General features: G+C 38.3%; 2 pseudogenes; both read right to left on the minus strand.

Annotated features, from left to right (window-relative positions):
* Nucleotides 1-18,839: 18,839 nt before the first annotated feature.
* On the minus strand, nt 18,840-20,506 carry LOC149240525 (DNA mismatch repair protein MSH5 pseudogene; annotated as a pseudogene).
* A 779-nt stretch (nt 20,507-21,285) lies between these two features.
* LOC149240526 (DNA mismatch repair protein MSH5-like) lies at nt 21,286-53,523 on the minus strand (annotated as a pseudogene).
* Nucleotides 53,524-72,089: the final 18,566 nt, after the last annotated feature.

Below are 72,089 nucleotides of genomic sequence, written 5' to 3' on the forward strand. Positions count from 1 at the left end.
TTGCACTATATTAATAGAGATAATGATTTTATTAATTTGAATTCAAAATATGTTGATTTAAACTTAGTTAATTAATATAAATCTAGATTACTCTTAAAGCCATATTATTCTATAAATAATTCTACAGATACATGCATTACAAAAATGTGTACAAATCCTAATAGTACATTCACATCCTTAGAATGTACACACACTATTAATAAGAAACCATACATACTAAAAATTCTTGTGGTTCTTTATGTAGAATAACATGCCATGGCTCCCATATCCAAGTTGAAATCTAAATATCCCTTAGAGAGTATCTATGTGGTTGTTTGAGGGTTACTTCATGTTCCTTGAACTCTAGAAGCTTTATTTAGGGCCTAAGGACCACTTTTATCCTCCCCTCGAGATAGTACATTCCCCAAGGCCCATTCTTATCATGTAAACCATACCAATGGTGACAAAGATCCCCCATAGATGCCAAATATCCCCTAGAGATGTCCTGTGTGGTAATTCAAATACTTGTTCAAGAAGATTGATCATGGGAAGATTAAAATATGACCCAAGCACCTTATGATCTTTCATTCATAAGGATTAAGGCCCCAAGTTCCCTATATGGTGTAAAAAACCTCCTAATGATATTGAGGCCAAACTTAGAGGCCCCCAAAACCAACTATGGCACCAAAAACCTTCAAAGAACACCCATAATGTACCTGAAGGCTAACTATATCTTATAAGATAGGATATGTGTGGTGGTTTGAGGCCTTATTCATATCCATTAAACTACTAGAGAAGTTTTGATTAGGGACTAAAAATCTTGTTTTCTTTCCCTATCTATCGTAGAGGCCATAAAACCCAATCTTATTATGAAAAACATACTAATTGTGCCCATATTCCCATTCTAATATCTTGTTCAATATGGAGATTAAACATGAGAAATAATTGTTTTAGGCCTAGGGCCCTTTTTCATTCCTTGGCCAAGATATAAGCCCTAAATCCCATATATGACGTGGAAAACCTCATAATGAAACCCTTATCCTAGACATCAATTCACATAGAGCTGGAACACTTTATAATTTCCTGAACCTCACCATTTAAGTTGTCCCTTTTCAATAATTTTTCCTTCTAGAGTTATGGTTAAGTTTCTCACATATAGATATATAATAATACCATAAACTATCTTTATCAAACTCATAATTGAAAATAAGAAACATAAAAAAATATTTATATCTATCATAATCTTTATAATTTATATTTTCAAAAAAAATAAAAAAATAATTAAACTATATGAACATAAAATTAAACAATTAAACAATTCTATTACATAATTAAACATTTCAAAAAAAATAAAAATAAAAATAAAAATTAATTAATTAATTAATTAAACTGTATAAACACAAAATTAAAAATTAAGCAATTCAAATACATAATTAAATATTTCAAATTCAATTTAAATTATTTTTTATATAAAAAAATAAAATAAAATTTAAATTACGAAACAAGTCTGGCAAAGTCGACTTCCATTCCCTGTGCATCTCTCATCCCTATTTATTCAAACCTAAGGAGATCTGTCCTATACAATTGTTGATCTATCCTGATGATGAGCCACAGTGGAGGGCTTGAAACGTTGATACAAACAAATCATGGATTCGAGAACTCCGGAAGAAAAAAACACATAAAGCACTGATCGCAGAAGCCTCAAAACAATAAATAAAATCATATTTATTAAAATATAGTATGATATACTAATATAATATTCAATAAATAAAAAAATTCGACCATTAATTTTAATATATTCTTCAAATTATAATTTAAGTATGCCTTAAAATAACTTGCTTTTGCTTGGCTAAGAACTCGTCTTTCTCAAAATTAAGGAAGTTGACTAACCACACAAGACACAGAGGCATCTAGTAGCAGTGAAGGCCTACCCATTTATAGACCACCAATGGTTCATTTTAAGTTTCTTGGTTTTCCTTGAATAACTAGAAAAAATTATCCTCACTGCTAATTTAACAACTAAATTATAATAATTTTTTCTACTATTAAAAAAATATAAATTAATCAATTTACATAGGTTAGTTTTTATTAAAATTAAATTTCTCTAAGTTTTTATTAATATTAAGTTAATCAAATTGAAAGATTACATGTTTCAAAAAAAAAATAAATAAAAATTTACAACAAAATTATTGTTAATACATTTTTTTTGAAAATTACACGATTTTAATGAGGAGATAAATTCATCACGCAAAATTTAATCCCTCCAAAAAAATCCAAGACAATGCTTCCTTTTGAGTTCAGTTCTTCTCTTTTTGCCTAAAACCTCATTAATTTGATTAACCTAATTAGTTAGAGTCTTCGATATTCATTAATCTGATTAAGCATTATGGCACCACTTAGAAGAGGCAGGCAACCCGTTTCACCTGTAGGTAGGAAACACCAACAACACCAGCAGGGCAAGGTGGTGTGGGGCAGGGCAAACATGGTTTGTGGTTTTGAGAATGGTCATCTTCTGGTACTTCGCCATGTAGATGATCTCCTTGAAGAATCCCATTGATCTGGTGCTTCATATGCTTTGTAAGTACATCGTAAATCTTGGCCATGCTTGGGGTTTGATTCTGTGTTTGTACCCTATTTTTATGCCCTTTAGATTTTTAATCATAGAAGTTTTGAACCCTGGTGAAATTCATCAAGACACTTAACAATATTGCAAGGAAATTAAAAGGTAAAATGATTACTATGTTTCCTTTGGGATCATAGTTAATATGACTTTTTTATTGGTACATTTCAACTTTTTATTGATCAGTGATATGCAAGAAATCCTTCACATGGTTGGAGAGATTTTGAGATTTTTGAATTTGCACTTCTTTACAGCATTCAATAACAACATGTTATCCAATACAATATTATATCATCCATTCATTTAGGGTGTGTGGAAAACAGTTTGGGTATCTAGATAAGTATTTCAATACATGCTTTGGATGCAAATGATACTGTGTTTTCCTCTATGTGACTGTCACAATGCCCAGCTAATTTATTGGTAGCTATGAACGTGGAAATCCAATTTACCTTGGAGGGAGAGAGTTTGAACCATGTATCTACCTCGAATTAATAAGGCCTCATAAATACACCAGGGTTATCCTTGAATTCAGGGTTCATACAAAGATTTTGTCTTTTCATTGAATTTTTTTGGTTTTCAAATCTGGTGGAAAACAATCAACTGCCCAAATCAGTGGACAGTTGTCCCTTCAGCAAAGGGGGTTTTCTATTGCAGCTCCACCTCTTGGTTCTAGGCCAAAAATAAACACAAAACTAAGCCTTTTGCATCATTTATCAGATACAACTAAGCCTCTCCAAATGTTTACCATGCACACAACTAAGCCTTGTTATGCTAACTACATAATTTTTTTTTTTACGGTCAAAAATACTTTCATTAGATTTCCAGTAAAATGCAGCTTACAAAGATCATCATGGCAGCCTTCGCTCTCTCATTCTGACTGGACTTTTTGAGAGTGCGGGTTGGGACATACCAAAAAGGACAACTAACATACATTATTTCGGAGGGCATTCAAGCCTAGACATAACTGACATAAACAAAAAGAAAACCATAACTGATAGTTGCATATTAGGGTGGTGGGTGAGGAGGAAGTACAGGAGGAGCAACGAAGAAACCGACATGATCATGGATATGGAAGTCAATATGCTCCACCCTTTCTCCCAAACTGCGAAGGTGGTCGTTCGTACAACGATGCTAACATCAGAGACTATCCAGCTGCTCCAATATCTCATTCTGGCTATATTGGATGTCTTGGGAATAGGCCATAGTCTCATTCTTGTCTTCATACTTGTGATCTTAGAAGATATCTATATTGATTTAGATTTAACAAAGTTGCATTGCAAGAGATTCCAGAGTGACCAGAGCTACCACTTGGCCATGCAAATGAATTGGAGAGACAATCTTTGTTTCCTCAGTGTCCCAGCTACTAGAATTGGCTGAGGATGCACTATGTCCAGGCTCAGGACGCCTCTCTTGTTGCTACTGCCCACCCCCATGGTGGGGTCGACCCCATTGATTGGGCATTGAGAAAAGAGGAAAATTAACCAGAGAGAAGGGGAAGGCTCCCCGAAAATAAGGACACCTGCAATAACAATAATTGATACTTGGGTTGCTGAACCACCCCCAAGGAGGCTACAGTATTGAACTGGTCACCACCCTCCTGCAAGGCCAGGATAAATAAGCTGCTAACCATAACAAGTGGCTTGCACCCACCTCTATGCAGCCACCCTAAGTGCACTTCAACCCATAAAGGCACACTGTATGTGCCCCAGTCACATTGAGGTTGAATTTACACCACACAATTCCAAAGGACAGCCACATGGATCCCACAAATTCACACCCGAGCACCACCAAATGGGCAAGGTTCTGAGAAAACCACCCAACATAAATGGGAGGTTCAAACTCCTCAACCCACACACTGCTCACCACCCTTTGATAGGAATAAGAAAAACAAGCCGTGGTCCACACCGGATGGCCTTCACCTCTTTCACTAGAGATACACCAGGTGCAATTCAATCCACTAAGAACTCACTAATTGCTGCCCGAGAAACACTAGATGGGCAGAGTTCTAGACTAATCCCACACATAGGCAAGAAGGTAGGGTGAGACAAATTCCTTCTGCTCGAACCAGTGATGGGCCAGAGCTTGGTGGTGGCTCAGCTCCACACTTGTTCACGTCCCTGGGTCCCAAGGGCAAAGCAAGCCATGAACCCCAGACCACACCACAGGGCCTTGATCCCCCAAATCGCCTCTCAGCCAAGGTTGAAACCCCGGGGGGCACCATAGATACAGACGCACATTCCCTGTGTACCAAAACTAATCTCCCAAGCTTCCACACTAAACTTTTTTAGGCCCCTATACTACTAGTGTAACCCCTTATTGTTATTAGTACAACCCCCTTATTATATTTGTGTACCCATGTAGTCCTCATATCGTTATTATTGTGTCCCATAGAAGCCCACTATTTTTATTATTGTGCCCTTACATTATCATTGTTATGTCAGCTCTGGTTATATTATGACCCCTTAGACTCCTATATATAGAAAGGAGGTCTTGTCATTTTTATCATCGATGAATTATTCATTTGTGTAATATAAAGGAGGTTTCCCCCTCGAAGAGGCTTATTTCTAAGGTGTTGATCTATCTTTTCTATCTTTTTGTGAGTTGGTTTCATAAAAAACTTCCTTCTCAACCAAATTGCAATTATAAACATGGTAGGAGCCTCCCACATACCTTTGGATTGAATGCACTAAGTTTGCAAGAGTGTGAAGTTATGAAGTGCATGGAGTCGGAGCAAGTATCAAGGGCTGCTCTGGTGCCACTTGTACCACCATCCAATCACCTCCATTGGGGGAGGAGATTCTTTTCTGTGAGGTCCTAAAGTAGCTAAGCATTCCCAGGGTCTAAGTTAGTTGTATCGAGCACTTCGTGTCAAGGGGAGGTGAAATCACGATACTTATGTGATGCTCTCTTGTTAGCCAACTTGTCTGCCACTTTGTTACTAGCTCGAAGAACATGACCAGTAGTGACATAATCAAATATTTCGAAGATATGTCTTATGCATTCAAGCTGAGCCTCTAGCTGCCCACTCTTGGCAATTCTGGTGGTAGGAAAACCATTAATGAGCTTCTGGGCCATTTGGATGACCAATTTTGAGTCTCCTATGATATGAACTTTGTGACAATCCAGATTTCGAGCAAGGGAGAGGCCTTTCTCAAGAGCCATCAATTCTGCTACATTGTTTCTCATGGAGCCACATAAGGCAACATAGATCCCAAAGGGAGAGTCGTTAGAGGATCTTAGGATACCCTCATACCTAGTAGGGCCTGGGTTCCCTTTAGAGGCATCGTCAAAATTGATTTGAACGAATCCTTCTAGGGGTAGTTGGAATACAGATGGTGAAGATACAGGGGGGATATTTTATAGAAGGTGTTTGAGGAATGGACATGTTCTGAGCTAGGTTAAGGGCTACAAGAATGGTTGTCTCATGCAGGTTGGCCTTCCAATCATCCAGATCCCATCTCTTTGACATGATTGTCTCCCTTGTGTTTTCTTTCACAAGACCCCAAGTAGAGGCGCTGGAAGAGGGTTAGTCTTGAAATATAGCTTTGTTCCTTTCTTTCCATACATTCCAAAGGATAAATCCTAGGATTAGGCTCCAAGCTTGGTTAACAATGGGGTTTTTGAAACAGTTGTTGGGCCAATGCTCAATCATAGTGAGAAGGTCCTCTTGATGATGATATGTGGTTCCAAAGAGATCAACAACAAGATCCCACACTTCCTTGGCAAAGGGGAAAATGAGTAGAAGGTGCTCCATAGTTTCCTCCTAAACTCAGCACAAAGGGCATTGAGAGGGATCGACAAAGTTGTGTTTCAGCAAGCGGTCCATACGTTTCTCCCTCCAAAGTCTACTCCAGATTTCCATCTCGGCATGTTGTGGGCCTGAGTCTTCTTAATGTAGGCCTCTTTAAGGGAGAAAGATCATGTAGATGAGTATTCCTAGCATAGTTTATCATGTTCTAGGGAGAAGGGGATGCGTCTCTATTGCATCTGCTGCATAAAGTGCTTCCAATCAGCCTGAGGGACCTCTATATTCCAATCAAATTCAGATTTCCATTGTCGCCATTCTTGCAGAGCCTGGTTCTCAATCCAGTAATCAGCTATATGACCCTTAGAATGAGGAAGAAGCAAGAGGTGAAGAGCCTATAGAGAGGCTTCTTGAGCCAGGCATGGTAATTGTTGCCACGATTCCTCCCAACAGAGCGTTGTTTTTCCATTTTTGATTTCCTAGAAGAAATGGTCTCTAATGAGGTGGTTATTTTGGTTAGCCAAGCTCCAAATGGTAGAGCCTTGTGGGTAGGAGTGATCTCTTAGTAGCATACTCCATGTTCTTCTTTGACCATACTTTTGGGTCCAAATTTGTTTCCATTGCTCTGTTCTGCCCTGTATCCAATGCCACCATAGCTTCACCCCTAGTGCCGTGTTAAGATCTCTAGGATCTCTCAAACCAAGACCCCCCTTGGTCCTTGGGAAGACAATGTTTTTCCCAAGCAACGAGGGGCCACCTTGCCATAGAAACTTCCTAAAGATAGAGACCATTTCTTGGTATATTCCCTTGGGGGTAGGGAGAACAGAGAGTTGATAAATAGGGATTGCTTGCAGGACTGACTTTAAGAGTGTAGCTCAACCAACTAGATTCATAATTCTAAAGGTCCAATTTGACAATTTTTTCATTATTTTGGTGCATAACTCCTTCCAGTGGCTAATACATAGAGGATTTACCAACAATGGAATGCCCAGATACTTTGACAGAAGGGCCCCAATAGGGAATCCTAGAATATGGGCCAAAAACACATGAATGGGCCGAGGAGTATTGAAAAAATAGACATTGGACTTTTCCTTGTCCAGAAGCATACTTGAAGTAGCTTGGAATTCTTCTATGATTCCATCATACATTAAGGCTTCTCGAACCGTCGCTGCCCCATACAACAAGTTATCATCCACAAATTGCTGGTGGGTCATTGAGATGTTAGTGCGTAGGATTTGGATGCCCTTCAGATCATTCTGCAATTTTTCTACCTTAATCACATGACTCAAGCCCTCAACTACTATAATAAATAGAAATGGTGAGATATGATCTCCTTGCCTGAGTCCTCAAGAGGATCGGAAGGTAGGGGAAGGGGCCCCATTGACCAAGATAGAGAAGAAGGGGGTAGAGATCATTGAGTAAATCTAGCACAACCATTCATCTGCAAAGCCAAAAGCTCACATCACCGAGATGAGGTAAGACCAACTGAGCCAATCGTAGGTCTTTGAGAGGTCCAATTTAAGAAACATTCCCCTTTTCTTTTGGCTCATGAGAGAATGGATGACTTCATGAGCGAAGACTATTCTGTCCAGAATTTTTCGCCCCTTGACAAACCTAGATTTCTCTTGGTTGATGATGTGGTGAAGGATGGGCTTCAATCTTCGGACCCAAACAAAGGACATGATTTTATAGATCACATTGCAAAGGGTGATCGGTCTAAACCCACCCAGGGTATTTGCCTCTTTGGTCTTAGGGATAAGGGTGAAGAAAGTAGCATTGATACCTGACCAGATTTGACGCCTTTGGTGAGACTCCTCCATAAGATCTACAATCTCAGGGCCTAGGAAAGGCCAACATGCTTTGAAGAATTTCGAAGTGAAGTCATTTGGACCAGGAGCCTTATTAGAGGGAATTTCCTTCACCACCGCTTCCACCTCTTCATATGATACATGTCGCATAAGAGCCTCATTCTGATCCTCAGTCACAAGTTGGGTAATATGACAGGTGATTCTCTCTATATCTTCTTCAGTTAAGAGAGAAGAGTTGTAGGAAATCAATTCCCTCTCCATATCTTGGTGGTTTTCTAGGAAGCCCCCTCCTCTGTAGTGATAGAGGTCATTTGATTATGTTGGCGATGACTGATCATCGATCGGTGGAAGAATTTCGAGTTCCACTCTCCCTCTTGGAGCCATTGGATTCAAGATTTCTGACGCCATAATGTTTCCTCCTGGATTCATCTTTCCTCTATTTGGGCTAGTAGGTGTCCTTCTTGCATTTCTAAGTCCTCATATTGACCATCGCATATGATCTGCATTTGGAGCTCCTCCATTTGTTTCTTAAGCTTATGCTTCTCGTTTAGGATATCCCCAAACTCCTCTTGGTTCCAAACCTTGATCTTTAATTTTAGAGCTTGGAGTTTTTCTGAAAAGATTGCATGCGCATCCCTAGATGAGCTTCTAGGGTGTTCCACCAAGCTTCTATCTTCTCAATGAATCCAGGATGCCTTAGCCAGAAGCTTTCGAAACGAAACGACTTCTTTTTTGGGGGAGAGAGGGTCATCATCTTTAGGCAAATCGGCCAGTGGTCCAAGCCCAGAGACGAAAAAATAGAAGCCTCAATGAGAGGGCCTTGTAAGAGTAGCTCTTCTGACAAGAGGAAGCGATCAAGTCGGCAGGCGATCTGGTGTGTGCCTCCTCTCTAGTTGTTCCAAGTGTGTAGCCCTGTCTTCATTTACACATCTGCTAGGTGGAGATCATCAATCAGCTTGTTGAAGGAAATGGAGCTTGAATCAAACCTTATGACACCTCCCCTTTTCTCTTCCAGGTTCCGAATAAGATTGAAGTCCCCACCTAGGATCTAGAGGGGGGAGGAGATTTGAGGGCACAAGGCATAAATGTCTCTGATGAAGCACTCCTTGGCATGAGGGGTGGAAGGTCCATAAATTGCCGTCAAGTTGAGCTAGACATCAGAGCCAATGGGCTGACATGATCCGTTGAGAGAGTAGCATGTTCCAATCTAGTCTTTGAAGATTACTTGCTGGGGATTCCATAATACCACAATTCCACCAACCATTCCTATGGCATCTATCATCATAACTTCGCTGAACTTCCAGTTGTATTGACTTGTTTCCAACAATTTATCTATTGTCATTTTGGTTTCTTGTAACAATACAATATTCAGTTTGACTTTATTGATTTTATCTTTCAGATATAGGAGCTTACCTTTGCTATTGCAGCCCCAAATGTTCCAAGATGATTTTCATTGAGATGGTTGGATGGATCGGGGAAATAATCTGTCAGTTCCCCATTTGTCCCAAATTGAGCAAAAGTTCACCTGCTTCTCTAATCACCTCCTTTGTCATCTTGTGAACCTTCTTTCCTTTTTCTGGAGCTACAGAGTCAGGAAGAGTTATGGCCAGCAAGCTCCCTTCCCTGCCAAAGCCAGAAGCTTTGGAGTCACCTGACATGGGTATCACAGTGTACGACACAGACACATAGATCCCCCAAAACAGGATACAGAGGACACACACATACATAATTTTTTTATTAAATTATAGAAACGATATATAGACTGAGATGTAAATCATGTTTTTTAAGTAAAACATAAATGTAACAATTTCCATTAAATTCATGGGTATTAATGTTTAATTGAAATGTCTTCACAGTTACTCCCATAAAGGAGTTCCTCCACTGATGGTTGATTGTATCCTTTAGCTAAGATGCTATATTTTTAAGTTTTATGTGCATGAAAATGTACTATTGAAATTGATAGTCTTCTTGTATTTGAAACCTGAACAATAATTTTGATTTGATTGGCATCTACGGTATGGAACTTCATGCTTTGATTGTAAATGATTTGTATTATCATCTTCAAGGAGAGTTAGAAGGTCGAAAAATTCCCCCAGGTTCCTTTCAGAGAGTTTCAAAGTACCTCATAAAGTTGGAGATAGATCAAATTTTGCAAACTGATAAACAGTTTCATTTAAAGGAGCTTCATCCATTGTGTGAAGATAAGTATATTTATGATACCAAATCCCTTGAAATAGAATTGGGTATAGAGTGGTGGTCTCACTCTGATGACAAAGGATTCACAGCTGCAGAAGAAAAGGCATTAGAAATCTTTAGTTGTGTAAACAAGGCCTCTTGTCTTGCAGATTTGCAGTTGAATGCATTAAAAACATGGATGACTGTGTTAGCCTTGTCAATATTCAACAAAAATGTTGTAAGTTCATTCATGCTTGAGAACTATCATACTTATCCAAAACAATTTCTGTGCTTGTTATGTCTCTAGACTCTACCTACATTCCTTGTTTCTGGTATAACATTTCTGGATCAGTCTGTTTTGGTGCTTATCCTTCTGTTTATAGGACCTCATATTGTGTCTTGTTGAATAGGGGACAAAGTTGGGATCAACAAACCTAAATGCAACCTTGTTAGAAGAATCAATAGGGTTGTGTGTTGAAGATATTTTCAATTATCTATCGACATCAATGCAGTTGTTAGGCCCTACGATCCAACAAATTACATGCTAAATTTTCTCTTAAAACAGGCCCAACTTTTTCTTATTTCTGTGAGATGGATGTCCAGCTGTATAATATCAACAAAAAATAGGATGCAAACTTGGACACTCTATGCAAAGGAGATCAAAACAATGATCACAAGTTTAAGATCATTGATGGATATCAAGCCATTTATTCCAGATGGATTTGAAACAATGCTTAGATGTCTCCTGGAAGTGCTTCTAACATTATTAGAGCTTATTCATTCTCAACATAAAAAGTACCAGGAAAATGGAGAATCAAAGATAGATAGGAAGAATGTGGGAGATGTCCTTTCTGATGTTTCTCTTATGAGTTTGGGATTTCTGCATGTTCTTTGTAGTTGTGTTGAAAAAACAATGTTACAAACCTATCTTTAGTTCTAATTGATATGCTCTTAAAAGGTTTCCTAGCACCTAATACCTAGATGCATGTTTTTCAAAAGCATTTTCCCACACAATGTGTAATTAGTCAGCTTCGACATGATAGTTGGAGAGATTCAGCTCCTGTAATCTTGAATTTTTGTTTATCTTTAGCATGTGTTAGAGGAGGTGCTGAGATGTTGCAGTCTGCTGGGATTTTTTCAAGCTTGTCAACATTTAGTCACTTCCTATGGGATGAACTTTCATTAGGCTCTAGAGATAGAGAGGGTCCATTCTCTATGTTGCATAAAGATAGACAATGTGATGGGTTATGGGGTATAGGGCTAGCAGTTGTAACAATGATGGTGAATTCTCTTGGAGAAAATGCTACAAGTTGCAACACATTCTTTTGTGAGTACTTTGAGGCAGTCACCTTTGTAGAGAAACATGATTATTGTGAAAGAAGCAATGCATGAACCCTGCACATATTTGGAGATTTTATCCATTTGTCAGAATTTTAGTTGGTGTTAAACCAATATGTAAAACTCCATTGGATGCCTGATGATTTCTATTAATGTGCAATCGAATTTATATAGACTAAGTGATTCTTCACTTCATTTTCCCTCAAAATGATGAAAATTGGACCCCTGTTTAGCATAAAGTCCTTGCGTTCATACCCATCTATGATACCCTGTGCATACCCATTTAACAGGACATCACCAGGGTATTCAGTGTAGCCAAATGGGTGTCCAGATATGGTTAAACATCCCGTAAACTGGAATACTCCCATTACCAACACACTTGGATATTCTCATGATGCAAGGAATCCCTCAACTACAGTCTATTCCTGTGTATACCATTTTCTAGGAGGGCACTTCACTGCCAGATTATCCCATTGTGCAATATGAAACTACCTCTCTGGCCATGTTCATTTTCTTTCAATGCATTTTCACCGACCATGATGTACCATGCCACATCCTCTATAGTATTTGTACCTTGCATGTCATTGATCCTTCCAACTCCACCTTTCTTTGAGGGACAATCTTAACATTAATGTCCCTACCCTTCCCTCGGCATCTGGAACTGATCACATCAATTTCATCTCCCTGACATGCATTAGAAAGTGCCTTATTGTCATGTAAGCATGGTTGGTCTTGGCCATGACAGATGGATGAAGGTTGTAACCTTTTTGACATCTACATATGTTCTTTCTCCTCAGTTTCCTCTATTCATGTCTTCTTGTACTTAGGAGTAGTCTCTGAAGGCTCAACAGAGATGGATTAGTCTACTGAGGTCTAGAGAGATCCACTTTGATGTGTCTTCTGCTCAGATATCTATAAGACAAAAGTCAAAGAAACATCAATATGCTATTTCAACATCGTCCAGACACTTTTTTTTGTTTTGGATGATAGATTCATTGAATTTCATATGGTTCTTAGAGCTGTGTAGAAGGTTGGCAGGTTTACATTCTTATTCAAGAGAGAAGAGGTGTTGTTTTCGTCTATGGGGCGACCAACAAATGATTGTATTGATGTGAGCTTCCATGGCCCCTAGGGTCAAAAACTTGCCATATTACCTCAAAGAGGACAAACCATCTTGAAAATTTTAATTATACATGTTCAAAAGCCTGCATATCGAAAGAAGAAAAGCTTTACTACATGGTTTCTAGAAGATCAAAGGATTATTGAGGTCAATTAAAACTAGTTGCTTCTAAAGCTCAGGAGTATCAATGAGAGAATAGCGAGATTGGAGATAAAAAGGGTGGAGTTATGATTCTGTGAATACTTGTACGACTAGAAAGCCTCCTTCATCTCTTCTACTTTTCTCCTTACTTAAAATAAAGTAAAAAAGTAGGTTATTTTGTTACCTCCTTTTAGAGGACATTGAAATAGTTTAGAAAATTGTACATCTTGAAATCATTACAATTATAAATTGTGTTGACCAACTGTCCAAAAGATGAAATATAGCTAGGATTTTGACTAATCATGCAATAACTTATATGGATGACATCTCCTCTTCAATAGAACAAGCCAGGACCACTGGTAGCATATCATTGTTCTCCTTCAACAACCAGTAAAGGCCAATTCACAATTTGGAAGGATGGTATCTCTACTATCTGTATCAATCCAATTACATTAGAAGGAGATTCAAATTGTTTTATGACTTTTTATGGTCTGTAAATATGGTGAAAATTGTTTATTCAAAAGTTGAGACAATTTCACTGAGTAGGGAGAAGATCATGGGTGTTTTAATCTAGATTATAAGAAATTTTTGGGCCCATTACTATCTCCTTTCATAGGGACATGTCTTTTAATATGTTTTATCCTCTAATGTGTCCAAGTGGTTTTGTAACTTCCATTTAGTAATTAGAGTATTGTCTCTCTAGGTAGTGGGAAGTTACATTATTTGTCGAAAATATGGAAGGAACTTTTTCTCTATTTAAAGAACCAACTTCTGTAGGTACATGTCTTTTAGTATGATTTGTCCTCTAATGTGTCCGAGTATTTTTGTAACTCTCATTTAGTAATTAGAGTGTTGTCCTTCGAGGTAATGGGAAGTTATGCTAGTAAAAAAAATGGAAGTCCTTTTTGAGAGTGAAGACCAGGATATGTGCTACATGGTCTGATAATCTTTCCTAAAGTTTGCTTGCCCCTTTCCTATGAAATGGCCCTTCTCCAAAAAATTATATAGGAATTTATTGAGAGCATTAAAGGAATGGAACAATGGTGGTGGCTTAGCATTCCATCGACCTCACTAGTGAATTTCCATCCTGTTGGCTAGTATCATATGCTTTTTAAGTGGACAAAGTACTTCAACCTATGACTGTGTTCTATCATTTGATATAATTTTAGTTAGAATATGAGTCATAAAACCATGAACTATGGTGTCATATTTGTGGTATTGGATTGATTGCAACTTCTTTATAGAATCAAGTGGTGGTACAATATCATTGCAGGACAATTTGGGTTGGGAAGAATGGACAACTACCATATATACACTTTTAAGGTCTGCGCTTCACCATACAAACACAATTCAACAACAAATTTCTAGGAAACTAGGAAATGGCATGACACAATAATTAATGTGAAATGAAAAGCTACTATAAATGCATTGCAAAATAACTAGTCTCACATAAAAGTATAGGAATAACAAAATTTTTGAAAATAGTACAAATACAATTGCCCAGATTTACTATGGGAACAAGTTTTGAATCAGCTTTTGTATTACAAAAGACTCCACATATATTGTGAGGACTTAGCCAACATGTAAAGTTTTGGAACCACAACCTATTTTATTGTGGATTTCTAGGAATTTTCTTAGGATTGAATAGATATAGGCACTGATATTGCCTTGATAGTGTTAGTGTTAGTCTTTGCAGCCTTCCTCCAGTGATCAAACATGCACTTACAAAGTGATTTCAAGGTGTCAAGGTCAAATTTTGTCATTTCAGTGAGTCTTCAAGCAAAATTTGGTCACTAGGCATTAGGTCTAGGGTTTTTTTTACTCCTGTCAAAGTTGTCCAAATGTCGGTCCATGTCACCATTCAGCTAAGTGTATCATCATTCAGAGGGTTTTCATCATCATGTCAAGTTCCATTGGGTCATTTTACACCTTGTTCATGCTTCAATTGTGCTTAGGTAAAGTTCATTTCCCTCTGCTAGGGTTTTGAAGGCAATTTCTCTTGGATGGTAAAATCATCAGCAAAACTTGTATCCTAATGTTCATACACCTTCCCCTATCCTTAATGTACCTTATTAAAAACTTCTCGTCACTGAGATCCCCCAAATTACTCATTTTCGCACAAACCGTAGTTTCTTGCTACAACTTGACAATTTTCTAGGTTGGACCTGTGTTTTGCCCTTTTGGACCCCTTTCCCTCACTCAATCTTTGAAATTCCACTTTCCCCTATGTCCTAACATCCCTCCCTACTTCTCAAAATTTCCTCCAAAATTTATAAGCCCCCTATCCCCTTCATTTCGCTTCATTTCAAAAAATCCCATGTTCCACACATTGGGGTAGGTTTTACTCAAATGATGTTTCTGAGCAAGAAAAGATGAATTCAAGAAAAATGAGAGAGGTTTTTGTCCACAATAGGCCAAGGAAGAAAAAAATCCTTCACTTTGTACACAAGTGTCACGGTTTTATAGAAATGTCAAAAATAAAGTTGCCTCGGGAGAATTGATGCACCTCTGAAGTGACCTTGGGAAAATCAAGTTTTCTCCTAGCTTAGTTGGCCAAATGACTTAATTGATGAGTCAAGTGATAACTAGACACAAATATATTTCCAATGAGCTATCATGAGCTCAATTTGGAGTTGAGGAAGACCTTCAAAAGTTGACTGCAACAACACTTTGCCTTGAGGCAGCCTCATTTGGCACATTTTGACCAGTCTTGGGAGATTTGACTTTTGATAGGGCCAATGAACCCCAAATTGAAAAATTCAAGTTTTGTTGGAAATTATACTCAAATAAATTTCCAACGAGCTATCCTGCGCCCAATTTGGACACCAGGAAGGCCTCCAAAAGTCTCCTGGAAAAAGTTTTATGCATAGGGTAGGTGGTGCGGCACAAATAACTCGTGCGGCGCATTGGGCTCAAATTTCCAGTGTAAAAATACACTGGCGCGGTGCATAGAGAAGGCGCGGTGCGTTGGGCTTGAGGCACAACGCATAGAGCTGCCAAGGCTGATTTTTTCAAAAAGTTGCTCCAAATTGCCAGTAACAAGCATATATTTGCCAGGTGTAGTCTTCATCTTTGTGTTTCATCCAATTTTGTGCTAGGCTATGGTGGTTGATGGATGGTAATGGTTAAAACAAAATCAAACCCTACCTACTAAATTACCTCAAGGAAACTTGTTGCTAGGGTTTCAAATCACTTTTTTGTCACCAAAATTCACTCTCTCATCCCATTGGTCCCTTGTTTTCATCATTTGCTAAGTTTCCCTATCCCCCTAAGCTCATTAATTCTTTCTCCCAAATTCCCTTTCCCAAATTCTCAAATCCAAAACCTCAAACCCTAACCCTATGCAAAAATTCCCAACCCTATACATAAATTCCCAAACTCTCCCATATTTCCCTAACTGAGTTTATCCCAACAGTCCCTAACCCCTCACTGTTTTCCCCTCCCTTTTTAGTCCCTTGTTTCACTGTTTTCCCCTTGCTGCCAAAGCTCAAGTACATCACCAAAAGGTAGTCCAACACAATTTCATACATCAGCAGCCATTTCTCCAAGGTAATTTGTATACCAATAGTTATGTCACCCGGTCATTCGTCTGATTATGAAGTGGAGACCCAAAGTGACTCACCCATAGAGGAACAAACAACTTGAAGATCAGCAAGCAATCATGGAGTTACAAAACATCTGTGAGAATCGACAAGCTGCACAAAGGAGGAGGATTGAGCTCACTTCATTGGAGCAAGAGATTAATGATGATTGGGAGTCTTGGCTCGAAAGAATCAACATCCACTTGGAGAGACTGTTGGACAAGGCCGATAGGGATAAAGCATTGTTGAGACACATGGTTTTCCATTACAAGGCGCGAAATATGAGTTCCAAGGCATGAATAAGGAATCTAAAGGAAAAATTGAAGAAGGCGACAAAGAAGCAAAGGAGGCAAAAGGAGCATGATCATCTTCATATATTGGCCAAAACCTCTTTAGCCCAGCATGACACTTGATAGAGAAGGTCCAGCCCAAATTTCAAGAAATTTGGAGAAAATTTTGTCAATTTTGAAAATTTTGGTTCAAAACAGGTTTTCCTGCCCAACGCGTAGCACCACTTGGCGCGCGCTTATAATTGGGAGATCTCTAGGAGGAAAACTTTACATTTTTGGATTTTTCATCAAAATTTATGTATGCTCATGGATTACCTAAGGATTTCATCAAGTTCTGGTTTGCCTAAAGGGTAAAAAACACTCAAAAAATGACCTCACTACCCCTATTTTGACACACAGGAAGAAGTCTTGGGAGATTGAAGTTTTGGAGGGGAAAATGACATCCAAATATAGAAATTCCACTTGGGTTGGAGAGTAGATAGGTTGGGCTTTCGAACAAGCTATCTTGGGCTCAATTTTGACTTCGGGAAGTGCTTAAAATCAGCTCCAAAGTGGCACGATGCATAGAGAATTAGGCGCGGCACATAGAGAATTTTGGCATGTTTTTCACTATACAGCTCAGAAATTCGCCTAGTTTTGACCAGTTTTGCTTTTTGATGTTACTCTTGACCTTTCATGATGCAATTTGATAACCATGATGTAATATTGGCACATTTTTACTTGTTCTAGAGGATTCATTCACTAAAAGGTGAAAATTAAATGAATGAATCAATTTCCTAGCATATAGGGGTAAGTTGTTTGACTACCTAGATTTCAGTTCCTTGTTTAGAATTGGTTGAAATAGCTCCTAGAATGATGAGCTCAACCCCTAGAGGCATGGGAAGGAATTAGGCTTGTCTATATCATGTAATTTCTCAGTCATTTTCATGGTTGGATACTTTGGATTGCTTAGATTGCTTGGCACTTCAATGTACATTTCATTTCCACAATTTTGGGAAAGGAAAGACTAGGGTTTTGCAGCATTTGTTGGGATCCATGTGGCTCTGTGTTTTGATGGCATTTTTCTCTATGTATTTGTAATTTCACTAATGTTTATGTGTATCATTTTCCATTCTCTTGTCTTTTGCAATTAAACAAATGAGTGATTAAGGTAGAATTCATTAGACTGCTATGCTCTGCCTTGATATTTTGTTTAATTCTACATGTTTTCATCTGTTTGAGGAGGAATCTTGAGACCTTCTTGCCCTCCTTGGCTCCTCACCAGTCTAATCCACCCATTCATTCAATCCAAAGCATCAAAACTACTGCCTATCTTTCCCCTACCTGAACTCTGCAAAAATCTGGCCTCATCCCCAAACCCAAAATTTGCCTGTCCCTTTTTTCCAACAAAACCCCCAAAAAACTCAAATCAAAACTTTGCACTTCATACCTAGCCTAAGATCAGTTGTTAAATCAGTCATCTCAAGCCATATTTGATTATCTTTTGCTGAGATTGACCCGGAGAGAGCCCTCTCCTGTCCTTGTAGGGCTAGCTACGAGGCTAAGCATGGTTTGATGTGGACCTAGAACCTTGTCTTTTTAGCCTGAGGAAAATCTAGGCTCTAACAGATAGAAAGCTATTTTTGTAGTATAGCACATGAAATTCCATCAAGGCATAAATAATCTAGGCTTATTTGATTGAGCATATATGGATGATCATCATTAACTCCAAGTTTCCATTAATTCAGACATATGATTTTGGTACCCTCACATTATGTGTGACATTTTCCTATGTGACATTATGTTTGACATCTTCCACTTCTTTTGTTGCTGCTTTGCTATTTTCTAATACTCCAAGGCTGAACTTAATAGGATCCCCTTCTTCATTGTCTGATGGTTTTCTGTTGTAAGCAATCTGGACATAACCAGTCTAGGATAGATTAGATTCCTTAGTCTCCAATTTTTTATGTATTGACCTTTTGATCACAGGGACAATAGCACCATCAACATTCTGTACAGGCAGGTTGTCAACACTTGCAGGGGTTTCTGAGAGGGAGAAGGCATTATTCCCTACAAAAAATGAGTGATTTCCTTTTTTTTTTAATCTCAAGTGCATCCTCTACAGTGAGCACTGGCCTGACATACATGTACTGGTTTGCAACTAATGCCAACAAGAGCATGTAGTCTAGTTCCCCAACAAACTTTGATGTCATATGCAAATGCATTGAGAAAGGCTAAAGCTGCAATTCCAAATATCTTATTATGGGTCTTTCCATATCTAACATTTTATGATAGATGTCTCCTAGAAGAAGATCCAACTCTTTTGTCTTTGAAGTATGATAAAAGTATGCTTCTTGATGTTCCTTTTCACCTACACAAGTAAACTTCATGTCTTTAATATTTTCTAATTCACTATCATCTAGTTTTAGTCTATAAAGGCACAATTGATAACCAATTTGAGGTATATACACAATGGACCCGTGTTTGGGATTATTAGCTTGGCATGGGAGGAATTTTAGCTCAAGTGCTGAAATCTCCTCAAGCAAGCCCTCGTATATTTCCTTCAATTCATCCAACTCTAGACAAATCCTGGATGCAATCATCATTCTGTATTTGTTTCTATTGCTTTGATTAAAGTCAAAGACTCCCTTTATCAGTTCAAACTTCATAGATATGGACAAGCTCAATTGTAATGCATGTAAAATTTTGTCTTACAATATTCAAATTGAACATTCCTACATGCTCATGCTATCTTTCTGAAATCCCAATTTCAAAAATTTTCCTTGTATGTAAAATGGAACTCATACTCTTTGACATTGTTGTCCAATCATCCAATGTTGATAGATAACCTGAACACCGAAATCTTGAGTAGATGTGGAATATCTTTCACATTTTTCAAAGTGTTGTGCAGGGCTGGCATCATTTCATCACAATGATGGCACAGTGGTATAGTGTTGAGATGACCATTCAAAATGTTGAGATCTAATATAGGCCTTAAGAGCCAAGTCCTTAAAAGATGTCAGTCGATGACAATGAAACAGTTGTTAAACATGCCAAATAACAAAAATCCTTCCTTTGCTTTGCCAATGCCCATGCTGCTTGGATGCTTATCAACTTGAAAAATTTGCAAGGCATCATAACCTGTAGCATCAACTTTCAGAAATTTTTTTAATGAGATCTCTGAAACCTTGTCAAATTTTATTGGTGTGGTGTCATATTCCTTCATTTCAATAGTGTTGACAAGCATCTATTGTTGTATCCTAGCAAGAAGGTCCCCAACAACACGAACTTGCACATCACTTTCAGTGTTCATCATGGAATTGAGTTGTTCATGAGCACATGCACAAACCACCAAATGCTCTTGTTCATTAAAAAATTCCAAACACTTGTTCAAATGCTTAACATGCTTCCACCTATTGTTTGGGACCTTTGAAAGTAACAACCTGTGAGCCAACCAATACTCAAGGCTTCCAGCAATTCCTAAAAAGGTAGCTATTAGATCACCATAATATAAGAGTTATCATTTCCAAAAATTTTGTAGTACATACAAAGTTCAGGTGCAATAAATAAAAAGATTTCATTGTTTATGTGATCATCTAGAGAAAACTTGAGAACCTGTTCCAAGATTGATAAGACTAAAGTGACCTGCCCATATAAGCATCTGCAAGAGCTCTAGACAAAATTTGCAGGAAAACATCTCTTTGTCATAAAAGTCTTGTTTTGAGAGCATCCTAGAGTCTACATTTGCATGGACGTCTTGAGCTAATTTCCCATTTACAATGTAGATGTAGGAGCTAGAGGATGGTAATGATTTTGCATGATATTGCTCATAGAAAATCAGTATTGCAAGGCCCCAAAGAAAACTAAAATGCAACCAGACATGTTGGTATCCAGTGAATTCATTTCTTTGGTATTTTGGGTGTAAGTGTTTCGATGCCCAAACTTCATTGGGGTTGTATCCAAAGTGCTAGATTGAAGAATAATTGGTCTGACTTCATGTAGACATGGTAGAACAATTGATCCAATGGCTATTGATTGAGTGCCATCCAGAAATACCTTGTACTCCTTTGAGAGCACACACGTATGTAGAAGTGTATGATTTTGGAGAAGCCCAATTCAACATTGTTCAAGGCGGGTTGGGTCATTTGAAAAAAATGGTACAAATGCCTGATATTCTATAATGTCAGACCTGCTCTTCATGCAACAATATGCATATGCCTTGACAACTGGGTGAGGTGCAAGAAGTCTTATTTTCACCTTACATCCAATATGTTTTACAAATGAAGGGTAATAGAGGCATCCAGATGTTAACAATGGTGATGCAACCAAAGTTTGAGTCTACCCTCTTTAGCACACAGAGGAAACTAGTCCAGGATAAATTAGATTCCTTAGTCTCCAATTTTTGATGTATTGACCTTCTGATCACAGGGACAATAGTGCCATCAACATTCTGTACAGGCAGGCTGCCAACGCTTGCAGGGGTTTCTGAGAGGGAGAAAGCATTATTCCCTACAGAAAATGAGTGCTTTCCTTCTTCTTTTTTTTTATCTCAAGTGCATCCTCTATAGTGAGCACTGGCCTAACATACATGTACTAGTGTGCAACTAATGCCAACGAGAGCATGCAGTCCAGCTCCCCAATGAACGTTGATGTCATATGCAAACACATTGAGAAAGGCTAAAGCTACAATTCCAAATCTCTTATTATGGCTCTTTCCATATCTAACATTTTATGATAGATGTCTCCTAGAAGAAGATCTGACTCTTTTGTCTTTGAAATACAATAAAAGTATGCTTCTTGATGATCCTTTTCACCTACACAAGCAAACTCTGTGTCTTTAAGATTTTCCAATTCACTATCGTCGAGTTTTAGTCCAAAAAGGCACAATTGATAACCAATTTGGGGTATATACACAATGGACCTATGTTTGGGATTATTAGCTTGGCATGGGAGGAATTTTAGCTCAAGCGCTGAAATCTCCTCAAGCAAGCCCTCGTATATTTCCTTCAATTCATCCAACTCTAGACAAATGTCAGATGCAATCATCTTTCTATATTTGTTTCTATTGCTTTGATTAAAGTCAAAGACTCCATTTATCAGTTCAAACTTCATAGATATGGACAAGCTCAATTGTAATGCATGTAAAATCCTGTCTTACAATATTCAAATTGAACATTCCTGCATGCTCATGTTGTCTTTCTAAAATCCCAATTTCAAAAATTTTCCTTGTATGTGAAATGGAACTCATACTCTTTGACATTGTTGTCCAATCATCCAATGTTGACAGATAACCTAAACACCAAAATCTCGAGTAGATGTGGAATATCTTTCACATATTTCAAAGTGTTGTGCAGGGATGACATCATTTCATCACAATGATGGAGCAGTGGTATAGTGTTGAGACGACCATTCAAAATGTTGAGATCTAATATAGGCCTTAAGAATCAAGTCCTTAAAAGATGTTAGCCCATGACAATGACACAGTTGTTAAACATGCCAAATAACAAAAATCCTTCCTTGGATTTGCCAATGCCCATGTTTCTTGGATGCTTATCAACTTGAAAAATTTGCAAGGCATCATAACCTGTAGCATCAATTTTCAAATTTGTTTAATGAGATCTATGAAACCCTATCAAATTTTATTGGTGTGGTGTCATATTTCTTCATTTCAATAGTGTTGACAAGCATCTCTTGTTGTAGCATAGCAAGAAGGTCCCCAACAACACGAACTTGCACATCACTTTCAGTGTTCATCATGGAATTGAGTTGTTCATGAGCACATTCACAAACCACCAAATGCTCTTGTTCATTCAAAAATTCCAAACACTTGTTCAAAAGCTTAGCATGCTTCAACCTATTGTTTGGGACCTTTGAATGTAACAACCTATGAGCCAACCAATACTCAAGGCTTCCAGCAATTATTGAAAAGGTAGCTATTAGATCACCATGATTAGGAATATCAGAGTTATCATTTCCAAAAATGTTGCAGTACATAAAAAATTCAGGTGCAATAAATAAAAAGATTTCATTGTTTATGCGATCATCTAGATAAAACTTGAGAACCTGTTCCAAGATTGATAAGACTAAAGTGGCTGCCCATATAAGGATCTGCAACAGCTCCAAACAAAATTCACAAGAAAGCATCTCTTTGTCATAAAAGTCTTGTTTTGAGAGCAACCTGGAGTCTACATTTGTATGGATGTCTTGAGCTAGTTTTCCATTTATAATGTAGATGTAGGAGTTGGAGGATGGTAATGATTTTGCATGGTATTGGTCACACAAAATTAGTATTGCAAGGCCCCAAAGAAAACTAAAATCTTGTATTCCCAATTGAACCATGATGCAACTAGATGTGTTGGTATCTAGTGAATTCATTTCTTTGGTATTTTGGGTGTAAGGGTTTCCATGCCCAAACTAAGTTGGGGTTGCATCCAAAGCACTAGATTGAAGAATAATTGGTTTGACTTCATGTAGATATGGTAGAACAACTGATCCAATGGCTATTGATTGAGTGCCATCCAGAAATAGCTTGTACTCCTTTGAGAGAACACACGTATGTAGAAGTGTATGATTTTGGTGAAGCCCAATACAACATTGTTCAAGGAGGGTTGGGTCATTTGACAAAAAGGGTACAAATACCTGATATTCTGTAATGTCAGGCCTACTCTTCATGCAACAATATGAATATGCCTTGAAAATTGTGTGAGCTGCAAGAAGTGTGATTTTCACCTTACATCCAATCCGTTTTACAAATGAAGGGTAATAGAGGCCTCTAGATGTTAACATTGGTGATGCAACCAAAGTTTGGGTCTGCCCTCTTTAGCACACATAGGAAACTAGTCCAGGATAGATTAGATTCCTTAGTCTCCAATTTTTTATGTATTGACCTTTTGATCACAGGGACAATAGTGCCATCAACATTCTGTACAGTCAGGCTGTCAATGCTTGTAGGGGTTTTCGAGAGGGAGAATGCATTATTCCCTACAGAAAATGAGTGCTTTCCTTTTTTTTTTAATATCTCAAGTACATCCTCTACAGTGAGCACTGGCCTTACATACATGTACTGATGTGCAACTAATGCCAACGAGAGCATGCAGTCCAACTCCCCAATGAACTTTGATGTCATATGAAAATGCATTGAGAAAGGCTAAAGCTACAATTCCAAATCTCTTATTATGGGTCTTTCCATATCTAACATTTTATGATAGATGTCTCCTAGAAGAAGATCCAACTCTTTTTTCTTTGAAGTATGATAAAAGTATGCTTCCTGATGTTCCTTTTCACCTGCACAAGAAAACTCTGTGTCTTTAAGATTTTCCAATTCACTATCGTTGAGTTTTAGTCCAGAAAGGCACAATTGATAACCAATTTGAGGTATATACACAATGGACCCGTGTTTGGTATTATTAGCTTGGCATGGGAGGCATTTTAGCTCAAGTGTTGAAATCTCCTCAAGCAAGCCCTCGTATATTTCCTTCAATTCATCCAACTCTAGACAAATGTCAGATGCAATCATCATTCTATATTTGTTTCTATTGCTTTGATTAAAGTCAAAGACTCCATTTATCAGTTCAAACTTCATAGATATGGACAAGCTCAATTGTAATGCATGTAAAATCCTGTCTTACAATATTCAAATTGAACATTCTTGCATGCTCATGTTGTCTTTCTGAAATCCCAATTTAAATTTTTTTCCTTGTATGTAAAATGGAACTCATACTCTTTGACATTGTTGTCCAATCATCCAATGTTGACAGATAACCTGGACACCAAAATCTCGAGTAGATGTGGAATATCTTTCACATATTTCAAAGTGTTGTGCATGGATGACATCATTTCATCACAATGATGGAGCAGTCGTATAGGGTTGAAACAACCATTCAAAAGGCATTAAGAATCAAGTCCTTAAAAGACATCAACCCATGACAATGAAACACTTGTTAAACATGCCAAATAACAAAAATCCTTCCTTGGCTTTGCCAATGCCCATGCTGCTTGGATGCTTATCAACTTGAAAATTTGTAAGGCATCATAACCTATAACATCAATTTTCAGAAATTTGTTTAATGAGATCTCTGAAACCCTGTCAAATTTTATTGGTGCAGTGTCATATTCCTTCATTTCAATAGTGTTGACAAGCATCTCTTGTTGTAGCATAGCAAGAAGGTCCCCAACAACACGAACTTGCACATCACTTTTAGTGTTCATCATGGAATTGAGTTGTTCATGAGCACATGCACAAACCACCAAATTCTCTTGTTCATTTAAAAATTCCAAACACTTGTTCAAAAGCTTAGCATGATTCAACCTGTTGTTTGGGACCTTTGAAAGTAACAACTTGTGAGCCAGCCAATACTCAAGGCTTCCAACAATTCTTTAAAAGGTAGCTATTAGATCACCATGATTAGGAATATTAGAGTTATCATTTCCAAAAATGTTGTAGTACATACAAATTTCAAGTGCAATAAATAAAAGGATTTCATTGTTTATGCGATCATCCGGATAAAACTTGAGAACTTGTTGCTAAAGGGATTAATGCACGGTGTATGGAGAATGAAGGGACCCTCAAGGGTCTTCTTGGGACCCTTGGTAGACTGTAAGATTATCTACAGCTATCACAAAGATACATGCATGTCCATATTCAATAACTAACTATCAAAGCAAGACAGAATCATTACCTTGAGTCTCCATGTAGAGTTGCTGGAGAGTGCAAAGAAGCTAGGTAGAAGTCCCCTAAGCCAGCTCCAGATCAAGTCATGCACATAAAAGAGACAAGTGTAATCACATCATAAAACCTTGATAATAAATGTATGAATATACAAAGGACATCTAGTTACACATAACTAAGCTACTCATGCTAAAAGACATTGAATAAACATATAAACGAATTATAGTAACAACACCATGGAGTAGACAGTACACTGCAGTTCTATATTAATATCAAAAGATTGATTATAACCATCAGTTGCATTAGCCTTCCCTTACCTCTCCAACTCCTCTCTCTCTCTCCCTTCTTACCAAATTTATATGCTTAAGTCTGAGACTCTATTTGAGAATCAAGTAAGCTATCATTTCAAATGATCTGACCTCTTTCACAATAGCCCTAGCTTTGCTTATGTAGCATGTGAGGTTAGGGTTGACAAGTTTCTCCATGAGTTTCCTTAGGTAAAAGCAATTATGTTACCATTCTTTTGAGCTCTTTCGCATTTGCCTACTTCACTAGGATTAGAAATCCCCCAAATAGGTCAAACTTGGCTGTTTCCTTTTCTTTTCTGAGTTTATTTAGGAGAGAATATAGGGATATTTCTTAGTCAATCTTCTCCTTTAACCCTTATATCTTCATTAGGGTTCACTAACGTTGCTCCCGAGGTAACAAGTAGAGTTACTTGGGTCACTAACGCTCGCTTAGGCTTGCTGAGAAGCTTTATAAAGCATGTTGCTAGTGTATAGACAATGTTAGCTTGGAACAAGGCTTGTGAACTTGGTCATTGATTCAATCATCATGTATTTTCCCTCTAAACTAATGAGGAGGTCATTTTCCTATATAACAGATGCCTCCTAAAGTGTGAGATCAGAGGCTGCAACGATGGTCGAAACACTTTATACTTAACTATTATATTCCTTCTTGACAAAAAGAGAGAGAGGATCAGAGCTTCGGGTGGTACGGGAAACCTGATACAACACATATATAAAACAACTAAAATCATGTCCTAAGTCAGGAATTCCCACGCTCAGTAGCTATGTTAGAGTAATTTTCTCAATGAAGAGATATGACAAGTCTAGCCATCGATAAGCATAATGCAGATCCACTATCATAATAGGACCATTCTAATGAGTTGTCTCCAAAAAATAATATACGCAACTTGGGAGAGGAAACAAGGCTGAGTGATGCAAGCCTCTACCCAAGGTCTTGATTTCCGCTTCACCAAACAACATATATCGATGCATGTGAATATATGCATTGATGTCGAACATGCAAGAAATTGTATGATTACCAGTCAATAATGGAGAGCGTTAATAGACACGAGGAAGGCCACCAATAATGGTGATGGTCTCCAAGATGCACAGTACAATCTAGCGAGTGTGAAAAATGTTTTTGTCGTCGAACACTTGTAGAATCATTTAACTAGGAGCTAATAATGAGAACCCCTGATCAAACACAACGTGACCTACCACTGATGTCTACAAGTACCAAGGCATTGAATGTGTTTTTGGGTCGTCTTCCTAGATAGAGTGTTGAAGTTGATAGGAAGAGTCCTATCAAAAGGTAGGCAATAATGTGCCCTACATCAATCGACATGAAACGAGACAAGAATGATTTTTTTTTTGAGGAATCTTTGAGAATTGGTTCAAAGCGACAGAGGGCATGATGAAAGAATATGCTTGATGGGTTGATGGAGGAAATAGAAGAAAAAAGGTTTTCCCTTGAACAATAGAAGGCATGATAATGGTTTTAACCATGCAGCACTAGACTCATGAACACCAAAGAGTCTTAGGATACAAAGATGCAAGAACATCGGAGTATTTAGGCTAAACTCATAGGATGGTAAGATTCATATTGAGAGGCTGTCACAAGGAAGGTTTATTTGAGGGAGTGTGATGTTCAAGGGAACGACTGCTGCCAATGCACACTTTCAAATACTGAACACAGTTGTATTGTCCACTTTCCCCATTTGATTAGTTTAGTGAGTCCAGAAGGGTAAACTCATCGATCTTTTCATATTTTAAGAGTCTAAAAAGGACCGTAAAAAGAGCGACCCTATGCCCTATCTGATTAGTTTAATGAGTCTAGATAGGAAAATGCGTTGATCTTTTCATGTTTTAAGATTCTAAAAAGGATCGTAAAAAGAGTGACTCTACACCTTGTTTGTTTAATTTAATGAGTCCAGACAAGACAACTCAATGGTATTTTCATATTTTAGAGAGTCTGAAAAGATCATAAAGAACGACTCCATGGTGGTCCCTTTGTCATAGTTTTTAACCATGTGTGACAAAAGTTTAATAGTATACCTGGATCAGTTACTTTTCCATGAGTTAATCTACTGAATCCAGATAAAGAGAAACCTATGATCAATAGATGTTTACCTCATTTTGTTACATGTACAAGTAGACAAACTAAACTAGATATTCGTTGTGAATTTTTAATGAGTCATGCGATGACAAACTCAATGCCTTCATCGAATTTTAACGAGTCAAATGAAGAAAACTAAAAGTATATTTTTTATTTTAGTGAGTAAGGAAAAAGAGGTAAAAGAACTTCTCATTCCTTCTTCGTAGATTTAATGAGCCCAAAGAAGGGAAAAACTCGGGAATTTTTTTATTTAGGAGCAAGAAATGGTCCCAAAAAAGCAAGTGCTTTTTTTGTTGCCGTAGATTTTTAATGAACTTGGTGACAAAAACTCAGATTTTCCAATTTAACAAGAGATAAAAGTACCTAAAAGAATGCTCGTATCATATTCATAAGTTTTTAACGAGCCTAAAGAAAAAAACTCAGTATTTTTCTGGTTTTATGAGTGAGACAAAAGCACCTAAAAAGAATTTTCAAATGATCTTTTTCAGCTTATTGAGCTAGAAAAAGAGTGAAAAAGAGTTGATTGGACCATCGTCGTATGTGTTTAACTAGCCCAACAATGAAAAACTCGAGGATTTTTCGATTTAAGAGTGAGAAAATATCTCGTAAAAGAAAGCGCTCATTGAGAACTACATGCAGTGATTGTTGCCATTCATTCCTGAAAGTACTTTCATAAAAAAGGCGGAAAAAAGCAGCAATTCCTGTCAATATGGGGTCATGCATGATAAAAATCATGGGGAATGGACTACTTCCTCTTTAATGATTTCAATATATCATGTCTCCAAAAATAAATATAAGAAATTTCTTGAGCTTTCACATTCACCATTTTCACTATTTGAGAACTGTGAGAGCATTTTGGAGCCAAAGAGGAGCATATTTTCCATGCACAATTGCAGGAGATCCAGGCGACCATTCGACATGCTGTCAGTCCTAGGTAGATGTGAAAACCTTAATCTTTGCATTAATTAACCTTTATTAGTATTTTTTGGGGTGGATTTTGTAGTTTTGGGGAGCCCTAAATTAGTATTTGCACACTAACACCCTCTGGCAGGCCTGCAAGGAGCGTTAAAGACCCTTTACGACCTACTAGAGGGAGTTAATCCTCCCTGTGTACCACTGGGGGGAGAGTTAAAGCTTTAGAACGTATTTTACAATCCCATGCAGTGATTCCTGAAGCTTTTTTGTCCCATTTTGACTAATTTTTGGGTTGTTTTGCACAGGTTTCAGGCCATTATGACTAGCCTATGGAGAGAATGGGCCAATGACAGCCAGGAATTGCTGATGTGAAATGATTGAGCATGCATACTTGCATTGCGCCACTATGGTTTGCTGAAGTATGCAAAGTTGGACTTGATGAAATGGTAGGAGGACTTGTTGAGATGGATTATCCAGTGCTAGGATGAACATGAGCAAGTGTTTAGGATTCTAGATCATGAGTTGGCCATTGACCGCGATGATATTTATTTTTTGACTGGTTTGTCTTGCTGAGGAGCACATGTAAACTTGACCGAGGGTAGGCCTGATCCTCGATCCACCCTAGAGTTGGTTCAATCTTAGTGTATCACTGAGAGTGGACTCATTAGCAATAGAGTCCCCATAGAGAGGATTAGGTCTAGATCTATGAGGGCCATTTTATGGTTGATTCTGCATTTGGCAGAGTCAAAGAGTCCCCATGTTGCAACAACGGCCCAACTATTGCTTGCAATTGAATGTGTCCAACTTCAGATGTTCGACTGGTGTGAAGCAGTGCTTCCCCATTTGAAGGCATAATTGACCGGATGCAAGACTCGAACCCAACAGAGCTTTGGGTATGGCACTCTCATTGTCTCAATCATACTTGAGAGGGTACCTGTTATGCACCCAAGGATGAGCTTAGGTCCCTTTGATCCAAGGGAGCTGAGACAAGGGCGATGGGCATCACTTGATCCTCACACAGGAGGAGGACCTATTCGACACTTCTTCAAGGAAGAGTTCTTCGATTGGCTTCGTGGCCATATTGTGATGATTGACAACTATGCCTATGAGGGCATGGAATTCACCAGTGACTCTGACTTGATGTTGCCTCCTGGGACCAACTGGGGTCCTCAAGATGAGAATGGTGTTTTAGAGTACTTAAAGTATTTATGAGCTTTTTAATATTATGTTATGTTTTTGTTGACTTTATGGGTGAACTAGTACTTCCATGAAGCCTTTTTCTTGACACATATGTGGCACCATTACGACCTGTAGGTGAACCTCACCATATGAGGTGGGGAGGCCAACTAAATATTGGGGGGGGGGGGGGGTGATGCTGATAGTTTTTGCGAGGTTCTGAGGAACCTCGAGGGCTTGAGCATGGGTGTGCCCCCCTTCTTATGAGGGAGATCCCCGCTCAGATGTAGCAACACAAAATTGGTGTTCCTGAGCAGTTTCTGGTTCCTCTTCAGAGGATAGATAAAGCAGTGTTATCATTTTAGGTGCAGTAGACTCTATTTAGCAGGAGCTTTGGCATAGCTAGTGGGTGTTTATAGCTAGGCTTAGTAGCCATTTTGTACATAAAACACCCAAGTTTTGGAATATTTTGATGTAAAAGATTGGATTTGATCTATATATATCTACAAATGTTTTGGTATTTTATGATGTAAATGTTTTTAAAGTGTCTTTTGTAAATTTTTAACTCTGTAAATTTTTACTTTTCATACATGTATCTATAGCGAATAAGACAGATGCCAATCTAACACATAGTTTGCCAATGAATCAGCAACTGTATTAAATTCTATAGGAATGTGCTCATATGTGAAAACTTCAAATTTACATTCCAAGAGTCGTACGCTTAAATAATGACGTAAAAAGTTTGGATTACGGATGTGATAACGATTTTTCAAATGCATAACAACAAGATGAGAGTCTAACCTGACCACTAGATTGGAGATGTCCCTTGATGAAACTTCAGTAAGAAGTGAAATTACAGACATGTTCTCAGCAATATTGTTGGTGGCAGTACCAAGAAAGACTCCCCCAGAACAAAACAGTTCCGACTTAGGTGTGTAAATGACCCAAGCAGTTGATGCAATGTGTCGTGTGTGACGACTGGCACCATCCGCGTATCCTACGTATGCTAAGGGTAATGAAGGCATCTGCATTATGAGAAATATGTATGAGACAAATACTTCAATAAATACCAAAACAATCCAATCACATCAAAAAAGAAGACAGCTTATAAATACATAAAATTACAAAGCACATGCCTAGTGCAATACTAGGCATAACACTTTTTCAGATAGAACCTACTTTGGGGCTCAGCAAGCAGGACTCCTTCCCAGTATTGAAGTTCATATGCCCCTTTCGAGAGGGATTTTTTGACAACATATGGATTGAGCCATAAGGGTTGAAGCGTTCATGCCCTTGTGGTAAAGTAAAATTATAAGTGCAGACATGAACGAATTCCTCTAGCCTGATGATGGGTCTAGCCACAATAGATACATTCTATGGGATATTTCCTTAGGTTATAACCAATTAAGAGGGCTTACCTCTTAGTCTTCTTATCTTGTTTGGTGATGTCATTGCTTGCTTGCTCTATTTATCTCTCGCTTCCTTCTTCAAGCACCTGAAACAAGTAAACAACAACAAACAACAAACGTGACAATAGACAAATTGTAATTCAACCTACTTAACAAGTCAAGAAACATTAAGCCATGAATATATAAGATGAAAAAACAAGTAGGAAATCAATCGATAGTTGCATATATTAATATCAAAGAGAGATTAGGACATTTGTCTTGACGTTGCAGTCCTCTTCTGACAAGACCAGGTTACCACACACTTCTGCTAGTATTCCATGATGGCCTCAATCAACAATAGTTTTAAGGATATTCCCTTTAGGCTTCACTCCAACCAAATCACACTTATCGATCACACAACTAGATTGCTACAACTAGTAATAGCTTGTTGTCTACTCCAAACCAAAATAGCATAATAACACCAACATCAACACTAAGGGAGGTTTATATAGGAAAAATGGATGGGAGATGGATCCTCTTCTCATGGGAGAAGGGCTTATCCCTTGAGGTAGTTCCATCATTGTAGGGGAGAGGAGCCCAAACTGACATCCTCGACTCCATTCGGTCAAACCATTTACCATACTTTCGTTACGAAGCTTCTAGAGCTGGAAGCTTCGACTCTTTATTTAAAAAGCTTTCCATAAGAGGACAGATGCGACTGGAAGAAAGCTTAGTCACTCGAGTCAGTGCTAGGAGTAGTGCTAATCTCTGCATATCGGCACGGGGGAGACAAAGGTAATTAGTGTCGGTCTTGTAAACTGGGCAAAATAGAAGTTTCAGTGGAAACAATGCAAAAGGGAATTGATTTGCTTATGAAGAGGGACACAATGGGAGTTTATTCATGAAGGCAAAGCATGCGGGGTTAACTGTAGATGTCCTCCAAGATCAATGAATAGGGAGAATAGGGAAAGTGACAAAGTGTTGTGTAACAGATGCCCCCTAAAGCGTGAAGGCCGAACTGGAGTGAGGGATGAAATGCTTTATAAATCAGTGCAGGGAATGGTCTGTCATCGGAAAACCTACAAGCAAGTATAGATACATATACATAAAATGAGATCTATATCAAATGATACATAAATTGTGGCATGGACATAGCCATCCAGAGAATGATCATGTAAATGGATCCAGGTATGGGCGCAACCATCCGTCAAAGAGGATCATATATGATAACTCACGGTCTAGTCGCAGCCAACCATCTGAAAAAGACATGCATATCATCATAACAATGTCACACCACTTTGCAACCTGGAATTTTGTGATCTGAGTCCAGGATCTTGCGCTCCAACACAACCTGATCAAAGTACAAATTCTAACATGTGAATAGATGTGTTAATGTCGAACATGCTAGAAATTCACTTGATTACCATTCGATGATGGAAACTGTTAACAAGCGCAAGAGAAACCACCAATAATAACAATGGTCCTCAAGGTACTATTAGCACAATCCATGAAATGTGAATAGAGGAACTGAATTCGAACACCCGTGAAATCACTCAATCAAAAGCCAATGATGTGAACTTGTCATTGAGTGAAAATAACTTGCCATTAGGGCATGCAATCTCTAAGGTACTAGAAATCAGTCTCTCGGTCAACTTCTTAGATAATGAATTGAAGTCGATGAAAAGTGACCATGTCGATGGAGGGCCATAATGAATCCCACACCATCAACGCGAGACAAGAGGATGCAAAATGATTTTGGATGATACATAGAATCAGAGATAAGTGTAACTGCAGAAGGACAACTCTTGAACATATCAGTGACACAACCGGAAGTTTGGCAGCTTTTGGATCCATGGGATTGGTGGTCATGGCAGAGATAAAATGGAAGGAAAAAATGAATGTCCCAAACCTAGGAAGGTCAACGATACAAAGGAGGATATCCCAACCCGACACGAAGAAAAGAGTGTCATGTTTAAGAGTGAGTTGCCAACAAAGGTGTAACTCAGTATCTTTTTCATGTTTAGAGAGTTTGAAAAAGATACGTAAAAGAAAACTCCACATGGTCCCTTTTAATACGTTTGTGTCCCTCGAGCCTGAAAAGGTAGAAAACAATACTTTAGAGAACTGCTTGACCATTTCAGTCAAGGAGTACCCTTTTCATAAATAGTGCCTCCCAGCCTGAAAAATTGGTAAAATCATATTAGGCACATAACATTTCACATCCATTAATAGGTTCGAAATGACAAGTGCTCGACCACATTTTCTCTTTTAAAGGGTCAGAAAAGAGCTGAAAATAGACTCCCCGTTTTATTTTCTTTTACGAGTCAAAATGGAAAAACACTCGAAAATATTTTCATATAAGTTTAACGAGTCAAGGAAAGAGCTAAAACATGACTCGTCATGGAGGAATGAGTGGTATAAAAGGTAGCCACTGGTTTTGACAATGATGGAACTTCTCAAACATGTAATGGTCAAGAGGCTAGCTAATAAAACCACTCATCGTTGCGGTCCCTCAGGAAAGGAAAAACACCCAAGTGAAAGCATATGATCAACCAAAGAGATGGTGGTGATGGAATGAAACAAACAAGGCTTATCTAGTAGAAATCAATTGATAAAAAGGTAATCATGAGACATAAATCAGGCATGGGTTCATTTTTACACAAGCTTGAACCATGGATAAATTTTCTTGGGTTCAATTTCATGTTTACAAAGCTTGAAATGAAAAACTATGCTTGCTATAAGTTTGCATGCCCCCAGCATAATGACTCAAATAAGGTACATGCCCCTCAAGCTTCATTTTAGTCAAATAGGTGGATGGAATGAAGGTTCACTTTCGAGATCGTGGAAAGACTCGACTAGGATTTTACGAGATCTTAATCAAAGACTCGATTTGGAAATCACAGGTGCTTCATTTTTTAATGAGGTTGAAATAATAAAAGAACTATCCTCAGACATTTGTTTCATTTTTAATTAGGTTGATACAGGAAGAAATTATCCTCAAACTCCTTGTTTCATTTTTTAAGGAGCTTGATAGAAGAACATGAACCATGCTCCGACCCCTTGTTTCATTTTTTAACGAGCTTGACACAAGACAAGGAACTATTCTCATCAGTTGTTTCATTTTTTAATGAGGTTGACACAAGACCAGGAACTATCCTCACAACTCATGTTCATGAATCATACGATAACATGTCTCCCAAGAGGTCTTCACTGTATGGGAGAACCACACTTTGGGAGGAATACTGTTAACCGGTACAAATGATAGATCAGGTTCCAATGCCCCCAGTACATAGTGTACTATATTGTTTGTGTGATCATTACTAGATGTGGAGATGGAACAGGTAGCCACATAATTGACCTGTGGTGGAGAGGGTACTACTTGCAAACAAGAGACAATAGGGGATGATGGTTACAAAGGAGGCACCTAGTGGCTAATGAATGACAATTGATCAATGGTCACTATTCTCCCTTCATGCGGAAAACAAACCACACGGAAAAGTGAATAAATAAGAGCTCCCATGACATAAACATAGTCGCGTCCAAGGAGAAGATTAAAATCTAAGAGTCCTTGGACTACCATCATGTTTATATAGACAGTCTTTGCTCCCAAAGTAATAGGGAACTTCGGAAGGATTCCCAAGGGCTGACTGGTTCCTCCATTGAAAGCCAACAGATTCTGGGTGGCAGGCACAAGTTGTGGGGAACTCAAATCTTGCCAAGTAGTAGAAGACATGATGCTAACAAACGTGCATTCCTCTAATATAGTGCCAAGTACTACCATATTATAGGCTTGTACAGTGATTTGGAAAGGCACATAATATGGGATGCGGAAATTAGTCAATGGATCCCAATCGAAAGAGATGACAAAAATACTTGGTGGGGGTATCATATGACTACCCCCATGCTATATAAGAATAGGAGAATGACTCTCCTGAACAACTGGGATGGGACGTTCACTCTTCTATTCATGAGAATGTGAGGAGATAAGAAGAACATGAGCAATATGATCACTACTCTCTTTGGGAATAGAGTGAACAACTGAAGGTAGCGCCAAGTCACACTCTTTTCGACCAATGGTTGATCAAGATCAGACACAAGAGAGTCTCCCTTAGGAAGAGAAGGACATGTAAGAGATGAATCCAATTCAATCTCTTTACCAACCGGGAGAGGGTCAGAAGAAATCCTTTGATAACCAATAGGAAGTTGGGGTTGAGGAGCTATAAGGTTTTCCAAAACTTTGGAAGCTTTATCCATAAGAGGACGAAGGTGAAGAATATGATCTCCTTCACATAACCTACAGGGGAATCTAATATTTCCATTCTTCTTACCATCATCAGGTGAAGGTGTAGCATCAACATGATCTCCATAGGTTGACGGGGATAGTCGGTTCAGGTCTTGAGACCATACCTCTAAGACTTTGGGAATGCCAAGATAGTCTCGAAGGAGATGGTCATCCTTACACAACTTGCAAGGGAATCTTATCTTTCACAAAGGAAGCTCAAAATATTTGTCTATGGGAGGTGCATTTGGAGTAACAGCTACATGGTTGGCCTCTCACTTATCTAACTTCTTCTTCTTCATCTTATTGTTCTTCTTCTTAGCCTCCTAGTTACTGGATTTCAAACTTTCACTAGGCGAAGTAGAAGAGTAAGAAGAAGAAATAGGGGAAGAAGGGGGGAGTTAAACCTTAGAATAAATGTGATGTGATTCAAATGAAGGAGATGGCAGGGGAGGATTTGGGACACTTGGGACCATCGAGGTCAAAAATAACGAGACGGGAGAACCAATGGTTAACCCAGGGAGGGACAACATTGCCATATAAGGAGCACCAACATTTCCAAAACAAGGAAAAGAACCAGGATTGCCATCCTATGGGAACCCTTGACTAGTAGACTCTAGGAATGTTGCCATTGGAATCAGCTTTTAAAGAAATAATAAGGAATATAACTTTAACTAGGAATATTTCATGGGTAGTTAATTTTAAGACACTGAAACAAAACTTTTCCTTTTCATATTTTAAGAGTCGAGAAAAGGACGAAAGGTGACTTTATCACTTTCGATTTTAAACGAGCTCGAAAGGACAAGTGCTTGGGTGATATTTTAAATTTAAAGAGTCAAAAATGTCGAATGACCACTCAAGATAATCTAGGCAAAAGGATTACCAGGCAACCGTGAACTACAGAATACCTCTCAGCGAACTGCGAAGTACGGGCAAGCAATCTCCCTGTTGTGTTCAGTGTATCACGTTTACAAGGTGGATTACTCAGCTTCAAATGGATAAAGGATCACAAACCTTGTGGGGTCTCCCTTTATATACATGACTATACGGGGAGCACAAGTTTGTACTAGTGTTGTCTAATGCCAAAGTGAATGACAACTTCTAGGTTTAAAGACGCCAGAACACGTATCTAGCCTAGACCACTAAATGTGAGTGTTCAGTTTCAATACTTCCTTAGGTTAATTCAATAAATTTTAATGGTTGATCTTGATTTAGGTTTCAATTACAAGGCCCTACTGTTGTCATCTGGAAAAACTCCTACATGCAGCTATATGAGAAAAGAGATCTTTGTCTTCGATGAAAGTTAATATTAAGTGAGAGATAGGGAACACAAAATCAATGCAACAATCAAAGAATGAAATCTTTCTCTAAAAAATATCCTAAATACATTGAATCTTTCTATAACAACAAAAGAAGTTTCATTTCATTTCCTATGCTTATGATGATGCAATTCTAGCTTCTCAATGATGCTACTAATGCAATATTTTCGCTTAAGTAAACTAAAATGATGTTCTTCTTTTCATAAAATTCAAAATGAATATTTCACATAAAGCACTTTAATGAAAATTTTCACAATTCCGAACAAACAACTATCAATGAAATCCAAAGCATGATAAAAGAAACTAAAAACAACTTCTTCCCTGAATAGAACAAACCAAACACATAAATGCTTCAATTGAAAAACCAAGCAATGTAATCTATGCTTGGAAAGAGAAAAGAGACACTTGAAATAAGAGAACAAATGAGACTCTTTCACTCATTCTATTAAAAATGAAGCAAACAAAGCATCCTAGTCACTTCTGGGAGGAAGAAGAGAGTCTGAGGATCAAGACACACTAGCACTGGAATGGGAGAAATTTAGATAGATATAGATATATATATATATATATATATATATATATATATATATATATATATATATATATATATATATATATATATATATATATATATATATATATATATATATATATATATATATTGAACTTAGATACTGAAGTGACTTTTGGTCCAAAAGTAGCGTCGATCGACATGATTTTCAAGATAAAACTAGCGTTGATAGGCCTGATCGGCGCGATTTTTTAGCCAAAAATAGCACTGATCAAGGGATTCAAAGAAAAAATAAAAAGGAACTTCACACAAGACTAGACTTAACACATTAGAGGGTGGGCTAAACCAAGCAAGCACACAAAGCAAGCTAAATGATTCTTTCTAGTCAGGGAGAAAACGGTCTAAAAGGCTTACGTGATCAAAATCATAAGAGGAAAACACACTAGTCAAGATTGGGGACAAACCCTAATCTTCACAGATAGGCATCAACGTTACTACCTAACTGACAACAAGTTCTAGAGGCTGGTCAGCGCAACTATTTCTCAGCAACTCGCACTGATCAGCATGACTGTTAGTGAATTAAGTGCATTGATCAAGGGAGCCAAGGAATTTTTTTTTTTTTTGAAACAAGGACCAGATCTGCTACTATGAATTTTAGATTGAAGCTATTAAGTAAGAGAAAGAAACAGGACCAAAGGGAAGAAGTGGAACTAGAAAAGTTCTCACGAAATCATGAAATCCAAGACAAACAAAAGGATTGGGATCCCGAGTGGAGTCGCCAATTTGTGGTGAAGTAAAATTATAAGTGCAAACATGAACAAATTCCTTTAGCCCGATGATGGGTCTAGCCACAATAGATACATTCTATGGAAGATTTCCTTAGGTTAGAACCAATTAAGAGGGTCTACCTCTTAGTCTACTTATCCTATTTGATGATGTCCTTGTTTGCTCACTCCAGCTATCTCTCGCTTCCTTCTTCAAGCACCTGAAACAAGTAAACAACAACAAACAACAAATGTGACAATAGACAAATTGTAATTCAACCTACTTAACAAGTCAAGAAACATTAAGCCATGAATATGTAAGATAAAAAAACATGTAGGAAATCAATCAATACTTGCATATATTAATATCAAAGAGAGATTACAACCATTTGCATTGACATTGCAGTCCTCCTCTGACAAGACTAGGTTCCAACAGACTTTTGTTAGCATTCCATGATGGCCTCAATCAACAATAGTTTTAAGGCTCTTGCCTTTAGGCTTCACTCCAAACCAAATCACACTTATCCCTCACACAACTAGATAGCTACAACTTTTAATAGCTTGTTGTCTACTCCAAACCAAAATATCATAAGCACACCAACATCAACACTAACACTAACACTAGCTTGTGCTTGGGAAGAAGGGAGGTTTATATAGGAAAAATGGATTGGAGATGGATCCTATTATCATGGGAGAAGGGATTATCCCTTGACTTAGTTCGATCATTATAGGGGAAAGGAGCCCAAACTGACATCCTCGACTCCATCTGGTCAAACCATTTACCAAACTTTCATTATGAAGCTTCTAGAGCTAGAAGCTTCAACTTTTTATTTAAAAAAATTCCATAAGAGGACCGACACGACTGGAACAAAGCTTAGTCGCTCCGGTCGAGGCTAGGAGTAGTGCTAATCTCTGCACATCAGCGTAGGGGGAGACAAAGGTCATTAGCACCGGCCTCGTAAACTGGGCAAAACAAAAGTTTTAGGGGAAATGGTGCAAAAGGGAATTGATCTTCTCATGAAGAGGGACACATTGGGAGTTTCTTCATGAAGGCAAAGCATAAGGGGTTCACTGTAGAGGTCCTCCAGGATCAAGGAACGGGGAGTAGAGGGATAGTGACAAAATTTTGTGTAACAGCCCCCAAGAGGTCATGTTTTTTATCATAGATTAAAACAAGATCTCCCTCTTGGTAAGAATGAGGCTTGACCTTTTTTTTGTACTAGGATTTCACCCGGCGCTTATGGGCCTCGAGTGCCAATTTGACATCTCATTGGGTTTCATCCAGTTGATTTAGGTATAGTAGGTGCTCTTCTTCGGCAGTAGTGTCAGGCAAGACTTCAACGACAATTTGTAAGGAAGGAATCTAACACTCAATTGGTAAAATTGCTTCCAAGCCGTAAGCCAGTTGAAAAGGTGTGAAGCTCATAGCAGTCTTAACTGAAGTTCAGTATGCCCATAGTGTCGAATATAACATTCGATGCTAATAAGTTTTATGCTTCCCTAATAACTTACGAATCATGGTTTTTAAGATTCCATTGACGGCCTCTACTTTACCATTAGCTTGGGGGTATTAGGGGGATGATTGATCTTGGCGAAAACCTAACAACGATGTTAAGTCAAACATCATGTGATTATGAAAATGAGACCCATGGTCTATAATGATCGTGCGGGGTAGTGTTGATAAGATAGACAACTTCATCTGGAAGAGGATCGTGGGCTATCTTGTTAGGATCGACAATGGGAAGATCTAACAAAATTTTGGCGAAGACTACGAAATTTTTTGCCTTGGCAGCTGTGAAAACCAAATCAAATTGTTGGAGGATCACGATCCTTTTTTAATATTTCCCTCCAATTACTTGACGAGACAAAATGTGTCTCATGGGATTCTCGAAGGCGACGATAGTAATCTGTCGCAATAGTATGTAATGTCGGAAGTAGTTGACAGCAAAGACAACTGTCAATGATAGCTTTTCCACATGTGAATATCTGAGTTCGGGCCTAACCAAGACTTTCAACAGATAATATATCACATATTCACTCCAGTCATCATGAATTTGAACCAAGACCATTCCTAGAGAGGATGGCGAGGCTACCAGGTATAGAAGAAAGTTGTGTCCATAATTGGGAGCATTAAGTAGTGGGGCTGATATAGGCACCTTTTTCAAGGCATAAAATGATTGTTGAGCTTAATCATCCCACATATTCGACACTCCCTTCTTAAGTAGGCACATAAAACCTTTCGTCAACTCAGCATAGTTTATGACGAACCGTTGTGAAAAGTTTGCTTTCCCTTGCAAACGTTGGAGTTGTAGTATGGATTGTGGTTCAGGCAATTGAGTAATTTCCTTTACCTTAACGAGATCAGCCCTAATCTTGTACTTGGAGACAATGAATCCAAGTAAGAATCTAGACTCGACAAAGAAAACAGATTTATGTGGATTTAGACGTATGTTATAAAACCGAAACCTAATAAAGATGGCTCTTAAATGATCTAGGTGTTGTGCTCACTGCTTGGAATGGGCTGGAATGTTATCCAAGTAAGCTTGAATGATATTCCTATTATCGTGAAATGCATAGTCCATGGACCTTTGAAATGTTGCTCTAGCATTCTTTAAACCGAATGGGAGTTTTCGATAAGCAAAGATTCCCCATGGGAAAATGAAGACGGTTTTGTGCTGGTCTTTGGGTTTTATAGCAATCTGGTTGTAACCTGAGAATCCATCCATGAATGAAAATGATTCACAACCGACATAGTCGTCGATGAATGGTGTCAGATAATTATCCTTGGCACATGCGGCATTCAAGTCTCGATAGTCAACACATACACAGATGGTTCCTTGTTTCTTATCGATAGGAACCATATTGGAAACCCATTTTGTTAAGGGAACGTGATAGATGAAAGCAGCATGTAACAATGTTTCCACCTCAATTGTAATGGCTACCGTTTTTCAGGGGCGGACTGGTCAAAGCCTTTGGCAGATAGTTTTATCATTATCATATATCTTGATCTCATGCTCGACAATAGATGGATCTATGTCAGGAATTTCCTTGTAAGACTAAGCGAATACATCGCAGAATTCCTTAAAAAGGTAGGTGAAGCTTGCAATTTCCTGAGGATTTCAATCTGCTCTAATCTAGATGTTTTCCATGATGCCTGTCATGACAAAAATATCAATGAGCAATGTCTTTGAAATATTTCCCATGTTTCCTTACGAGTCCAAAGTTTGGATATTCGTATATGGTGAGGAAACGATTTCAGGTGTGTCAAGTGATAGGATTTGAAGAGGCATAATGTTTGAATCAGACATCGAAACACGATGGTGCGAGTCCTCCCAAGGTCGTTCTTCTAAACTCATGATTTCTCTAATAGCTTCCTCCGTATGTATGACTTGATTGGGGGGATCAAAAGAAGGAGCAATTATGGGAGGGGTAGTGGTACCGTTGGCTGTGACCAAAGTGACTGGAGATTCAGATGCAGATTGAATGGCTTGGTAGGCCAATTCAGCCAGTAACAGCGACATTTGTTCTCTGTAAGTGCCAATGTCTGATGGGGTCGGTAGGATCCAAGGATCAGTGGATTCGTGAGGAATAGATGAAACCATATTGACCGTCTGTGGAACTACTGGTGGCAGAAGAGGGAAACAACCCATCAGGGAAGAGCCCTTCAGTAGACTGGTACCAATATTGATGTAAGAGTCAGGTACACCATCCACTAAGGGTACAAAGTCGCTTGGTAACAGGGAATAATCAGGGGTGAAAAAGGACAACTGATCCACTGTGACTACCTTTCCATCCAATGGAAATAGGATGATGCAAAAGACAATAGACACAATGGCCGTCATGGCGTAAGTCAACCTGCGACCCAACAAGAGATTATAGTCGAATTTCTTTATCTATGACTTCAATGTCCATTGTCACCATTTTCCCATACAAGGTGATGGGGTAGCTAGCTAGGTAACCTTTTGGGATGAAAGTGTGGCTGTTGAAAGCTTCAATGGAATTCGACGATGGGGATAGGGTTGGAGAATCCAAAGTGAGCCAACATGAAGCCGACATTACGTAGGTAGAAGCACCTTCGTCAATGATAATTCTATGTATACCATTACCTTTTGAAAAGATTTGCACCTGAAATGCAAGCTGGTGAGAAAGGGGAGGTTTACACTTTTCCATGTCAAAAATTGCAAGCATGGAATCCTATGGTTCGATACCACCAATGGCTGAAAGCAAAGCTTTCCTTTGTGATGGACATGTTTGTAATACTTTGAGCACAAACATAGTCGTTGGCGCTTGCGCCAAGTCTTCTAAAATGATGTAGTTTTGGGCGGCACATACAAATGTATTGTGCATTGTGCATCGAAGTGCCCCTTTAGGGGGGAAAATCACAAGGTCAACAACTGGCCTTTCAATATGAAGATTGTTAGGCGGTGGATTTTGACTTGAGGAGGGTTCCTCTACATGAGCGATAGGAGCTCTATAAGATTTGGCTCTAGTTTGTAGATCTACCGTTTCAAAGGTGTAAATGGTAGAGGGTCCTTCACTAGCTGAAGGATGTTGCGAACCACCATTGCCCCCTTGTAGGGGTTGAGGTTAGTTTGCAATAAGGTGTTTCTACTATTGAGCAGGGAAAGGATTATTCAGGATAGCATGGGTCCTGCTAATATCCCTTTTAACAATGAAATATGTGCATTCCTGAAGACACGGGCAGTTATAGGTCATGTGGTCTTCGGCACAGATTTTGCAAGGGAATCTGGCGGGTTTATCCCTTCCATCGTCAGGGGGTGCAACAACCTTCTGCTTTGGGTTTTGCTACTTTGTTGATTGATCTTTAGAAGGAGTGGTATTTTTCTTATTCTTCTTGTTCGTACCAACGGGTTTTTGTGTAGACTGCATAGAGTTGATCGTAGTGGTAGGAAGAGCAATTGATTTGGTAGAGGGGTCCACTGACATCTGGGTAATGTGACAATTGATTTGTTTTACAGCAGCCCTAGAGGTTGTTTCGATAATCCCATCAGCGTGCACTTTGGGTTGCTGAGTAGTGGGAGCACCGGGAATTAAATCATATAGAGTTCCAGACTACGAATATATCATATCTAAGTGTTGGGCAAGACGTATGGATTGGTCTTTTGTGGCTGCACCACCTAAGGCGACATCCTTAGCAATTTGGGGGAGTAGAGACTTGTAGAATCAATCCGCTAAGAGATAGTCTGGGAGGGGAGCTTTGACTAACCTTCGCCTATGTCTCTATTCATGTATATGATTAGAGATGTGGGTCGCTATATCCTAATGTAATGAAGTGATGAGTTCCGTCCCAGTTTCATAGCAGATGGGTAGCTGGAAGTGCTTTAAGAATTCCATCGCTAGAGTGTCAAAGGTATTGACTGACGCATGTGGTAACTCAATGTACCACTTGGTTGCGTTGCCATTAAGGGTGCAGGGAAAAAGACGTAACTGGATACTATCATCTACCATGGAGTCAAAAACACACCATAGATGATAGGTGGTGATGTGTATACCCAGATCCTCCCCTTGTTTCCCTTCGAATTTAGGGATGTCTGTTGGTATTTTATGCAGGATTGGTGGCCAGAGTAAGTTATGATAGATGGGTTCATTTGTAAGCTTGTACAAGTTATGGATATCAAGCGTTGCCAAGAAAGGTAGACTGTGTGATGCCCCCAAATCAGACCAAGGCGATGACCTATGACTTGAGGATCCTTTTGGTCCTCCCATCGTGTTTTTCCCAATGTTATACATAGGTTGCGTGGTGTAGTAGGTGCCTTGGGGTATGGCATTGTAATGTGGATTTCCATAGGGATTGCTAGGCTAGGGGATAGAGTTGCCCCCAGGATAAGCAGTGTCCCCTTGACTCATTTGAGGTTGTGAGTAGGGTTCCCCCATGGATTGATTGGGACCTCCTTGAGGATTCTCGCTCGCCATAGAACTAACCATAAGTCCTTGACTAGCATAAGCAGTGTTCATGTCAATTAGTGACTAAGCATGTATGCCTAAAAACAGAGGGGGAACTGTTACGTTCCTGGATGGTATATGCATATTTGGGAGTGCCCGGAGATACTTTAACCTAGGGGTTAGAACTATACAATGGATGCCAACCATATTGTTGGTTGAAGGGCCATGTGTTAACTGTGCTATATTGAGCGTTATAAGGAGAATTGTATGTAGCACTTGTCGAAGGTATAGGGTTTGACACTAAAGGGGCAGAACCCATAATAGACTAGGTTCCACTCGTGGAGGGTGTCATGTTAGGGGTTGAACCTGGGACAAATGGGATAGTAGGGTTTGCCATCAAAGGTGTGGTATTGACTGTTGACTGGGGAAGTGGTGGGGGACCAAAAGTGTCCAAAAAGTCCCACGACTGTTAGTCTTCGACGGGATGGGTGGAAGTGTTCCAACTGAAGACAAAGGAGGTACAGATGAAACAGGAACCAAGAGTGGGCCCAATAGATTCATGATTGGAGGATTGTATGGAAGAAGAAATCCTTCAGTAAAGAAATCCTCTGGTAATCTTGAATCATCGGATGTCCAAACTGATTCTGTGTGAGATCTCAAAGACTAATTTCCTGAAGGCAAGGAATCTGATTCATTGGAGCATGGTGGATCCTCCAAAGTGAGTGGGAGAAGTCCTAACAGTCGTCTAGATTGACATCGAGGGCCAGATGTAGCCACGGTGGCCGATAATTTTTATAAATAAATTTTACAGTGTTGTTTATTAAAGTCTCAATGATAACACTCTGGCACCTAAAAAATAAAAAATACACTGAGTAAATCAATCAGCAAGTAGAGGGAAATGAGCCTGTCTGATAACCATCGATCATTGGAGATGAAACCTAGTATCACAATGAATAACAAAGATAGTTGGCCAAATGTATAGTTATGGTTACTCTAGAACTTCACCCAAACCTCAAATTGAGGGGCCAAGTACTCTCGTGAAGACGAGCACCCTCCCAAAAATTAAAGACAGAGTAGGTATGTCTGTGTTAGGTACCAAGGCAGCCCACCCTAGTCACCTTGTGTTAGTCCCTAAAAGTATGGCCACTAAGGATACCTCATATCACAAACACTACTGGAGGGGACATAGTCACAGATAGTACGCTATGTGTGTAGGATACCTGAGTCCCCGACTTAACTCCGATATCCCCAAAGGGATCCCCGATACATAGAATACCCAAAGGAGATGTAAGAAAAGGTGGGTTACCTTCACTTACAGTCCAATGTTGTCTCATATTTAGCTCCGCTTTTGCTAGAGTGGTCCTGGTAGTATGAGTGCAAAAGTATTTATCTCTTTAATGACACTAGTTCTGGTCTATGATCTTGGGCAGTTTACTCACACTGCCTAACCCAAGATCCTAGCCTAAACTAATGTGTCTTTACTCTAGAAAGAGTTACTGATTGATTTTATTAGGTAGATTTCAAGTGTACTTTGTTAGAGTCTTCAGTAGGGGTGTTGATGTATGAGATTTTATGGGACTCTGACTCAAATCATGTAAAGACAATGCTTGTAAATTTTCAATTTCGATGAATAAGCTGCTTTTACAAAGTGAGAGTCATTCATACATCAATATTCATTCTATGCATCCTATTCAGCACAATACTAGCATTACCAACATAACTTTTCAATGTTGACTAACAATTATTAAAACCAAATAATGCAGAACTTAACCATCTAAGCAAAAAACAATATTTTTTTCTTTTTTGTTTCTTTTATGAAAATAAAAACTTTAAGAAGAAAAGCTATTTTCTTAAAAAAAATTCTTTTAGGACACAGATTAGTAAAAAAAAACACAACTATAGATCCCTTATTAGTCCAGAAGCAAGTTTCCCAACCCTTTGAGGTCACAGACGCTGCTGTTTATCAAAAAATGGGTGACTAACACTCTGTGCTAGAGGCCACAGAGAGTTACTGGTGGCACTAATGCTCTATTTGTGAATCCACAGAGCTTTATAAAGCTCTGTTTACACTGTTAACCTATGTTAGTGAGGGAAAACACTTCAAAAAAGGGTTGTGGGGATCAGATCTAGGGCTAAGCAATGAAAGAAGAGTGTTGTAAGGTCCTGAGTGGTCAGAAAAGGTATGAAGAAGTATAGGAAGGTTTGGAAGGAGGAGGAAACTAAGAACCTTCTGGGAAAACCAAGAACTAAAGTGTAGTCCCTAGTGGAGTTGCCAATTCTGCTATAGGGATTAATGCATGGTGTATGGAGAATGAAGGAACCCTCAAGGGTCTCCCCGAGACCCTTGGTAGACTGTAAGATTATCTGCAGTTGTCATAAAGATATATGCATGTCCATAATCAATAACTAACTATCAAAGCAAGACAGATTCATTACCTCGAGTCTCCGTGTAGAGTTGTTGGAGAGTGCAAAGAAGCTAGGTCGAAGTCCCTTGAGCCGGCTCCAGATCAAGTCCTGCACATAAAAGAGATAAGCGTAATCACATCATAAAACCTTGATAATAAACGCATGAATATACAAAATACATCTAGTTGCACATAACTAAGCTACTTATGCTAAAAGACATTGAATAAACATATAAATGAATTATAGTACCAACATCACAGAGTAGACAGTATAACTGCAACTCTATATTAATGTCGAAAGAGTGATTACAACCATTGGTTGCATTAGCCTTCCCTTACCACTCCATATCCTCTCTCTCTCCCTTATTACTAACTTCTTATCCTTAAGTCTGAGACTTTGCTCGACAATCAAGTAAGTTATCCTTTCAAATGATCTGACCTCTTTCACAATAGCCCTAGCTCTGCTTATGTAGCATGCGAGGTTAGGGTTGCCAAGTTTCTCCATGAGTTTCCTTAGGTAAAAGCAATGATGTTGCCATTCTTTTGAGCTCCTTCACATTTTTCCTACTTCATTAGGATTAGAAATCCCCCAAATAGGTCAAACTTAGATGTTTCCTTTACTTTTCTGAGTTGATTGAGGAGAGAATAAAGGGATATTTCTTAGTCAATCCGCTCTTTTGACCATTATATCTTCATTAGGGTTCACTAACGCTGCTCTCGAGGTAACAAGTAGAGTTACTTGGGTCACTAATGCTCCCTTAGGCTTGCTGAGAATCTTTATAAAACATGTTGCTAGTGTATAGACAATGTTATCTTGGAAACAAGGCTTGTGAACTTGGTCATTGCTTAAATCATCATGTCTTTTCCCTCTGAACTAATGAGGAGGTCATTTTCCTGTATAACACTTGTTCCAAGATTTATAAGGCTAAAGTGATTGCCCATATAAGCATCTACAAGATCTCTAGACAAAATTTGCAGGAAAACATCTCTTTGTCATAAAAGTCTTGTTTTGTGACCAACCTGCAGTCTACAATTGTATGGATGTCTTGAGCTAGTTTTCCATTTATAATGTTGATCTGAATTGAAACAAGAATGCAAAAAATTATAGATTTAGCCATAATTACAGAGAGCAGTAGAAATAACACTTCATTTCATTAATGTAAAATACTGAAATATGCTTACAAACAAAAAAGGAAATAAGCTAGCTCGGGCGATGGTAGCTTATCTCTGAGGAGAGATTTGGAGGCTACATGCCTCTGAACTGTGTTACAATGAGGCTCAAAGGCCTATTTATTGTTGAGAAATAATGGAAAACCCTAAACATCCAAAATCCTAATCCTAGGAGATGAAGCGCCAAACTATGGGCCCCGTTTGGGTAAATTGGTACGTCAACTTCCTGGGGTCATAACTTTGGCATACAAACTCCATTTGAAATTCACATTACCTCATTAGAAAGATCTATCTAAGGACTACAAATTTTGAATGAGAAACATCAATCTATGACCCATGTTGCTCTTGGTTTTCCCAAAAAACATTGTTTAGGGCCTCAAATGAATCCAGAAGTTCTGGACCCGAAAAACTACCAAATATAGTAGATTGTGCTACAATTAAGGAAACTGAAAAACTGAAAGAGACAGTTGTGGGGGTCCAAGTGGGATAGGTGGGTGGCCACCAACATCCACCTGGTATTAGAAAATTATATATTACGGAGCAATGGAACACATAAAATATTGCAGAAATATAAACACAGAAAACGCACAAAACAAGAGAGACACAGATATACGTGGTTCACCTAGTTTGGGCTACGTCCACCCCGAACATCCAGTCCTTCCCTTTTATTATCTAGCAAAATGAAGAGACACAATCTACAACAAATCCGCTGTAATATCCTATGTTTTCTATCACAGTCTCACCTCTCCGTTTCTCGCTCACAGAATACACATCTATATCTCAGCCTCCAATACAATACCCTCATACAAAGAGAGGGGTTGCCTTCTAGGGCAAAAAACCCTAAACTAAACATAAGTTCTACTGTTAGATCATCTGCCTAATGAACGGCCCAGTTTGACTAGAAATTACTATACTTTTACAAGGCAATTTTACATTTGTTTTTAGCCGATCCCCCCCGGACCCCGCGGGGGGGACAAGTCCCCCTCGCACCCCCCCGCGTGGAGGGGTGTACAAGACTTCCTGGGGTATACATCCGGCTAAAACAAAGACCTTTGAACAATCATGCTCCACACACAACACCTGGATCATTCCTCCCCCCTTAGGAAGTAATGGTCCGCATTGTGTTTAGTGCCTCCATGAGATGGGAAGCTTCTGTTGAACTTGGTCCCTAATGAGCTGTTTTGCAATCTCTAATGTGTCTAGTAATGGTGGGAAGCATGGTCAAAGGAGGTCTACATTGAACACTCGGTACAAGCTAAGGAATGGGGAAATGTTGTGCTCCAAAGCACTGTTTCCCACAACCTTGGTAATGGTGTAAGGACCATATCGAAGTGGTCTGAGCTTCCAATGGGCTCTTGTAAGGCATTCTTTCTGCAAATGCAACCAGGCTTTGTCGCCGACTTGAAACTGGTGTGGCATACGATGTTGATAATGTCACTACTTGTAGTTGGCATTTTCCAGAATGGAGCAGCGATAAATCATCCTGTTGGGTAGAGGTTCTCTAGGAGTCAGATCAAACAAATGTTTGACCTGATAGTGCAATGGTACCCCTGTGGGTAAGGAGAAGATGTTCTTTATTCTTTCATGACCATATCCACATGCTTCTACTGTGTGGAGGAACCCTTCCCAGGGGCCATGGATGTGGTTACAATATTCCCCTTACTTTGAGAGTGAACTAGAAAGAAAATGAATTTCTTAGTCTGGGAGATGATCTTACTACATTTCTCAGTAGAGATCAAAGAGGTGGTGGTAGGTGGGGCTACCTTCGGTGTCCTATATATTGAATTACCCAAAGAAAAAATAACAACACAAGGCCTTGACTCATACAAAGCATGTCACTTCCATAAGTATGGTTGCCCTAATAATACATCACAAACATAAAGAGGTGCAACATCACACAATTCCTCATTTGTGAAGGGCTTGATGTTGTAGGGAAGGCAACAATACTGGCAGACTCAGAGATCTCATCCTTAGTGAAGCCACCCGATGTTGTACAGTTGTGAGTGTGGTATGGTTAGCGGGCCCAACTGCTTCACGAAATTTATTGAAATGATGTTCTTTTGGCTACCATTGTCGACAATGAATTGTAGCGGCAAACCCTTACCCACCTTTGCGAGTGGAAAGGACGCTCTCCCTCCTCTAGTTCTTCAGGTTCATTCTTCTAGATCTTAGTGGTGGAAATAGTGGCACTGGGCTCTGCATCAATGATCTGATTCTCTTATCCATTCTTCTTGTCAGGTTCTGACTCAAGGTCGGAATATGCATCTAATTCTGAAGCCTTCAACTCGGCCACCAGTGACTGCTTGGCCTGACACTCACTTGTGTTATGAGTGGGGCTCTTATGGAACTCACACCACTTTCCTGTTTCCTTCTTTGACTTCATGGTGTTGTTCTTTTCTTGTGGATTCGACGGGTTTTCTTGGGGCACACCATCTTAGATTTGTCCTCAGTTCTACGGTTTGGGGAAGCCTTTCCCTTGCTTTGGATTTGCGGATCCAAAGTCTCGGTTCTTCTGTATAAACTTATGCTTCATCTTGACAGTGTATCAATACATTATGCCAAGCGAGGAGATGTCTAGGAACTCCATTTCGTTCTGGATGTACCTGTGTAGGCAATCATGTTAATTAAGTACCAAATGTTTCTTAGAATCCTTAATACCCAACTTCGTGCGAAGGGTATGAAAAACATTGGTAAACTCTGGCACATCTTGGTACCTTCCCTGCCACAGTGTGGTCCATTATCCTCATAGCTTACGACATGGTAGTACTGCTCCTTGATGGCATCCCAAAATGAATTTCAGGTGGGTGCGGCTGAAAATAGTGAGGCCGTACTTTCATTTTTCTGCTCGCATTAGGTTTCCCACCAGTCCTTGACATGGGGGGTGGCTTTAAGGAGCGTGAAAGTAATCTTTTCCTAGCTGGAAAAATCATGAATGGAAAAATACCCTTCTAGCATATTTAACTATTTATCTATGGCATCTACATCTATCTAACCCTTGAATATGGGTATTTCAAAGTTAACTTGTACCTTAAAGGGTGTGGTGTTTCCAGAGTAGCTGCATCACCCCTGGGTAGCCACTGAAGGATTTGGGCAAAGTTGTCCATCATCACATTCCTTTGTCGCTCGAGGGCTTCTTCGAGCAATATTTTGATAGGATCTCTTGCCCCCTCGTATTTTTTTCAATATCCATGGGAGGCCATTGGGATTTGTGAGGCTGGCCTTGCAAAGATTCGACTAGTTCATGCCCTAACTCCTTATATCCTGACCTTGTTGGGGACATGCAAAGAAAAATAGAGAAAAAGAAGACCACTTTAATACCACTGATCAAGATTTAAATAGGAATGTAACAAATTACAGATATAGCCATAAATATAGAGATGCAGTAGAAATAACACTTCATTTCATTAATGTAAAATAATGAAATATGCTTACAAACAGAAATTGAAATAAACTAGCTTGGGCGATGGTATCTTATCTCTAAGGAGAGATGTAGAAGCTAAATGCCTCTGAACTGTTTCACAATGAGGTTTGAAGGCCTATTTATTGTTGAGAAGCAATGGAAAACCCTAAACATTCAAAAACTTAACCCTAGGAGATGAAGCGCCAAACTATAGGTCTTGTTTGGGTAAATTGGTACATCAACTTCTTGGGGTCGTAACTTTGGCATACGATCTTCGTTTGACGTGCATAATACCTCGTCAGAAAGATCTATTCAAGGACTACAACGTTTATATGAGTAACACCAAGTAATGACCGATGTTGCTTCCAATTTTACCAAAAAAGTCATTTAGGGCCTCAAAACGGCTCCGGAAGTTCAAGACCTGAAAAAATGCCAAAAATAGTAAATTGTGCTACAATTAAAGAAATTGAAAAATTGAAAGAGACAGTTGTGGGGATCCAAGTGGGATAGGTGGGTGGCCACCAACATCCACCTAGATCAAATGTAGATGTAGGAGCTAGATGATGGTAATGATTTTGCATGGTATTGCTCACACAAAATCAATATTGCAAGGCCCCAAAGAAAACTAAAATCTTGTATTCCCAATTGAACCATGATCCAACCAGACGTGTTAGTATCTAGTGAATTCATTTCTTTGGTATTTTGGGTGTAAGGTTTTCCATTCCCAAACTTTGTTGGGGTTGCATCCAAAACACTAGATTGAAGAATAATTGGTCTGACTTCATGTAGATATGGTAGCACAACTGATCCAATGGCTATTGATTGAGTTCCATCCAGAAATAGCTTGTATTCCTTTGATAACACACACATATGTAGAAGTGTATGATTTTGGAGAATCCAAATCCAACATTATTCAAGGAGGGTTGGGTCATTTGAAAAAAATGGTACAAATACCTGATATTCTGTAATGTCAAACTTGCTCTTCATGCAACATTATGCATATGCCTTGACAACTGTGTGAGCTGCAAGAAGTCTTATTTTCACCTTACATCCAATCTGGTTTACAAATGAAGTGTAATAGAGGCCTCCAGATGTTAAAAGTGGTGACGCAACAAAATTTTGGTTCTGCCCTCTTTAGCACACAGAGGAAACCAGCTGCACATTAGCATCATATACCTCTTAACCATTCACTAGGTCTACACAGTTAAACTTGTAAGATGCCAATAGTATTAGAAAATATTCATGATAGGCAACACTTTATTTGACTTTGAACTAGTAGAATTATACCTATCAGCAGCAAAAAGCCCCATGAGGTTCTTTTCATTTTATGCCCAGAATATGTCAGAATAGGGTTGTAATGTACACTTTTTGTACTTGTTTCCAGGTTCCAAGGCTTGAGTGTACCATCAATTGAAGTTGAGGCAAGGTTGGTTGAATCAAGAGACTTGATATTATCCATAGTTTTCCTATGATGTGCCAAAATGCACCATGGTGTTTTTATCTTTCGAATATTGTCACAATATATTTTATAATCTATAGATCTAGATGCAAGTAGCCAATGCAGAGCCTGGTGGAAACTAAAGAACACTTTCTTCCTGATTAATATTTCAAAGTTTCACATAGCCATCACTCATTTTCACAATGCTCATTTCCAATAAACCATTGCAATTTGTTAGACTGTCAGGCCTTTTTGATTTCTTAGGAATGGGTTCCAGTATGTTGGTTTCAGATTTTTCCATTATTTTGATATCATATACTACCATATCATTTTACTTGCATTTGTTGAGAAACCATGAGCCACTTAACTTGCAGGATTGGGAAAATTTGTAGTGTCTATGTATAATGATCCACCTCTTGTGGATTATGGGACTTTAGCTTCTTTGCCTCCAAAACATCTATAGAATGACCCACCTCCGTAGTTGAGAAATCCTTAGAGAGACTACAACCTCACATTTTAAGCATATATCTTCCCTTGCCTCGATCATAAACTATAATTGTGCTGTCAGATAATTGAGTAGAAGGATTTTGGTCAACAAATAATGAAACTAATTTGTCTATCCTATACTTTTCTTCAACAGGAAAAATTCCTCCAAATTTGTCCTTGATATCTCGATCTTGGACTTCACCTTCAAATATAGGTGTTGTCTCTTTTGTAGGATTTAACATCTTTCCCATACCTTTATTTACCTTTTGGCTCCCTCTAAATGGATTTTTCAAAGCTTCAACTACATCTAGATCCTCTACAGAATCAACTGCTTCCATGTCTTCATCCTTATCTGTCTTCTCAACTAAATGTACTAAGCCTTCAGTCCTACTTGTATCAACTTCAGGTTTGTCATTACTTCTTCCCTTCTTGGCAACCCTTGATGATACCCAGGCTTCCAAGAGTTCTGTTACCTTTATGAAGGCTTGGCTATAGTCTTCAAATTTTTTATTTGGAAACATTTTTTTTCTTCCTAGTTACCTTAGACCTTTTTATTCTAGTTCCAGAATTCCTTTTCAATATGTTCTAGTTCCATAGTTGGCCAGGAGCATGCTCTGATACCATTGTGATGTACCAATTCTAAATTATGCAATTTTTTCCTTCATAAACAAACTTTCTTTGAAAAATTTTTACAAACAGTTAGAGTGCAATAATTTCATCAAACACTTGGCATGCATAGTAAGGGAAATACTACAACAAGAGGAAATAAGAGGCAATCATTAATTTTATTGCTTAATTTAGAAAGCTATTACAATATAGGAAGATCAAGGAAACTGGAGCTTCACTTGGTGACAACTTTTGACCAATCTCGGCCCACTGGTATAAATTGGTATAAACTCAGAAAGAAGGTACAAAATGTTAGCCTCCTTCAGAAATTCCGAACCCTTTAATGATGTTTCTCAACAAAAATAATTTGGCCTCAAATTTCTGTAGGAAACATACGTATTATCTTAGCTTCAAAATATGATGATTGATCTCCAATCTATCCTCTTGAAAACACTGATATATGGTGCCAAATCTGAGAACAATCACCCCTGAAATCTCAGCCCTCCCTTGGGAATATATTATTATCATATTAGTCTTCTTCCAAAAGTCTTCTATTGAACCCCATTACCAATACATATTTCCAATAAAAAACCCTATTTTTATTAAATACCTTTTTTAGAACCCCCAATTCATATAAATGCCCCCATATAACTGCAATATATTGACTCTATTTTTTAGAATTGTAAAACGCCTTTATGAATGAATGTTCTAAGATTGTGGTCAACAAGGTGAAGTACTTGTGCACAAAGATTGGATATGTTTGTTCTAAAAACTAGTTTCTGAACTTCAAGGAATCCACAGGAAATAAAAAAAGATAAGGCTTGAGCCTTAGGTATAGGCTTTGATGATTCCTATACCTCATGTCTCCTCGGATGCAATAGGTGTTCCTGTTGATGCGATGGAAGCCTTTGCCTCCTCCCTTATTAGCCTAGAGATTTTTGGAGAGATTTCTCATGACATTGTTATGCATTAGATGATGAACCCCAACATGATGAATGTAGATGGGGTAGCAGCTAGAACCTTAGTTCATATTTGAAATCTAGTAATGTTAGCCATTACCTTGGTCAACAATTTTTGAATTACTTTTCCACTCCATGAATGACCATGTCTGAAATATTCTTGTGTCAAGCCTAGAAGTTGAAGGGGATACCAATGAATTTACATCTTTGACCCTATTGAATTTAGGATGAGAGTTGATCAGCTAACAAACTAGTGTGGTCTCACAAACATTGTTTGGAACACTTGGTTTTGTTTTGACACATTGAATTCATGATCCTGAAGATGGGTAGGTTTGAAGGTAGTCCATCATATTTTCCACTCATTCATGTTCCTCCATGATGTGAGGAATCATCTACAAAATTCCCATTAATTGGCTACCTAGTTCCTTGTTTAGGGAGGGGAGTGCCTTTGATTAAACCTTGTTCACTCTATGTGATATATATCAAGTAGCCCAAGGATTCAACTGCAATTAATTATAGAGTTGGGATTAATATGATCTCTTATTAGATAGATGTAACTTGCCCTACTTCTATTTTGTTTTTGGTGATACGTATAAAATGGAAAAAGGATTAATAATTTCTTCATTAACTCAGAAAACTCAACAATTTATCTTTTAACCCAGTTACCATGCAAGATTGTGACAAATTATACCAGGTTTCGAGGTTTATTGTTCAGGAAAGATTTTCCATGTTTGTTATAAAAGCTAGATTCTGAACCAAGATAAATCTAGAAGACATAAAACAAGATATATCTTATAAGGTGATAAATTATATTGAATGGAAAATTTATAAAGAACATCCAAATAAGGTGTAGGAGGCAGACAAAAAATGGAGCCAATACTCACAATAACCCATTTTTTTCTTTGTATCAAAACTTGCTTTTGAGGCTAGGCTATTCTTCCATGATGTAATTTTAGTAACTTAGTTGAGTGATGAGACTTAGGCCTAGTTGATTTGGTCCAATATTTATACATATGTAAGTTTATTACAATGAGGTGGGTGAAAAATTATCACTCTCCTAACTCTACTCTTGTATATACCTAATATAATATAGAGTGTATAGTTTGATTTTCTCTTGCACTTTCCTTCTTGTGCGATTGTTCTCATTGCTCTTCCAATTCATGCACATATCAATAAGGTTTATTTTCTTGTTTCTATTGTAGTATGAGTTTTATTTTGGGTTGAGGTATTATTTTTCTTTCTTCTGATAAAGTGTATTCTTATTTATTCAGTTTAATTGTCTTGCGTTCAATTCTTTCAGTGAGTGGGTATTGGCTATAGGATCCACAGACAAAACAATGAAACTTTTTGATCTATGCAAGATAACCAATGATTTGCATACTTTTTCTTGTCACAAGTATGTGATTTGTCTGGTTCTAATTCATTTTCTTGTTTATGGAAGTATCATCCTGAATTTCTATGATGTATTTGGAAACATGAAATGTTATATCTCTTTATGTGGAGGTACTTCGACATTGGAATGCAAATGGATTTCTTAAAATGGAATATAAGGAAGTGAATATCCATTTATTCTTCTTAAAATGCATTGTAAAGAAGAGAGTTTTCCTCTTAGTCTTTTTACCATTTGATTTAGTGGAACACATGGTAGAGAATGATGCACTGCTCATTTTCTCATTATGTTACCGATTGACTCAGTAAATTGTGTAGCTTCATTGTTGTTTGTTTTATATTTATAACATCATTTCTATTTTATGTAGTTACCAATAAAAATTAAGTTTCATTATACTAAGAGAAATTAAGCTTCATTGTGTAGCTTCATTGTTTGGAATATAAGGAAGTGAATATCCATTTATTCTTCTTAAAATGCATTATAAAGAGAGTTTTCCTCTTAGTCTTTTTACCATTTGATTTAGTGGAACACATGGTAGAGAATGATGCATGCTCATTTTCTCATTATGTTACCGATTGACTCAGTAAATTGTGTAGCTTCATTGTTGTTTGTTTTATATTTATAACATCATTTCTATTTTATGTAGTTACCAATAGAAAATAAGTTTCATTGTACTAAGAGAAATTAAGCTTCATTGTGTAGCTTCATTATTTGTTTTATACCAATAGCTTCATTTTTGTACAATGTTGATTATAAGAAAGTATTAATTCCTATGGTTTATGGAAAATATGGATGAGCATTAGGATCTAGAGATATTGGGGTTGTTTATATTTTGAAACAAATATTTTTTAGGAGGTAAATGAATATGAAAGAAGACAATCAAGTGGCTAAATTTTGTTAGATACATTGGAAGGGGGTATAAATGACATAGTTTTAGAAAAAATTCCAAAATTCCATTTGTTTGGCATATATGACATTTTTGGTGGGCATGTGGAGATAACATGCAAAAATGATACTGTGGAGTACAACTAGTTAATTATGGACAAGGATAATGGTATATTGGGGCATGTTATCCACCCACATGTATGGGTAACCATAGGATATTTTTCTTATTCTATGATGCAATTTTTTAGCTAGTGGTCATACTTTATTTATTATACGTTGTCTTTCTCTTTCCATTTACTTTCACAAGATATCTACAACTTGATCTTTTGAGATTGTAACTTAGTTGACATGATTTTTATTAAGTTCCCAGGGTGTTCTTTTTCTATGGTGACATTTTATTTGTTTTGTTTATACAGGTCATCTGGCCACTATTGCCAACTGAAGAAAACTTGTTCGAGTTTTTTGCTTTTCTCGGGAAAAATGGCATTGACGTAGCTGATGTTGAGGTATATGTCATATAAATCCTTTGTATTCTACTTTAGTTTCTATTCTAGTGTTCATCGTATTTCATGTCTTATAGCTTGCATGATATCTACTGCGATTTCAAAAGAGGAACTCAGTATTGATGGTCAAAAACAGGAATTAAAGAAAGAGGATAACAATAACACTGGAGCGATAAATGCAAAGAGATAGAGAGAGAAAAGAACTGGTCTAGTGATGCCCTTAAAGACAATATCTTGCATGAGACACACACATAGAGACTGATGATAAAGTCTTCAAAGTTGGTGAATTCACCTACAATGCCTTGACAACACAATGATGATGTTTTGAAGTGATGAAACAATATTTCATGTGTAAATTGTAGTCCAACCAATATTAAGTTGGAAACTCGTATTGTCATACTTGACATTTCATATAATATAATTTATGTGGTTGAAGCTATTTATAGTTGCACTTGCTATTATTTAGTATTGTAATTAACATATGTAACTTTGTGTTTTCAAATTAGATGAACATGTATATTGTATGGTATTTTTTAATAAAGTCGCAAAATCATACTAATAAATAAATGTTAATTAATAATGAACACATCAAATTAATCTTAAACTACTAAATTAGTATTTTATATTGATTAATGATGAACAAAAATAAAATGAATATATGACTAAATTAATCGTTTATAATGATTATTAATGAAAATAAATGAAATGAATATAAACTATTAAATTAGTCGTTTATATAATGAACATGAAATTACCAAAAAAAGATAAATGACTTCTACAAATGATAAATTTGTGATTACAAATGACGATTAAATTTTGCATATATACGACTATTGGTAGCTAATTTACAATATCTTATAACGCAACCAAAATTTAGTCATATTTCATTGGTCATTAATTGGTTTCAAATGATGGCTAAAATTTGCATATATATGACTATTAGTAGCTAATTTACAGTATATTATAACACGACCAACATTTTGGTCATATTTTTTTGGTCATTAATTAGTTTTTTCAGGTGATCATATAGTAATATATTTAGTTGTATATTTGGTCATTAATTGTGGCAATTATAACTAAATCAATGACTAAATTAATGACCAAATTAATGACTAAATATACTATTAGATGATAAAATTGAGACAACCAATTAATGACTAAGTTAAAAATGACTAAAAGTTGGTCAGGTTATAAGATACTGCCAATTAGCTACCACTGGTAATCAACTGAAATTAGTCGTTTATATGCAAAATTTAGTTGTTTTTTAATAACTAATTAGCCATTTTTCGATTCTCATTCCAATTATCATTTTTCTATTTCACTTCTTTAGATAAAATTATATATTCAAATACGAACTCAATTCAAATCAAGCTAAAATAGAGAAGCCTAATTATGACTATGTTTTTGTCTCCACTACCTTACAATGACGTTATATTTTTAAATTATACTTGAATTTCACTGATAATACCTTGGATTTATATATCACTTTTAACACCAAATGGACATCACGATAAACATACAAATACCCCATTAAGTATGACCTAAAGATGGTTTAAAGAATCTCAGCTTCAGCCCATGCACATTGTCGAGTAAATTTTGAGGTGTGAAGTTTTATTGGAGGCACTATTTGTTTGTTTGTTTTGGTTAGAAAAAGGGTTTTCTCTTGGTTTTATATGACTTTCAATTTATCATTTTTAGCATATCGAGAAATGGAAAAAAAATAATGTGTGACATTTATCTTGCAGAAATTTATATTGAATGAAAGGATATAGAGTTTAACCAAGCTACAATCTAGTTTGGTAAAGGCAAAACATCTTAAAAATCTGCCTACTAATACACAATATACAAAGTTTGAACACCGGTAATATATGGATTTTTCTTTTGCAGATATGTTATTTTTTCTTCCCAAGATATCATAGCAATAAAATATTGATATTGTATGAATTGTTTGTGTTGGGCATTGAATCCCCCTACAGCATGTTTTGGGGCTCAAAGCCCAAGTTTTGGTCAAATGTATTGTAAGACTCTGCGAATTGCAGGCGGGGAGCGCGAAGTATAGGTTGAGTTATAGGGTTGTTTGCCCTAAGTTTTGTAATGTAATGTAATATCATGTTGTCCTACCCATGGTCCGGGGACTATGGGAGTGTATAAATAGAGCGAGGCTCTAAGTTGTAAAATAGAATTAGAGAGAATATGATGAACAGGAAGTGAATGGTTCAAGCATAGAGTAAGAGTCTGAGTGCTTTGGGTCATAGTAGTAGGAAGAGGCTATGCAACTAAGTGCGTAGAGGCCGAGTAGAGTCTGTAGCTGAGTGCGAAGATCACTGCAGATGAGTGCACAAGGTTGTGTCGAGTCCGTAACCTTAAATAAAGAATAATATAGATAAGTTGATTCCAATTACTGTGTATCTTCTTTTGTATTACTTTCTATGTAATTATACTATTTTTTGTATCACGCGCACTTATAAGAATGTTGAACATACTGTTAAATATCACTAAAGACCTACCAAGGTAAGTTAAGTAATTGGATAATATCGGGTTAATAAGGAACTTGGGTAATAACATGGATCGCACCTTGAACAGGGCTACATAAAGGCAACATCGTGAGCTGTGAAGTACTGATAGGTGTGCAACATGTGTGTAAGGTCAAAACATGGACCACTGAACCTCATAAGAAATCTCTAGGGTGTGGAAACCTGGTTCTCACACCCTCCCATGCTACATTAGGTGAGACCTTATTCCGCGCTCCACGGATTTTTGCCGAAAGGGCCAGTAGTACCGGGATTTGTTTGGCTAAATCACCTAACAACCTGGGTCAAGCCCCACTAAGCCAAAAAATGGTTCCGTTACTGGGACCGGGAGCTGCATAAGGGATGTCTGATGTTGTGTCATTGAAATATGACAAAGAAAGAAATTGAAAAGTGGTTGGATAGAAAAATTCACGAGTTTGTGGCGCAGGAAAATAGGAATCTACGAATATCTAAGGAATAATGGTTGGAGAGATACTTATATACAAAACCCATGAAATTTTCTTTGCATCCTTTCCTTATGAGCTGTATGAGTGGATCACGAAGCTAGCAGACAGTCAAGGAAGGTGTAGGCTCGACAAATCGATCATGTGGACTTCGGAATTAGTACGCAGACTAGAAGCATTAGAGGATAAGATCACACACGCAGTGGATCATTGGCTCGATCGAATTATAGGAGGGTTCATCACTAAGTTCACGATGGACACATCGGTCAGCTACAATAAGGAAAAACGATGCTTCGTTAAAGGACCATGAGGTAAGTATATTAAGTCATTGAACACGTGGATTAAGATGTTATTGTGTGAAAAGCAGATTAGGAGAATAAATTAATGGTTGAGACTACGTGAAGTGGGAAGGTCTATAGAAACAAAGGCAGTGAAGAAGTAGAAATTATTCCTTTGATTTCATCCTCGTGGGAAAGCAAGGAGGAGCTCACGAAAGTTTCCCCAAGAAGCGCAATCAATCTGATAAGGCAGCGGATTCCACACATTCCACCCCGACCTACACCACCACTGGATTTACCATCATCACTTCCATCTCCGTCCACACCTCCTCCACCACCCACCCTATTTAGTATGACGAGCACAATAAAATTACCGGTATTCAAAGGAGTAGGGAACGAAGACCCCGATTAATTTTGGTTTGTGGTAAAGTGATCTGAATTGGATCCATCAAGAACTATCAAAGAACTATGACTGTAACAGGTCGGGACAAATCTATAAAAAATCCAAAACAACGATAAAAAATATCCTGAACTAGTGGCAATGGCAGTTAGTGTGGAATGATGAGGACCTCAGTCAAAGCGCACTGACCAAGGCCCATGGAGACTGCGTGGGAGGTCAAAGTAGCCTCTAGGAGGCCCGGATTGGGAAAATAAGGAGGTTTTTGATGCACGATTAGTGCTTAGCACTAATCGCACATCATTAGGAAAACAGGGCCATAATGAAGGAAAAGCCTGAGCACTCGGTTGCATGGGGGAACTGGAGAACCGCGGGTGGAAAAGTGAAAAGTGCTAACATACAAAGGCGGGACCCATGCTCTGGAAAATTGGCGGTATTGATCAAGGTGCCCACAAACGGTAAGAGGTTTTGGACAAGAGTGGGGTGATTCCATACATCGATCGATGCATGGCAAGCGGAGGTGAGAGAAGACCGCCATTGAACGTGTGCTATCGGTCGAGCAAGTCAACCGCATGGGACATGCTTATGGCATTAGATCTGGAGGCCCTAGATCGGACGGCTGAGATCGAGCCCGATGGGGGGAAGTGGAATCCATGATGGAATGAGCCATGTTTTAGAAGGATTTGGAATTCGTTTGACCACCACGGTGGAGGAAGAATGCATCCGTGACGTAACTGAAGAAATGAACTGACGGAGGAAGCGGATGCCATTTAGATGAGGACATGTGGCCACTCCCTGAGGATTCATGATGATGTTAAACAAGGAACTCCAAGCGCAGCTGCAGAAGGTGAATTGACAAATGTGGAAGAGGAACCAAACAGGCATTGGGATGAATGGCTAAAAGCCATGAACAGAGACAGAATACACAGTTGGATTCAGTCAGAGTGAACCTCAAGAGGAGGACTAAACACTGAGAGATAGAAACTAGGGAAGAGGGCAGTGAATCAAAAGCAGAAAGAGATAGAGGGCCGAGCTGACCAGCGGCAGCATCAAGCACTAGAAAGATTAAGAGATTCAAGCCATCCCATAGAGAAATCTGTTCGGATTGAGCACCCCGTTTGGATCTTCCCACTAAAGACTAGAAGTTCACAACGCTGGTAGGAAGAAGAAGAGTTTGTGTAATCCAGTGGCTTGGGGAATCCAAGAACCACCCTGCCAAGAAAAACCTACTTTAGGAGAACTCACATTGAGTCCCTGTATTGTAATTCTTTGCTTAAAGGCACAATAAAACAAGGCCACCACTGAAAGCTGGACCAGAGATGTAGCCTTGGAGAATAGGGTGAACTCCTTATTAATTTCTTGTGTTCTTGTATTTTCTTACTGTATTTCTCTGTTGTCTTTCCATTCAATTGTCTGTGTATTGGCAATCTGATCGATCTGTTGCTTAAATAACATAGACATACACCAACTTATGAGTCTATAATACCTTCATTTAATAAATCTTTAACTGAGATCACTCATAGGGTGATTATCAGATCAAGTGGTATCAGAGCTCTAGGTTGTAAGGTTAGACAAGCTTGTGTTGGTTTAGTTGTTGAATTCTCACTAGATTAAAGCTCAAATTAGGAGAAGAAGAGTTGGTCGAAACTAACCCTAAAATTGGGAGAGTCTATCCTTGGAAGACAATGTTAGAGGAAGGTTCTATGGGGCTAGACCCTCAATTCATGGAAAGTTTCCTAGCTATAAAGTCTATGGTAGAAGAAATGTATAGGGACTTTAGAAAGCATAAGGATGAAGATTCAACAGGTTCTAAACAAGATAAAGAAGAAGATGAGTTTCATTCCCATGACTACTCCAAAGGAAAAGGGAAAGAGGAAAACTTTCTCACACCTCCTAATAGCCCTGTGCATAATAAGAAAGCATCTTTGATTAAGCTAGATGTTAAATTTGATTTGCCTATATATGATGGGGAGTTAAATGATGAAAAGTTGGACAATTGGATTAGACAAAGTGATGTGTATTGCAGAGTGCAGAACATCAACTCAGACAAGAGCAAAATTTAGCTGGAAATTCTATGCCTAGAAGGCACTTCCTTGGTTTGGTGGGAAGGCAGAACCCAAACTGACATGAAAAGACATGGTAAGACCATCTCTGTCTGGAGTGACTTTTTTTCAGCAATTAAGAAGAAGTTTTATCCATTTGCCTACATGCAACAAGCCATGATGAGTTGGAAAACTCTTCGGCAGTTGAAAGGGCAAAGTGTGCAAGGGTATACTCAAGAATTTAGAAAGAGATCATTGATTGTAGGCATCTCATTAGACTCACCAGAGACTCTTTTGAAGTACATTTGTCATCTACACAACTACATGAGGCATACCATCCTCATGTTTAATCCCACTAGTATAGATGAGGTATCTATAAAAGCTACTCATCTAGAAGCTAGAGGAAAGAATGGAAATCTATAAGTTGGGGGACCATCCCAACCCATTGTAAGCAAGAGCAAGGAGAAAAGAAAGCAGAAGTGGAAAGCAAAGAAGGCTAACACTACACAAAAAGGCAAAGCTTCATGCACTCACTGTAAAAAGGAGGGGCATGATGATGAGCACCATTAGATTTTGCATCTAGAGCTAAGACCTAAGAAGTCCGAGGGCAAGAAGAAAAAGACTGCTGCAGCTATTCATAAAGATTTGGGGTCAGACTTGGGAGATGAAACAATCATTGCAGCCATAGGAATAAAAGGTAAGAATTCTGAAGCATCTACTAGTAATTTTGCTCAATCTATTATTGATGAAGAACATGAGAGAAAAAGACATGAGCTTTTTCATATTCGAGTTATTTCCAAACATCAAAAGATTGATACTTTGTTTGATAGTGGCTCACAAGTAAATTTGATTTCTGAATCAATTGTAAAGAAATTGGGATTAGCAACTACACCTCACAAGAAACCACACCCATTAGGATGGTTGAATGATAAAGCACAACTACAAGTGACTAGACAGTGCAAACTCAAGTTTTCTTTTAGGTCAACATTTGTAGATGAGGTTGAGTTAGACATAATTCTTTTGGATATATGTGGAATTGTTTAAGAAGTCATTACTTTTATGATAGAAAAGCTCTTTTATATAGAGCTGAGAACAAGTATCTACTTGTCAAAGATGGAATCGAATACTTTGTAAGAGCTCACAAGCTCAAGAATAATTATACTCTCATAAATTTTGGGTAGATGAAAAGAATTATAAATTCGTGCAAACAATTCTTACTAATGGTTGTAAAGGAAAAGAAACCTGATAAAACCAATGCATTTGAGCATTGTAATGCTCAACAGCAAGCTGATATAGAAAAGATTGTTTTAGAGTATGATGTCCTATTTCAGGAACCTAAAGGTCTACCACCCAAAAAGGAAATAGTACATGATATTATTTTGCAGCAAGATGTTCCATTGCCTAACATTGGGATTGTTGGGTCCCTATAATACTAGTGATTACCCCATTACTATTGTAGTTATACCCCTTATTAATATTGTTATGCCCCTATTGCCCCCATATTGTTATTACTGTGCCCCATATAATCCCTCTATTGTTATTTTTGTGGCTTTATATTATTATTGTTAGGTCGGCTGGATTATATTGTGACTCCTTAGAATCCTATATATAGAAAGGAGGTTTTGTCATTTGAATCATCCAAGAATTGTTCATTTATGTAATGTAAAGGAGGTTTCCCCCTCGAAGAGGCTGAATTATAAGGCGTTGATCTATCTTTTCTTGAGCTGGTTTCATAACATTTGGTATCAGAGCTTTGGATTCTAGGGTTTCGCTGCTCCAAACAAGTCATCGTGGCATTTTCACTATAACTTGTTTTCTGTGATGTTTCAGAAGTTACAACAGAAACCCATTTGAGAAGAAAATGCGCTAAACCTTGGGTGAGAATTTCAGAGCTTTTCGCGCGATATTTGTGGAGATATGATCTGAGGAAGTTGGTCTTTTTGCAGACTCCTGAATTACATTCAAAACAGGTGACCTGGGGAAAATCGTCATAACTTTCTCTCTGGGGATTGGATTGAAATTTAGTAAGAAGGTACAGAAAGAGGACAGACTATAATTTATTGTATGCATTTTTCAGATCCAAAGGTTGAAACAGTGACTCGTGGCACGTCGTACAAGTTCGCTCTACTGAACTAGTCTATAAGCAAGTCACTGTGGGAGATTTCACATAACTCTTCTTTGGAGAATCCAATTTGGATCAGACTGGTGGCATTGGAAAGAGGACACAGAGGGATACTATGGATCGCAATTTCAAAACTTAAAGATCCGAAAGTACAGATTTACAGTCATTTCAAGGTCGAGCTCCTAAAATCAAGAAAAAGAAAGATGAGGAATTTTGATGGCAAGGATCCGGTAAATTGGATACTTCAGATGGAGCAATATTTTGATCTACATGGTGTACAACTGTTACAAAAGGTATGTATTGCATCTTCATATTTAGAACCAGATCAATTTTATGGTACAAAGAGATTTGTTCTCGTAAACAACTTGTTACATGGTCAATTTTCACGGAGGAAATGATAGCACATTATGAGGATACAAAGAGCAACACCTTCTTTAGAGCAACACCACCACAATTGGAAAGAGTAAAAGGGCTTTGTGACATAGTGGAAAGCAAAGTTATGGAAACGAGGAAGCGTACCCCTCACAACTATAAAGATGGAAGTGTTGTTTCTCCTAGCCTTCCACAACCTACAAGGGTTACACCACAACAATTGGAAGAAAAAAGAGAAAAAGGGCTTTGTTACAATTTTGATAGCAAATGCACTAAAGATCATAAGTTTGCTGAGAAGAAATTATTTTACATAGAATACAAAGAGGAGGAAGAAAAGGATCAAGAAACAACAAAAGAAGAAGATATACGCCAGGACCCCACCCCAGAGAAAGAAGAAATGAATCAGACCATATCTTGTAAAGCATTGGCAAGAATTACCACTCCTCAAACTCTCAAGATAGAAGGACATATCAAGAAGAAAAAAGTGCAAGAAGTGAAAGATCACATCGAGAAAGAAGAAATGAATCCAACCATATCTTGTAATTCATTGTTCAAAATTACCACTCCTCAAACTATCAAGATAGAAGGACATATAAAGAAGAAAAATGTTCAAGAAGTGAAAGATCACATCGAGCATCAAGAAATAAATCCGACCATATCTTGTAAAGGATTGGAAGAAATTACCACTCCTCAAACTCTAGAGATAGAAGGACATATCAAGAAGAAAACGGTTCAAGCAGTGAAAGATCACATCGAGCATCAACAACAAGTTCTCCAACTTTTAAAGGATAACGCCACTTCGGTGCAAAATCAAACGAAACAACAGGCACTTAAAAAATGGTGACCTTACCAAATGGGAAGACTCTTCAAGGATGAGGATGTGGAAGCATTATTTTGTGCTATTTATATTATCCAACCAGATTGGATAAACGAAGCAAGGGATGAATGGAAGAAGGACGAAGAAGTATTATGGTCCGTACAAGGTGTTGCAAAAGATTGGTACTATGGCATACAAATTGGAGCTCCCTGCAGCTTCTCGATTGCACCCAATTTTCCATGTTTCATGTTTAAAGAAGGTTATAGGCGACAAGCTCCCAGTTCAAACAATATTTCCAGAACTTGACGAGGAAGGAAAAATTATATTGGAACCGGAAGCAGTCACAGAAACAAGAACTCGACAGCTACGAAATCGTTCAATTTCAGAGTATCTTATCAAGTGGAAGAACTTATCCGCTGAAGATTCCACATGGGAGGATGAGAATTTTATGCAGAAGTATCCAGAACTACTCAAGCGTTGAGGACAACACTTTTTTGAAGGAGAGGGGCATGTTAGGTCCCTATAATACTAGTGATTACCCCCATTACTATTGTAGTTATACCCCTTATTAATATTGTTATGCCCCTATTGCCCCCATATTGTTATTACTGTGCCCCATAGAATCCCTCTATTGTTATTTTTGTGGCTTTATATTATTATTGTTAGGTCAGCTGGATTATATTGTGACTCCTTAGTCTCCTATATATAGAAAGGAGGTTTTGTCATTTGAATCATCCAAGAATTGTTCATTTATATAATGTAAAGGAGGTTTCCCCCTCGAAGAGGCTGAATTAGAAGGCGTTGATCTATATTTTCTATCTTTTCTTGAGCTGGTTTCATAACAGGGATGTACAGGTTGTCTGCTTTAGAGAATGCTGAAATCAAGAAGCAGGTGCAGGAGTTGCTCGAGAAAGTGTTCATCAGGCCTAGCACATCACCATGTGGGTCACCAATCGTTTTGGTGAGTAAGAAAGATGGCTCGTGGAGAATGTGCATTGACTACCGAGCACTGAATAAGATAACAATAAAAAATCATTATCCCCTTACATAGATGATCTTTTAGATCAATTGAAGGAAGTTGTTTATTTCACCAAGTTGGATTTGCATAGTGGATACCATCAGGTCAGAGTTGCAGAGCAAGATGCATGGAAGACTACTTTCAAAACAAAGCAGGGATTGTATGAGTGGCTGGTTATGCCTTTTGGCTTGACCAATGCTCCTGCTACTTTCATGAGATTAATGAATGATGTACTCAGGCCTTTTCTTGATGATTTTGTTATTGTGTATCTGGATGACATTTTGATTTTTAGTAAAACGTGGGAAGAACACTTAAAGCATGTTAGGCAAACATTGGATGTTTTGAAAAGAGAAAATCTTTATGTTAAACTCTCAAAATGTGAATTTGGCAAAACATCTCTAAATTATTTGGGTCATATAGTAGGGGGTGGTGAATTGAAAATAGATCCCTCTAAAGTGGCAGTCATTGTAAACTAGCCTAAACCCAAGTCTACTACAAAAGTGAGAAGCTTCTTAGGAGCAGCACAATATTGGAGGAAGTTCATTTCTAATTTTTCCTCAATTGTGGCTCCCTTACATGCTTTGACAGGATTGAACAAGGTGTTTCAATGGGGAGGCAAACATCTGAAAGCCTTCGACACCTTGAAAGAAAAGATTAGTACATCACCTGTACTAGCACTGCCTGATCTACAAAGACCGTTTGAAATCCAAATAGATGCTAGTGACTATGCCATGGGAGTAGTGTTGACACAGCACGGTAAACCCATATGTTATCATTCTGAGACTTTTAATCCTGCATTAGTTAACTATCCTACATATGATAAATAATTTTATGCGTTAGTTCAAAGTGTGAAAAAGTGGAAACATTACTTAATGGGAAAAGAGACAGTAATACATACTGATCATCAACCACTTCAATATCTACACTCCCAAACTAAGTTGCAGCAATCAAGACACTACAGATGAAAGTTACACTGAAAAATATGCTCAAGATATAGACTTTAAAGATGTATATGCAACTTTGAGTCAAGGAAAAAAAGTAGAAGAATTCGACTAAGATGTGAAGGACCGACTCTTATATCATTATGGGAAACTCTACATTCCACAAACCGAGAGAGTAAAGATAATTAGAGAGGCACACACTTCTCTGATATCAGGTCACTTTGGGGTAAGTAAAACAGTTGCACAACTGCAAAGATTTTGTTATTGGCCAAAAATGAATGAAACAGTTTCTAGATATGTAAGAGGGTGTACTATGTGTGCTAAAAGCAAGCCCAACAATAGAAAACTAGGTTTTTACACTCCATTACTAATTCCTTCTCACCCTTGGGAAAGTGTTTCCATGGATTTTGTTGGAGGATTGCCTAAGTCTAGGAAAGGTCATGATTATCTGTATGTGGTTTTGGATAGGTTCAGCAAAATGTGTATTTTGATACCTTGTAATAAACATATTACAGTTGAACAAACTACAAAATTATTCTTTGAACGTGTATGGCTTCATTTTGGATTACCCACTTCTATTATATATGATCGAGACACCTGATTTGTGGGGAAGTTTTGGTCAAGTCTGTGGGAATTGATGGACACCCAACTGAAGAAAATCACAGCTTTTCATCCACAAACCGAGGCCAGATAGAAGTAGTTAACAGGATAGTGATCTAGTTACTCAGGGGATATTGCAGCAAACATCCTAAGCTTTGGGATGAAAATTTTTGTTATGTGTAGCATGCCTACAATAGAGCAAAACACTCTTCTACACAGAGATCTGCTTTTGAGACCTGTTTTGGTTTCATACCAAGGTCTCCTTTCGATTTTGTCTTTAGTAAAGATACCACGATTGATGGACATAGTGATGTGGATAAGGGAACTAGGTTCATTGAAACGATCCAGGAGATCCACCAGGCAGTACAGGAACAACTGGAAAAGAGCCAAGCCAAATACAAGGCTAAGCATGAAAAGCATCAGATGGAGCATAGTTTTCAATTTGGAGACCAGGTCTGGTTGTATATCAGCAAGGACAAGATGCAAGGTGAAGGTAAAAAGCTAAAGCCTATCAGGTATGGACCTTTTAGAATACTTGAGAATATTGGTGAAAATGCTTTTCACCTTAATCTACCAGCTTACATGCACATCTACTCAGTCGTAAATGCAGATTGCTTGGGATTGTTTGAACCTTCAATGATTGAGGATCCTGAAGACCTAAGTCAATTTCCTTCTATTGATGACCTGCTACCTGAATATCTTAATGAATTGCAGGAAGACACAGTCTTGGACAGGAAGGTGAGGAGAATGTGCAAGGGAGATGTGGAGTACCTCTGGATTGGGCTCAAAGGTTCAAAGCCAAGTAGTGCAAAGTGGATTGAGATTGGACAAGTGAGAAAGCAATATCCTCACCTAGTCGATGCTTGAAAACCAACTTTTTGTCATCCAAAAGCTTTTTCAGTGGGAAGGCCATGATCCAAATTGTATCCATCAAGAACTGTCAAAGAACTATGATTGTATCAGGTCAAGACAAATCTCTAAAAAACTACAAAATAGTGATCAAAAACACCCTGAACTTGTGGCAATGGCAGCCAGCGTGGAACGATGAGGAACTCAGTCAAAGCGCCTTGAGCGAGGCCCATGGAGACTGCGCGGGAGGTCAAAGTAGCCCCTGGGAGGCCCGGATCAGAAAATAAGGAGGTTTTTGATGTGCCATAATGAAGGAAAAGCTTGAGCACTCAGTCTTGTAGGGGAACTAGAGAACCGCAGGTGGAAAAGCGAAAAGCACTAATGTACAAAGGCGGGACCTGCACTTTGGAAAACCAGTGGTATTGATTGGGGTGCCCATGAATGGTAAGAGGTTTTGGACGAGAGCAGGGTAATTCCATACATCGATCGATGCATGGAAAATGGAGGTGAGAGAAGACCGTTGTTGATCGCGCACTATCAGTCGAGTAAGTCAACCACGTGGGATGTGCATATGGCGTCGGATCTGGAGGCCCCAGATCGGACAGCTGAGATCGAGCCCGATGGGGGGAAGCGAAATCGACGAAGGAATGAGCCGCGTTTTAGAAGGATTTGGAATCCATTTGATCACCACAGTGGAGGAAGAATGCATCCACGATGTAACTGAAGAAACGAATCGACAAAGTAGGCTGGCACCGTTTAGAGGAGGACATGTGGCCACTCCCTGAGCATTCATGATGACGCCGAACAAAGAACTCCAAGCGCAACTGCAGAAGGTGAATCAATAGAGGCAGAAGAGGAACCGAACAGGCATTGGGATGAATGGCTAAAAGCCATGAACAAAGATAGAATACACAGTTGGAATCAGTCAGAGCGAACCCCGAGAGGAGGACTGAACAATGAGAGACAAAAACCAGAGAAGAAGGCAGTAAAGCAAAAGCAGAAAGAGACAGAGGGTCGAGCTGACCAGTGGCAGCATCGAGCACCAGAGAGCTTGAGAGATTCAAGTCATCCCATAGAGGAATCTGTCTAGACTGAGCACCCCATTTGGCTCTTTCCACCGAAGACCAAAAGGTCATAGAGCTGGTAGGAAGAAGAAGAGTCTGTGTACTTCAGTGGCTTGGGGAATCTAGGAACCACCTTGACAAGCATAACCTGCTTCAGGAGAACTCATATTAAGTCCTTGTATTGTAATTCTATGCTTAAAGGCACAATAAAACAAGGCCACCACTGAAAGTCGGACCAGAGATGTAGTCCTGGAGAATAGGGTGAACTCCTTATTAATTTCTTGTGTTCTTGTATTTGCTTACTGTATTTCTCTGTTGTCTTTCCATTCAATTGTCTGTGTATTGGCAATTTGATCGATCCATTACTTAAATAACATAGACATACACCAACATATGAGTTTGTAATACCTTCATTTAATAAATCTTTAACTGAGATCACTCATAGGGTGATTATCATATCATAAATGTAATATGGGAAGCACACAAGATCGTGGATGACAACATTAAGAAGGAAACACTAGTGAGCGCATTGCAGGACTGCGTGTTGACATGGTACATTAAGTACTATAATACTAGTGATTACCCCATTACTATTGTAGTTATACCCCTTATTTATATTGTTGTGCCCCTATTACCCACATATTGTTATTTCTGTGCCCCATAGAATCCCTCTATTATTATTTTTGTGGCTTTATATTATTATTGTTAGGTCGGCTAGATTATATTCTGACTCCTTAGACTCCTATATATAGAAAGGAGGTTTTGTCATTTGTATCATCCAAGAATTGTTCATTTATGTAATGTAAAGGAGGTTTCCCCCTCGAAGAGGCTGAATTCTATGGCGTTGATCTTTCTTTTCTATCTTTTCTTGAGCTGGTTTCATAACATTTGGTATCAGAGCTTTGGATTCCAGGGTTTTGCTGCTCCAAACAGGTCATCGTGGAATTTTCGCTATAACTTTTTTTCTTTGATGTTTCAGAAGTCGCAAAAAAAACCCATTTGAGAAGAAATCGTGCTGAACCTTGGGTCATAATTTCAGAGTTTTTCGCGCGATATTTTCAGAGATATGATCTGAGGAAGTTGGTCTTTTTGCAGACTCCTGAATTACACTCAAAACAGGTGACCTGGGGAAAATCGTCATAACTTTCTTTCTGAGCATCGGATTGAAATTTCGTAAGAAGGTACAGAAAGAGGACGGATTGTAGTTTTGTTTTATATATTTTTCAGAGTCAAAGGTTGAAACAGTGACACATGGAACGTCGTACAAGTT

Source organism: Pinus tabuliformis, chromosome 8 (assembly GCF_031772625.1).
Source record: "Pinus tabuliformis cultivar Carrire ecotype Pingquan chromosome 8, CPIR1, whole genome shotgun sequence".
Lineage (NCBI taxonomy): Eukaryota > Viridiplantae > Streptophyta > Pinopsida > Pinales > Pinaceae > Pinus > Pinus tabuliformis.